At 34.8% G+C, this 71,437-nt stretch overlaps 7 protein-coding genes and 1 long non-coding RNA gene across 11 annotated transcripts in view; 4 read left to right on the forward strand and 4 right to left on the reverse strand.

Moving 5' to 3' along the window:
• The first annotated feature begins 4,056 nt into the window (after positions 1-4,056).
• LOC107861666 (KIN17-like protein) lies at positions 4,057-6,091 on the forward strand. 2 transcript variants are annotated; one of them, XR_007054013.1, is made up of 3 exons: positions 4,163-4,447; positions 4,566-5,909; positions 6,020-6,091. XR_007054013.1 is itself a non-coding variant. In XM_016706975.2 (2 exons), exon 2 carries the CDS (start codon positions 4,596-4,598, stop codon positions 5,781-5,783), a length of 1,188 nt encoding a protein of 395 aa, XP_016562461.1. In that variant the 5' UTR covers positions 4,057-4,447; positions 4,566-4,595; the 3' UTR covers positions 5,784-6,043. The 2 variants fall into 2 exon arrangements, 1 of the variants encoding a protein (XP_016562461.1); XM_016706975.2 differs by having other exon boundaries at positions 4,057-4,447; positions 4,566-6,043.
• A 17,994-nt stretch (positions 6,092-24,085) lies between these two features.
• LOC107861669 lies at positions 24,086-28,478 on the forward strand. Its single transcript, XR_001671840.2, has 3 exons — positions 24,086-24,446; positions 24,666-24,727; positions 24,869-28,478. It is a non-coding gene; the product is annotated as an uncharacterized LOC107861669 (long non-coding RNA).
• A 202-nt stretch (positions 28,479-28,680) lies between these two features.
• Positions 28,681-31,321, reverse strand: LOC107861668. Its single transcript, XM_016706976.2, has 2 exons — positions 30,760-31,321; positions 28,681-28,831 (listed from the first exon to the last, which is right to left on the reverse strand). Exon 1 carries the CDS (start codon positions 31,144-31,146, stop codon positions 30,763-30,765), a length of 384 nt encoding a protein of 127 aa, XP_016562462.2. The 5' UTR covers positions 31,147-31,321; the 3' UTR covers positions 28,681-28,831; positions 30,760-30,762.
• Positions 31,322-34,343: 3,022 nt separating this feature from the next.
• Positions 34,344-38,544, forward strand: LOC107861671 (RING-box protein 1a). The gene is made up of 5 exons (XM_016706979.2): positions 34,344-34,638; positions 34,745-34,795; positions 34,878-34,937; positions 38,036-38,107; positions 38,191-38,544. The coding sequence occupies exons 1-5, from the start codon at positions 34,503-34,505 to the stop codon at positions 38,226-38,228; spliced, it is 357 nt and encodes a 118-aa protein (XP_016562465.1). The 5' UTR covers positions 34,344-34,502; the 3' UTR covers positions 38,229-38,544.
• Positions 38,545-39,044: 500 nt separating this feature from the next.
• Positions 39,045-41,791, reverse strand: LOC107861670 (subtilisin-like protease SBT1.4). Its single transcript, XM_016706977.2, has one exon. It carries the CDS (start codon positions 41,620-41,622, stop codon positions 39,301-39,303), a length of 2,322 nt encoding a protein of 773 aa, XP_016562463.1. The 5' UTR covers positions 41,623-41,791; the 3' UTR covers positions 39,045-39,300.
• Positions 41,792-44,969: 3,178 nt separating this feature from the next.
• LOC107861672 (aldehyde dehydrogenase family 7 member A1) lies at positions 44,970-52,032 on the forward strand. The gene is made up of 15 exons (XM_016706980.2): positions 44,970-45,512; positions 45,660-45,746; positions 47,221-47,352; positions 47,452-47,524; positions 47,785-47,807; positions 47,898-47,961; positions 48,368-48,413; positions 49,019-49,199; positions 50,039-50,215; positions 50,317-50,481; positions 50,852-50,992; positions 51,103-51,200; positions 51,294-51,443; positions 51,658-51,720; positions 51,807-52,032. Exons 1-14 carry the CDS (start codon positions 45,378-45,380, stop codon positions 51,710-51,712), a joined length of 1,527 nt encoding a protein of 508 aa, XP_016562466.1. The 5' UTR covers positions 44,970-45,377; the 3' UTR covers positions 51,713-51,720; positions 51,807-52,032.
• Positions 52,033-53,696: 1,664 nt separating this feature from the next.
• Positions 53,697-55,117, reverse strand: LOC107861673. 2 transcript variants are annotated; one of them, XM_016706981.2, is made up of 2 exons: positions 54,955-55,117; positions 53,697-54,410 (listed from the first exon to the last, which is right to left on the reverse strand). In XM_016706981.2, exons 1-2 carry the CDS (start codon positions 55,024-55,026, stop codon positions 53,868-53,870), a joined length of 615 nt encoding a protein of 204 aa, XP_016562467.1. In that variant the 5' UTR covers positions 55,027-55,117; the 3' UTR covers positions 53,697-53,867. The 2 variants fall into 2 exon arrangements, with proteins under 2 accessions (XP_016562467.1, XP_016562468.1); XM_016706982.2 differs by having other exon boundaries at positions 54,509-55,017.
• A 10,876-nt stretch (positions 55,118-65,993) lies between these two features.
• The window catches only part of LOC107861674, an 8,993-nt gene continuing 3,549 nt past the window's right edge, over positions 65,994-71,437 (reverse strand). For both annotated transcript variants that reach the window (XM_016706983.2, XM_047410254.1), the window contains exons 6-8: positions 71,366-71,437; positions 70,353-70,529; positions 65,994-67,165 (exon numbers count right to left, since the gene is read on the reverse strand). The exon at positions 71,366-71,437 is cut by the window's right edge and continues 47 nt beyond it. In XM_016706983.2, the coding sequence (XP_016562469.2) occupies positions 66,368-67,165; positions 70,353-70,529; positions 71,366-71,437 (1,047 nt within the window). In that variant the 3' untranslated portion in view covers positions 65,994-66,367. The remainder of the gene's footprint in view (positions 67,166-70,352; positions 70,530-71,365) is intronic.

The raw sequence follows: 71,437 nt of genomic DNA on the forward strand, positions 1-71,437 counted from the left end.
CGGCCAATTCAGATTCGCACCATGTAGTAACCCATTTAGGGAAAAACGCTCCTTACCAAGAATTTTTTCAGTCACAGGACTCAAACTCGAGACATCTGACTAAGAAAAAAGTAGTTCCATCCACTGCACCACATTGATCCTCTGTCATGGGATGTTAGAAAAGAGGATGCTGAATTTTCAAAAAATTAAAATCTTTATTACTAGTACCAAAGGATGTTGAATTTCAAGGTAATGGAGGAAATTAAAGAAATGAAGGGAAAAGATGATCAATGTGTGTCGGGAAGTTATAACGGTTGGTGAGAGGCAGCCATTTCGGCAGCATAATTTGTCCCTCTTCTTTGATGGCAATTGGAGTACAAAATCTTGACCCACTAGCTCTTAAGTCTTCAAAAGTTTGGAACCGGCTTCTCTCGAGGGCCCTCCTCAGCAGGATAGTCACTTGAATACTCTTCAGCGAAAAAATATATTATGCATTTACAAAATAATATAATGTATATAACTCGAGCAGCATGACTTAATACGTTAGTTGCTAAACCTCCTTAATATAAGGAAAGCTTTTTAATGTATTACTTTTCGAATTCCTTATCAAAAATTTGCGACTGGTATCACTAATTCATGACCAAATGACCCTATAATGTAGATAGGTACTCATAGTGGGTGAGGGGAAAAATAAAAAATAAACCGAAAACCACACATGCAATTGTCTTCTTTTAATTGGGAAGATGCAGCGAGGGAGAATACGTTGCTTTCTCGATATACGATAGGAGGGGGACCCCCTCTATCGTGCCGGAATAGATATTAGTACTAACATTGAAATGTAATGATAACGAACATTATTCATAAAAAAGTAGTAAGTATTTTTTTATTTTTAATTGAAAATGTCGAGCATGAATCCTACTTGATATGAAGTTGTCTTTATTAGAATATTTTTTTTTTATTTTTTTTTTAGTATGAATCAAAATTTAGTTACGCTTTAAAGCGAGTATTGGACATCGATCTAGTCAAAATTGAAAAAATGAAAGAAAAATAATTGATAAACCTTCAAAATGGCCCACTGTCCTTGAGGTCCCAGCCCATAAGAAAAATGGCCGAGAGAGTAGAAGCAAGATCCACAGACCAAAGATCCTATTTACAGAATTTGGATGGGGCCAATTTCCATTTAATCAAGGCAAGTTAAACATTTAGCTGGACGGCAAAATATAATTTATATTTAATAAATAAATACATAACATATAAGTATCACTTTATATGAAATATGTATTATTAATTGCTAACTACCAAAAATATACATATTTTGATTATTATTCTAGTATATGGCTATATATTGTAAAGAAAATTTTAATCAATCATTCATCGAGTAGATTTGCACAGACAAATTATTTACGTATCACCATGTACATGTTTAACATAAAATTTGATTATTAGGTCAAACAATAAAGTGAAATTTGAGAGGGCGTCATGCGGAAACTCAAAGTTGAAACTTATGATGGCGATAAATCAGACGACATATAAAATATACTAAAATATATTATAAAATATGTTTTGATCAATTGACCTACGGACTAATATTATTGAAAAAACATAAAACATAGGAGAGAAATCTCTTTTCTCCCTAAATAAGACTCTTTAATGGTTACATTGTAGATGTTGTTGTGTTGTGGTATGAGGAGAGGGTTTTCATGTCAAAAACCTTTCCTCGAAAAAAAAATAGGTTAGTCAAATATGGAAAAATCTATTTTTCTTTTAGAAAAGTAGAAGTAATTATAATATTACTTTTATTTTCCTTCAATAGAAAATTAATACTACTCAGATTTGATTAAAAAAATTAGTGCAAAAACCCTAACAGCTGACTCGGGGTTGATTATGAATTTCTTTTATCTTGCCACTCTTCTGGTCAACAGTCTTTAACACAATATATTTATTCACCAATACATTTTAACTCAATTTCACCCGTACATATTTACTTGATTAAGACTAAAAAAATATCAACCACTCCGCAACAACCTTAATATATAAAGCAAAATGTTTCTCAAGATTATGTGGTTTAAATTTGCATGGACGTACCAATTCAAAAGTTTTGACATTATTATTTTGTGGCCTCGAGTGAAACGGGCTCCTTGTTTATTAACCAAAAGAATTTCAACACTGGATTTTGGGTTAGATTTATATTTTCAAATATACCGCTGAGGTGTGAGTGTAATTTGTCAAGATTTCTCTAAGTTTGTGAGAAATTCAAAATGTGGACATGACTATTGCATGTTTCACGTTTTATAGCATCACTATTCTACTATGTTACTCCGAACGGTACTGTTTGTGGGAGTTATAATTAGTTTTATTTCTAAATAGAGGCTGTGACTAGCTAGATGGTACTTTTTATATCTATAGATAGTAGCCACCAACAAGATAGTGCTAGCACGTTTTTGTAGCTTTAAACAACTAGATGGCATTATTAAAGGAACATAAAGAGAACAAATTGCCAAGTAATTATGATTATGAGGACCTAATTTTGTTAATATAATGGGGTTTCTGTTTGTTTTAAACTAATTACATTATGAATTTTCAAATATCTATAATTTATATATATATATTTATAGTTTATAATCTATATCTATATATATTAAAAGTGTGAAGACCAAAGGTGATTTAAACTTTTTCGCCTTCATTAAAAGGTCTCCTCTTAAGACAAAATCGTCTTTTCACTATTTTCCTCAACTTATTATTTAGTTATTATTAATATTAGAACTTTGAAATTAATTAAAATCCTTATTTGAGTTAGGAAATAAAGTTCTAAATCAATTCAAATCTTACCTTATATATAATTTATTAATAAATTAAATAAATAAAAAATAATGTTGATTTGAATTGAAAAGAACAAGAAAAAAAATGTCCAAAGTAAAAAAGAGAACAAAAAAAGAAAACTAAATTGAATTGAAAAGGAAGAAAGAAAGCGTGTGGAGGAAAAAAGGAAAAAAAAAAAGAGAAAGAAAAAGGAAAAACAAAACAAAACAAAACAAAACATAGAAACAATAAAAACACAAAGGCTAATTTATTAAGTTAAAGAAATACAAATTGAATTGACAAAGAAGGAAAGTAAGTTAAACCTAAAATTTCTTATAAATTGAGAATTCTTCCTTTCTACAATAATATGTCCACAACGTAGTTCTCAAATTTTTTTTTTCTTTACTATCGTTGTTCATGAATTTGTTTGTGATTTAAGGTATGTTTTCTTAAATTTTTATATTTAATGTTTACAATCTTGATAATATATATGATTAAAGAAATAAATTTGTTTGTGATTTGAGGTAAGTTTTCTAAAATTTTAAATAGTATGTTCTTGAAGTTTATAATAATAAATCATTATATATTCGTGATAGACAATTGCTAATTGAGAAGTTTTTAGTAAATATTAACAGTAATACAGTATTTATAGTATTTATCATTGAAGAGACTAATTTTCTTGTGATTTGAGGTAAGTTTTCTAAAATTTTAGTATGTTTTTTATGTTATAAAAATATATTATCGTGTATTTTTGTTAGACTTCTACTAATTGAGAAGTTCTCTTTTGTGATTTTTGTACGTTCTTGAAATTTAAATAATAAATTATCATCTATTCTGGATAGGTAATTACTAATTGAGATGTTTTTTTTTGTGATTTTTTATAATGACTTATATATAATAAATGATTTGAAATTGACTTATTTACAATTTTGACCAGATTCTTTGGATTATATTTTGTCATAAGAAATTGATCAGCCACTCTAATTATATACGATTTTTTTCTTTTTTTTTCCTGTTATTCACGTGAGATATTAGGATATTTAGTTAAATCAATAATCTAGCTTTTAGAAAAGTACTAATTGAATTGAATTCTAATGATATCAAATAATTTTATCAAAAAATAAAGTTAAAAGAAGTGAAAGTAGAATTTTAATCCAATGACTATATATTTATTTATAATATAATAGGCATGTTTATTTATTAATCAAGTTATAGTATTTTCTTTTATAATATTGAAGTGATTCTATAAAATTGAATTGAGATACAGTGGCTAGCCCGTACAATTTTCATATTTTTCAAGATCTAACAGTGGGCTCTAAAATAAAGCCCAAAGCAAAAATCCAGTGCACACCTTGCCGAATGGGATAGATATATGAATGAAGCCCATTAGCAACTGATATCCACAATTTTCTTGGGCAGATTTACGCAAATGTCCAAATACTGCTCCAGCCGGCGAACCACCACCAAATGACCCTTCATCCCTCTTTCTCGTAGCTCCGACGAAGCCGACCGACGGCGAATCCCCCTTCAGCCATCGGCGAATCGGACCAACGCCGCTCCGCCACTTCCTCTCTTCTCCCTTTTCGCTTTCTCTCCTTCGTTGCCGACCACCACACTCTTAGATTGCGATTCCGCCAACTTCCTCCTTGTCCTCTAGTATCTCCCACTGGTAAGTTTCCCTCTTTCTTACTTTCTCGTTTTTTTTTTTCCTTCTGAATCTCCTAATTATTTGTCAATTTGTTTTCTAATTGATGTACTATCTCTCTTTACAAAAACTTTTTTTTCAGGTAAATTGTTAACAAGTCCACAAAATTCAAATGGGGAAAAACGATTTCTTAACCCCAAAAGCAATTGCCAATCGAATAAAAGCAAAGGGTTTACAGAAGCTACGATGGTATTGCCAGATGTGTCAAAAGCAATGTCGAGATGAAAACGGATTCAAATGTCACTGTATGAGTGAATCTCATCAACGTCAAATGGAAATATTTGGTCAAAACCCTAATCGCATTGTAAGTGGTTATTCCGAGGAGTTTGAGAGTTTATTCCTGGAACATATGAAACGTAGTCATCGATTTAGCCGTGTTGCTGCAACTGTTGTTTACAATGAGTATATAGCTGATCGACATCATGTTCATATGAATTCCACTCAATGGGCAACGCTAACTGAGTTTGTTAAGTATTTAGGGAAAACGGGCAAGTGTAAAGTTGAAGAGACTCCAAAAGGTTGGTTTATTACGTATATTGATCGAGATTCTGAGACTCTTTTCAAAGAGAAAATGAAGAATAAGAGGATTAGGGCTGATTTAGCGGATGAAGAGAAGCAGGAAAGGGAGATTAAGAAGCAAAGAGAGCGTGCGGAGATGTTGATGGATGGTAATGAGCAGCAACAGTTGGAGTTGCAGCAACCAAAACTCTTGGAGAAATTGGAAACTGATCAGAAGGTTAAGTTAACTTTAGGGTCGATGTCGAAATCTGTTGTGAAAGAGAGAGGAGAAAGCTCGAAATTTGTATTTGATGAGATAGATAATGAGAAGGGAAAAGGGAACAAGGATAGGGAAAAAGCTGGTAAGAATGGTAAAGGTGGAGGTGGATCGGTGTTGGATGAGTTAATGAGAGAGGAAGAGCAAGCAAAAGAACGTAGTAATAGGAAAGCTTACTGGTTATGTGAGGGGATAATTGTGAAGGTAATGAGCAAGGCATTGGCTGAAAAAGGTTACTATAAGCAAAAGGGTGTTATTCGTAAGGTTATTGATAAGTACGTTGGGGAGATTGAGATGCTTGAAAATAAGCATGTTCTAAGGGTTGATCAAGAAGAGCTCGAGACTGTAATTCCCCAAATTGGAGGTCTTGTGAGGATCGTTAATGGTGCATATCGTGGATCAAATGCCAGACTGTTAGCAATTGATACAGATAACTTTTGTGCTAAAGTACAAATTGAGAGGGGAATATATGACGGGAAGATTCTCAAGGCTATTGATTACGATGATATATCAAAATTGGCTTAATAACAATGATAAAAGGATGCCAGAGGGCTAGTATTGGTAGAATTTCTTGTTCTTCTCGTTGTACTATGTGAGACTGCTTGGTTAGTTTTCAGTTATACATTATTGCTAATGTTGGTTTCTTCACAGGTGAGGTTGTCTCTTGTATTTACCTCCTTCTACTGCCTTTTGTTTTGATGTTTTATGTTTTGATAAGTCATCAATCATCTGTAATCTAAACCATTCCCTTATATATGTAGTTGTTGATCTTGTATTTTTGGGAACGACAGTGTTGTTTCACATCTACGGGATTCAGCAATATTTTAAGTTTAGGAGAAGTTGCCCATCCTTTCTTCAATCTGTTGTCCTTGTGGATATGCATGTCGCTCTGGAATCTACATGTGACATGTTAGGCAATCACGGAATGTTAAATAACAAAAGAATAATCAAATCCCTCCTCTGGGATGGTGGATGTGTTTGTATTTTTACTTGTTATAATTATCATTGATATGCTCTTATTGTTAAGCTGTATGCTGTGATTTTCTTAGATCTTGACCCTTTCTGGGGGGGAAGGATAGTTCACTATTTCATGAATCTGTGATGTTGTCACTACTTCAATTGTAAAGTGCTTTCTTTTTTCAATGATAGTAAAGTTTGCTCGTTGTGTGATTCCCCACCCCCCACAAAATAAAATAAAATTATGGCTTCTTTAAAACCAATTTCTGGTCCTTTCAGCTAATTCCTATGTGCATGTTTGAGGATTTCTTTGTTCTTGCTGTGAGTTTCCTCTTGCATTTGAGTATTTGATAGGGTGTCCGTTGTGAACAATATTAATATATGAATATTGTTACTTCAGGAAGATTCTGTTTCGCTATTGTTCATTTTCCCTTAACTTTTGGTATCAGATGGTATGAATTTGCGGAAGATACGTTTCATTGTGCAACAGGGCCTGCAGGGCCTTTATTTAATTTGTATTGATTCCGCAACTGATTATCCCTCAGCTTGGTCCATCCTGTATTTGCTTGAGATTTTTATAAGTCCTATTGTTAATTATTTAGCTGGAGTAATGGTTTAAAATTCACTGGAACTAAATCTATGTTGCGAGGACTCTTCAAAGATGCCGACAGGTGCGTGTCGGATCCGACAGGGGTGCGGCAACATTTTTGGAGAGTCTAAGCAACATAGAACTAAATTATTTCGATTCTATTTAACTGATCTTAGGGATGCATATACATCTGGAGGTGAGGAAATAAAAAATATGGTTTCCTGCATAAAGCGAAGGGGGTGTTATGAGGTCCTTAGCCTTCTGAAAGCTTGTGTTGGATTATTGCCAAGAGAATCCTCTGTTGCTTTTTCCCATTCAGTGATACCAAAGCTAACTGCATGTGATTTTTTTGAGTATAGCTTATACAATGTATCTGGTGAGGTACTTCTCTCATCACGTGTTTTTTTCATGCTTGATGGGGCTCTATAAATTGGAAGATCAGTGAGTTACTCCTACGGGCATAGCTCCGCCTGTGTGAGCTCACTCACATCGCCGGTCCCAAGCCTGGACAAAGGAGGAGGGTTGCAGTAGCTGGCAGCCAGCGTGAAACTTGCCAATTCATGAAGAATCCTTGTGATAAAATAAACTTAAATGTTGATGTGAGGATTCATATAGCCGACTCCAACTTGTTTGGGATTGAGGCGTAGTTGTATGCACAATATCGGATGGAGAAGTCGTACCAAAATATAAATGAAAGCTCCATCAGATAGGATCTCAATATGGATAGGGGAATGGTCAGAAAAATAGTTTTCACCAAATTGAGCTGTAATCCCTCCATACTGCAATTTCCACATCATTACATAAAGCTCTATCTATTTTGCTCCATACATGTTTATTAGTCCATATAAAGTGCCTTCCCATTGCCTTCATGTCCATCAGATTCAACTTATCCATTATTTCTTTGAAATCTCTAGTTTCATTATCATGTACTGGCTGCCCTCCTATTCTATCCTCAATACTGAGTACAACACCTAAAATCTCCACATATACACAAAGGCATACTAATACTAGCTCCAATGTGATTCAGACCCTCCCATAGTTCCTATCTTTCTTCCAAGCGGTTACTTCCATATACTATAGTCATAGCACATTTACAAACTGATTTCCTGTCTTGTACCAAACAGTTTATAAACTGGTGATGTATGGCCTGTCGAATGACACAATTTTCAGCCTCCTTCCATAACACCCAAATCCTTCCATTGTCAGTATTAGTATAATTATTTATATATGCCCAACCTTTTGCACATCTAGTTATGCTTTCATGAGATTTATGTTGCTTTATTTTGGTTTCTACTAGTCCAGTCGAGTTAATATGATGCTTCCTAATATACTCTCCCATCTCCCTTTGTTTGAGAGGCTTGTTTAGACCTCTCAGATTCCAGAACAACCATTTCATTGAGAATTTAATTTCTGTCCCCTCTCAGGAGGTCTTCGGATGTCCTTAACTACCATACCTTCCATTGACAAAGGAGAAAAAGAGTTTTGAATCTTCATTACAGGTCCTCTCTGTCCCCTTACAGAACCACGCATTACTAACTCTGCAAAACACACACTCCCCATTCCATTACTAGGATTGATAGCTCTACTAGCGCTTTCATCATTCTTAGAAGTCGTAGTCCCTGAAGTGCCCGGAGTTGTATCTTGTTGGTGCACAACTGGATCAAGGAACTCACGAGGTGACTCAAAACAGTCCACAAATCACTAAGATCCTTGGACCGATTGGAGACCTCTCTTAGATTCACAACACAACACTAGAATGAGAAGATAACAAGGTGTTTGACACCTATTTCAGTCAACCCAAACTAGCTTAACAACACATAAAATGAAGAACAAAAAGGCAACAATTTCGGCCAACAAGAACAAACACAAACCGAGAGTAGAGAACAAGAACAACTCAACAAGTTTGCAAGAATGAAAAGGATAGATAGTGAGACAAAGATTATTACAAGATTAAGAACCAAGTGTATTTCAACACTAACCCCTAATGAATGTAATAATCAACACCACACTCTTACGGTGACCGTCAAGGGAATCAATGCACCTCAAGATACACCGTTTTCAAGCAAAGGTCAATACTATCTTTTCCAAGTCCTAAACTACAATGGCTATTTCAAACCCTAACTAAGACTAAACTAAGGTGTTCTACTCTCAAAGAGAGGACTTTCAATGTTTCAATATTTCATCATTCATAAACTAAAGAGAAAAGACCTAAAATGTACTACTTATAGTATATTACAAAAGGAGACAAAAAAGACCACACTACCTTTAATGACCAAGGGTGGCCTTGATGTGTTGGAAGACAATATGAATTGTCCAAAATGCCGTTAAGGCTAAGTGACCAAAATGCCCTTAGTAAAGGGAACCAAAACCGTGAACCAACAAAGGTGGTCCAAACCCGAGAGTCTTTAAGTCTTCAAGGCTTGTGGTTCTCGGGTTAACATCAATGTAAGCTTCCAAGCAACCTTCCATGCACGGGATTGCTTTAAGTCATGCTCAAAACGGCCTTCCTTGCATATCCTTGTGCTCTCGGGGCGACCAAGTCTTGAGCCTTTAGGTGTTGGCCTCCAAAGATGTCATCAAAAGCTAAGGCGGCCATTTGACTTGTATCATCCTCCCCTTCTTGAAAAGGATTCGACCTCGAATCCATACCTTGCAAAACAAGAGAAAGGACAAACAAGCACAACTTCCTCAAGGCATGAGGGTTAGGGTTAGTATAATAAAAAACATCATCATGCCAAGGTGGGACATACTTGAAATATAACTATGAATCCGTGGTGTTGGTCATGAAAATCTTAGCAAAAACGTCACAAAGGGCATGGTTATGACAAGTATCAAGAGAAAAAAGAAACTACAAAGGACTCAATGGTATCCTGAAGTCCCAAGCGTAAAGCCACCCGTAACTTAGGGACCATAAAGCATAATTGTTTCATTACCTCTTCAAGTGACCTCATCAATCGTGGTGCCACTATTGGTTTTAAAGTCCACCCAACACACATAACATAGTCATTAGAACAAGTGGACCAACCAACAAGTTTCCTACCTCTACATAATACAAATCCATAACTAGCATGGATGTCATCATAGGAAAAGAGGTAGTATAGGAAAGAACCGAGTGTAAAGGTATACACGGGTGAAGATAAGACATTTGAACACATACACATTCTTTCCTTCAAGCAAGTAGGCAACTTGTCATCCTCAAGTTGGTATTCATGCAATGCAAGCACAAGTGTGTCAAGCAAGGATGCAAATTTAGAAACATTATCCCAAGGAGTCAATGACACCTTTGCCTTCAGGGTTTCAAGAAGGACTACACATTCCTTACCTGTAATAGTACTCTCATCTTTCAAAAAGAGATTTCCATCTTTAGGACGAATGTTGTTATACCATAGTGGGTTAGCATATCGGTTATAGCTTCCAAGGCAAGCTATACCATCATGTTCACTACTAGGTTCATTAGGAGTGTTTATATCATCTTCAAACTAGATATTATACCTAAAGAGAGCATTATCCAACCCACTGGCAGATTTGGAACAAGCAAGTTCCTCACTCTCTAAAAGATCAATATCGAGTTTCAAGGAGGTTTCAAGCACAAGATTACCCCAGGAAGAGCTCTCGGGTTCACTCCTATTTCCTTGACCAACATTTTCAAATTCTTCACTCACTTGAGATTCATTAATCACATCACATATAACCTCAAGTGGTGGGCAAGTTTTACACACAAGTTGGTCAACACATTTTTCCCACGACGATGAACTTTTATTCAACACAATAGCTTCAACACTAGGTGAACACATCTATAAGATCAACTAGTGTATCCACTCGCACAACATGTACATCATCCACAAATGGCAAAGAATCAATATACTCACATGTAGGTAAGCTACTACTCACACTCAATGGCTTATTAGCCACACGATCATCATTCACATGCACAAAAGTGTAAGAGTTAGCTATTTTACCTTGAAGTTCATGAGTATGTTCGTCTTTAAGTCGGTGTGAAGATCCTTCACAAACTTGGGTAGCAACTTCCTTCGGGAAGCTCTCATCGCAAGTTGTTTGGATAAGAGGAATTGGATTTTGTGGGAAAAGTTTAGGTAACAATTGGCGTAGCCTTTCAACGTGTCATTTCATATCTTCAAGATCGTCATTGATGCGATCAAACGTAGCATAGAGATTAGTGGAAGCCATGGTACCTAAAGCAAAAGGCGACAACAACACAACAAACAAGATTAGTAGTAAAAGCTCCTTACCAACACTCGTATACACTCACCTTTGTGATTCTCACAATTGGAGCGGCGAATATTGAAAGTTGCTTATACTCCGGTAGTCAATAAGATGTCAATTCTACTTGGCGACCGGAATAGATTCTTGTTTGTTGACTTAAAACACAAAACAAAATTTACTTATGAACTTGAAACAGAGAAGTTACGATGTGTTAAAGACGAGAAAAGCACATAACAAACGCCAAACACGAATGAACGAACACAAAGACTAACTAACAATCTAGTAGATGAGTACTAGTTTGCCAATTAGTATTGGAACCAACGAAATTGAAACTAAGGAACAACAAAAGGAAACTACGAAATCCGAAATTTGAGCCAAAATTCGATGTGTGAACAGTAACTTGATGACGTGGCAGTCACGTATTAGTTGCGGTTTCTACAATTTTTATTTTCCAAAGACCAAGTCATGACCAATTTTAATTTGGATTGGTGGAATTTGTTTTAAGGAGGGAAGAATAAGCCTTGGAACCTTTTTTCAAGTTTCAAATTTCAAGACTTGACTTTTGTAGTACTTTTCCTTAAAACATGGACCCTTGTTTCATGGGAAAGTGGTTGAGAAGTGATGTAAAGTCTTTTGATGGTTGGGGGTCTTTCAAGACTAACAATTACTTACACATCTTTCCTTCACTTTTTAGGATCTATCATTCACTTTATGTTAACAAGGTGATGAATATGGTGAAGAACTTCAAGAACACAACAACCACAACAAGAACAACCAACAACAATCTCCCAAGAACAACAAGAAGTTCCAACGCCCAATTCCACAACAATAAGACCAACAATAAAACCACCAACAAACGGACAAGTTTCTTTGGTGTTGTATTTTCGGTTTTAACACTAGATAAAGGTTGTGATGAACAACAAGAACACAACAACAACCACCACGATCAACAACAACACCAACCAACGCCCAACAACAAGGTCACCACACGGCCAAGTTAGAACAACAACTTCAACTCACGGCCACTTCTTGTTTACAACAACATCAATTTTTAAAGCTCAAATCTAGATATAGACTCAATGTGTTAGTGAGGAACAAAACTAACACTTTGAGACAACAAATACAAGTAAAAATCTCGGTCAAGACACAGCAAAAACGCACTTTTCGGCCAAGAACACAACACAAACAGATTGCTATTTTTTTCTGGAAGTTTTAGTTTTGAATACTTTTTTTTTTCCACTAACAAGCCCAAGATTGATCTTGTGGGAACAAGATCAAGCCATGCTTTGATACCAAATGATACAAGAAAAATAAGGAACTCACGAAGTGACTCAAAACAGTCCACAAACTAAGTTGCTCGGACTCTTCAAAAATGTCTATGGGAGAGTGTCGGGTACTCCAAAAATAGTGTATTTTTGAAGGATCCGACACGGGTGAGGCAACATTTTTGGAGAGTCCGAGCAACTTAGTCCACAAACATACTCCAAAACAGTTCACAAATCACTAAGATCCTTGGATCGATTGGAGACCTCTCTCGGATTCACAACACAACACTAGTATGAGAAGATAACAAGGTGTTTTTGACACCTATTTCAGCCAACCCAAACTAGCTTAACAACACATAAAATGAAGAACAAAAAGGCAACAATTTCGGCCAACAAGAACAAACACAAACTGAGAGTAGAGAACAAGAACAACACAACAAGTTTGCAAGAATGAAAAGGATAGATAGTGAGACAAAGATTATTACAAGATTAAGAACCAAGTGTATTTCAACACTAACCCCTAATAAATGTAATAATTAACACCACACTCTTACGGTGACCGTCAAGGGAATCAACGCACCTTAAGATCCATCGTTTTCAAGCAATGGTCAATACTATCTTTTCCAAGTCCTAAATTACAATGGCTATTGCAACCCCTAACTAAGACTAAACTAAGGTGTTCTACTCTCAAAGAGAGGACTTTCAATGTTTCAATATTTCATAATTCATAAACTAAAGAGAAAGGACCTAAAATGTACTACTTATAGTATACTCCCTCTGTTTGAAAAAGAATGACCTACTTTGACTTAACACAAAGTTTAAGAAAATAAAGAAGACTTTTGAATCTTGTGGCCTTAAATTAAAGTTGTGTCAAATGTTCTAAAATGCCTTTTAATCTTGTGGTCCTAAACATGCCATGTGGAAAGTTGAAATTAAAGTATTGCCAAAAAGGGAAAGGGGTCATTCTTTTTTAAATGGACTAAAAAGAAAAGTAGGTCATTCTTTTTTAAACGGATGGGAGTATGACAAAAGGAGACAAAAAGACCACACTACCCTTAATGACCAAGGGCGGCCTTGATGTGTTGGAAGACAATATGAATTGTCTATTCCCTTAAGGTTAATTGACCAAAATGCCCATAGTGAAGGGAACCAAAACCGTGAACCAACAAAGGTGGTCCAAACCCGAGAGTCCTTAAGTCTTCAAGGCTTGTGGTTCTCAAGTTAACATCAATGTAAGCTTCCAAGCAACCTTTCATACACGGCATTGCTTTAAGTCATGCTCAAAACGGGCCTTCCTTGCATATCCTTGTGCTCTCGGGGCGACCAAGTTTTGAGCCTTTAGGTGTTGGCCTCCAAAGATGTCATCAAAAGCTAAGGCGGCCATTTGACTTGTATCAACTTTCCAGTCTCAGTAATGCCTTTCCCTATCCATTTTTGAACTATTCTCTCCTCCCCTTGATTCGAAGTCCTCCATTGTTGTTGCTCCACTGGCCGTGCAGGCTTTTGCTTAGCAGTAGGTGCTTTCCTCTCTGGACAGACATGTCCATACATTGAGCAGCTGGAGCAAAACAACAACTTCCAGTCATAGCTAACAGGCTGGATAAACTCTCTACATGTGGCTCAATTATCTCAATCTCTTTAGGCAATGGCTGAGTAATGTTCATGTCAACCAACACTCTCCCATAAGAACTTCGAGATTGATTCTTAGTGCATTCTTCCACAAATATAGAGGTTCTCGCTATCTACTATCTTACTCAATGTTTTAGGACCCCAACAATTTAGAGGAAGGTTATATAATAGAATCCACAAAGGGATTGTGCTAGGGAATTCTGTTTGAAAATCAAATGTAGAGGTCCATTTCTTCAACAATGGCATACCACTCATCGTGTATGGCCCAGAAAACATTATGCCATCCCTATCCTGAGCAGTTTTTAAATTTAACTATGTAGAAACCTTCTTCATGATAAAACAGCTTTGGCATAGAAACATTATTCAAGGTACGTGCTATATATGACTTCAAATATGCATAACTTGGAGCCTCCCCCATGTTATACAGAATCAGGGCATTACTCCATGCCTTGTACAATCCGCTATATCCTCATTCTCCAACATCATAGTTGTTTTGCCATCAATCACCACAGGAGCTACATAAGTAAGAGTCATACCGTTTGCAGCATTTCGATTTTGTGAAAATAGCCCTGCCCAATTCGTATCCTCCTTTGCCCCCATCGTTTGATGTGGTTGAGGTTCAGCTGCTATAGCGCTTTTAGCTGTGATAGTCGGAGCATGACTTGAAGTTCCTTCCTCCTGAGCTTCCACAAGCATAGCGTGCTTTCCCTTGTCACTTCGTTGCTTCAGCTCCACAGGTTCATCACGCACTTATGAGATAGTTACTGTTTCATTGCTTTCATCCAAAACTTCCTCTGCCTCCAGTAATTCTTCCAATTGAGCTCCATTACTGTCTTCCTTAGTCGCAATAAGTTTTCTAGCCTTGATGTCTTCCTTCTGAGGTCGACCTCGCCCTCTTCTCGCCATGGATGCGCACGTTAGCAGAGTGAGCTAATCATGCGCCGAGAGAGAAAAGAAAAGAAGAGAAACTAACAAATGACATCACCTTACTTGGAAGGAAATTAACTTAGGATGTTTTGAAGGAAGAAGTATTCTATTCAGAAATTAAGATAAACTGCCCTTTCACTGTTCTTTTTTGGTGCAAAGAAAACCCCATAGAAGATGTAGATTCCCTGTTAGAAATCATTGAATCCTTGTAAGAAGAAAAAGGATGTATATTTCTGCTTGTATTAAATTTGTAAATATGGCTTCCAGCACAGCCTTTGTAATGAAGATTGTAATATTGTTATATTTGTTTTTAAAAAAAGTCATACTTGGCCTGCCTGAATGCGGAGCAAAAAGCGGCAGTATAAGTAGTTAAATTCATCTTCAATTCTATGTCGCAGTTTGTAGACCATTGGCTTCTGGGACCAGGCCAGTATGGCTGTACTGTAGTTTTATTGTATATTTCCATGCCAAACACTTGCATTCCATCTGGTTGCTCCAGAAGCAAGACGAAGAGATGCAACTTTGTCCTTTGCTTTTGTCTATCCTGATAAAAGGGGGCGATTTATTGTTAGAGAGGTCTATATGCTTGTTTGTACATGAACTTGGTGTTGGCATGTGAACAGTGTCCTTGTATTTGTGGTGCTTCTGCAATTTCATTAATTTATCAAATATAAAATCTTTGGATTGTTGATGATATGCGTCATATTGACCATGTTCTTAGGTCATGCGAGATATCCGTTAGCCTGATAGTTCATTCATGTTCACATCTCTATAAAACTATTTTGCACTAGAATAAAGGATAATCTCCGTGAGAGACAACTAAAACTTCAAATCTTTCAATATTTCCATGGACTTTATAAGCATGAGACATGATATCACGTGTCGTCATTACTGCTTTGAAAGTTCGTTCATCCTACATGTTCAATTTGGGCATAACCCTAGATAGGAGAGCACGGAGGTTAAGGATTAGGGGAGAGAATGGTAGGGCAGGACCCGTATTATTACTAGGGCTGTACATAGGTCGGGTTGATTCGTTTTTTTATTAAAATTTAATCAAACTAATAATGTCGGTTTTCTAAATCTATAAATCAAATCAATATACAATTGTTTTTTTTAATTTCGGTTTTAGTTGGGGTTTTTCGGTTTTCTCAGTTTTTTTTATAATTATAATGTGATTGTAGGAAAAAATTAAACATTTTCTCTGAAAAGATAAAAAAATAATGGTCATAGAGCAGTTCCAATTAAAATTAAGTTGGCAAGTTAGTAAGACGTTTAAACTACTATCTCTCAAAGTAATATTACGTGAATATCCAGTGGTTCAATTTCTAAGTTACTAGTCACATAGCTTGTATGAAAGTTTCCTTCACATAAACTGTGAGCATACAAAAGAATGAAGAATTGGAGACAACTTATTAAAAATTTAACTCCATAAAGTAATTAACTATAACATAATTCCATTAAAAAAGAGAAAAGAAAGAATAGAAACAAACCTAAATCACAACTTGACGAACGAGGAGAATGAGAAAAGTAAGATGAGGAAATAATGAAAACTCTCTGAAAACTTGGAAAGTAAAATGTAAAGTGAAAGCAATTGCAAAGTTTTAGGTTTTTATACTAATATTGGGCTTTGTATTAATTTGTTACTAATGGAAAAATATTATAATTAAAGACCCAAGAATATATATCTATTTTCTGAATATAAAAAAGTAATAAAAGTAATTAGAAAGTAGATTATAAGTAATAATTTTTTTACGTATAAAAATTAAAATTATATAAGTATTATGTTGGTTCGGTTTGGATTCGGTTTGATTTTATTTTTGCTAATACCAAACCAAACAAAAAATATTCGTTTTTTTTTTTGCCAATACCAAACCAATCAAACCAAATCATAATTCGTTTTTTTACTCAGTTTGATTTGATTCATTGGTTCGGTTTAACTTAAAGATTCGGTTTGTAAACCCCTAACTATTACTATTATGCTAGTATTACCTTATGCTTCAATTTTATTGCTAGTGTTGTTTCTTTTACTCTGGATATGCTTAATATTTGTAGTCAGTTTTCTTTCTTCAATATTTTCATCATAGCTTTTTACTCTTGCACTTTTTTAATCCTTTTTTTTGTTTTTGAAAAATGATTTTTTTTTTGAGCTGTGTTTATCGGGAACAACGTCTCTACCCCACAAAGGGTGGGTAAGGTTTGTGTACAGCCCACCCTCCTGACAATACTGGGTATGTTGTTGTTTCTTCATCATGTCCAACTGACTTCCCGGTCTTGCACAATCTAATTTAATTGTCAATGTGTGATAATTTCTAAAGTTTAGGCTATGTGTGGCTCTGGTATTGGGAATACTGTTTAAGAGGTTTATTTTCTCACTTTCCTTCTGTTATTACTTTAAGCTTTAGTTAACCCTGGTTTTATCTAATCAGCTTGTAGTTTTATGTTTTGGATTTCCTGGAAAGAACTAAAAAAATGTCCCTGAAGCATTATATGGAATGTTTGTGAAGATTAGAATGACCTAATTTAAGCCCCGTTGTTGTATATTTTGTGTATATTCCTCTCAAATTATCTTGTGAGAGTAATGCCTCTGCCAATGACCTTTATCGTCTCATCTGTCTGCCTTCCCACCTCTTTTTCTAGGATATTCTGGTCATTGGCTAGTTTATCCCTCTATGATTGTTGAGCTATCATGAATCATCACAGCAAAATTATTAATTTGTCAACTTTCCTCTAATGTACACATCTGTATGTGTGATATTCAAGGAAAACAAAAATTTCCTGGGTGCATCGAAAATGCTAGCATTGTCACTGGAGGATTGTATGAGTAAGGAAAATATATTGCAATAGCTAAACCATTCTTCTTGTCGATTAAAACAACACCAACAACATTCCAGTGAATTCCCACAAGTAAAGGTCTAGGGCGGCAGAGAGTACCCAGACCTTACCCTACCACGTGGAGGTAGAGAGGTCGTTTCTGATTCTGCTCAAGTGTTCTTGTAGGTTGATAGTTCTATTCTGAAAGACAACCCAATATATTTCCAATAAGATGATGAAACTAGAAAGTTGAAACTGAGCTGACTGAGGTGTAACTGCTGGCGATCAAACATGAGATAATTAGCGATTGTCTTAATTGTTATGCCTTCGTAGTGAGCCAAAATGCTCAAGTAGGGATTGGTCAAAATTTGTTCTTGTCTTCTTGAACTGTCTCCTGGGAATTCATGCACCTACAGTCCATAATCTCTATGTTTTTTAGTTCGATAATGGATAATTCTGGGATTGTATTTCCATTTTTTAATGCAACGGTACATGTTTGTGATACTTCAAGCAACAGTGATCTTATAGTGTGTATTCTTTCTGACATGAAGGTGGGGAGAACTTTCTGGTATCCCAATATGAGGTGACCAGATGATGGCAGCAAACCACTGCGTGAACTTAAATTTCAGGTAACACTTTCTTCGTATGAGATCATTGACCTCTTCCTCTTCCGAATTTGGTACTCATTGACTTGTTTTTTGTCACTGCAGATAGGAGATTACTTGGATGTGGCTATCATGTTCCAATGAGCTGTTATGGCACCTGTATTGGAATTAGAATTATGCAGACTTGTACTAGTTTGTGTTTCTTCTTCTACATCTGTATTTTTCTGTTAAGTTGACCTAATGTTAATTTTTCCTGTAAATCTGGAATTGCCTCTAGAGTTCTCTGACTAGTTATGTTATGTTATGTTTCTTTCTGATTTTCTTTTGTAAACTCTATGACTGACCTGCCAGTGTATTTTTTAGTGATCTCAAAGGAGTAGGGTGGGTGGATCTTAATGTGGGTTTATATTTTTAAGGGCTTGTTTGGCTGGGAAACGAGTCATTCCAGGATTAATTATCTGGGATTGTTATCCACCCTCAATGCGGGATAAAAATAACACTATATGTTATTTCCATGGTTTTATATCAACCAAATATGGAATAAATTCATCTAAAAATTAGTTTTGAAACTAGTTATTCCTTATCCTCGGAAGGAACCCTAAGAGTCAAACACCTAGAGATCCCGATTTGATCTTCAGTCTAACCTCGAGTCCCAACCGTCTGAAGCTTAATTATTGACTCAAAATCTTTTCCAACAATTTGAATTTCATTATTAGCATTTTCTTTTCTCTATTTTCAACAACTAACATACCCAATGTATTCCCATAATGTGAGGTTTGGAGAGGGTAAAGGGTATGGAGTCCATGCCAATACCTTAAATGAAGTAGAAAAACTGTTTTTGATAGACCTCCGATGCATAATAGTATAACATACAAAAAAATATCTCTTTCACTTGTTCATCCGTTTGAGGATGGAAAGCGATGCTAAAGTTCACCTTAGTACCCAAATCTCTTTAAGACGAACGCCAAAATGAGATGAAAATTGTGTACCTCGTTATAAATGATGAAAACCGGAGTATCATGCAACTTCACTATCTCAATAAATAACTTGGCATAATCTTCTGCAGAGTAACTAGTCCTTACAGGCAAGAAGTGAGCAGACTTAGTCATCTTATCCATGATGACCCATATCGAATCAAATTGACCCCGAGACCGCGATAAACCAATAACGAAGGAGGGGCAACTCAATCTTTTGAGATAACCCAATGGGCCTCAAGTGCTCAACCTTCACTTGTTGATAAACCATGCACTTAGCCGCGAATTTAGCCACATCTCTCTTCATATTATTCCACCAATAAATTTTCTTCAAATCATGGTACATTTTCGTCGAACCAAGATAAATAATATACCTCTACTCATGAGCCTCTGCCAAAATTCTTTCTCGCAGCCCATGGGAACACATAACTTACTTTGGTACCTCAAGATACCATCACCACCAATCTCAAAAACCATTACCTTTTGTTGACCTGTATCAACCTTAGTCTGCATCAGAATAAGATCCAAAACCTACTTCGCCTTCACCTCTACACCAAGGGACAACTTCACCACCTCTTGCACAATTACACCTCCATCATCGAAATCCAAAACACGGACTCCCAAGTTAGCAAATCGATTAATATCCTTCACCAATCCTTGCTTTTTCCCATCCACATGAGATAGGCTCCCCATGGACAACCTACTAAGAGCATCAACAATCACATTAGCTTTATCTCCATAGTCCTTTAGCAACTCAAGTCATCTCCTTTGTCTAAGATTTAACTCCTTCTAAGTGAACATGTGTTGCAAGCACTTATGATCTGAAAAGATATCCACATGAATCCCTATAGACCCTTCTAGCCACAACAGAATCACCCACCGGGGTATACACAGAGAAGGAATCAAAGATATAATCAGGTTTAAAATCAAAGTGCGCAGCTACATAAGAGGTCACATAAGAGAGAGTAGACCCCGATCAAGTAGACAGTATACATCACGAGAGAAAAGTTTTAACATATCGGTAACATGATCAGGAGATGCCTCAGATTCCTAACAGGTGGCAAGAGCATACAGACGATTTCGGCCAGTGTCGGAACCCGAACTGGCACCCTTCAGTGCATGAGCTGATGAAGTAGCAACCGAGACCTTATTAGCTCCTATAGCAACATTAGTTAAGGGGAAATCCCTCCAGATATGACCAGACTGACCACATCTGAAACACAAATTTCTTCTTTCTTCATAGTAACCACGGTGCATCTGACCATAAAATCAGTAAGAAGGATATGATGGGGCTGACTGAGCTCCACTAGCCTGAGATTGGGAACCCTGTGCCCTAGGACCACCACTCCTCTAAAAACAACGATCACTAGACGACTTAGGATAAGGAGAACTAGTCATCCAGTAGAAGTTAGAACTCCTCCTGTTCTTCTTCTTAGACCACTATGTGTCATCTCTACTATTATTCTACCGACTTGCACCCTGCTTCGAATACCTAAACCTCTTTTTCTACCTTTCTCCTATTTTAGCTTGTTTCTTTTTCTCATCCTCCATGTCACTGTTCAACATAACGGCCTTGCATTCTAAATCAAATCCCAAGACTACCTAGAAGCAAACTTTCTCATCCTAACTCTCATGCTAGTCACTAACTTCGGAGAATAGCAGGACAACTGATGAAATTTCAGAGCATATTCCTTAACAGTCATCTTTCCCTGTCTCAGATTCACAAACTCCTCAACTTTTGCTTCTATCAACTCCCAAGGAAAGAAGCGATCAAGAAAGGCGTTTGAGAAATCACCCCACATAGTTAGCTCAGCATCAAACCCTATCAACTGCTCCCACTCCTCAACCCTGGAGCCAGTAAAAGATGGAGTACCACTGATATGTTATATCCTTTAAGTGATATGTGGCAAACTACACCCCCTCAAAATCCGTAGCATGCATAACCCGAAATATTTTTTCCATTTCATCAATGAACCCTTGAGGATTCTCCTCAACCCTGGAGTCAGTAAAAGATAGAGGACTCAACCTCATGAATTGGCCAACTCTGGTGGCCTCAAAATAAAAAAGAAGCAACACCTACACGCTCAGACTAGCAAGACTGAAAGGTCACCAACTAAGTCAATAGATAAATAGAACGGCGAAACTCCGCATTAAAATGTCTCCTTAAAGTGACTAAGCATGAGTGTCACCAACCAAAAAAGGATTAGTAGGGACCGATAGAACACCACGAGGAGCATCACCATCAGGAGAAGGAACCCTAGACTGGATTTGAACTCTATAAGCAGAATAGGTTCTATCTACATTGTCCTCAAGTGGGGCAGAGGAGTTTCTACAAGCATCAGATCTTTGAGGAGAGTTTCTCTTCAATTGCGGCTTCGTTAACTAAATTGACTCAGAAAAAAGTAAAGTTTCTGTGGTCCGATGCTTGTAAGGGTAGTTTTGAGAAGCCGAAGGATAAGTTGACTTCGACTTCTATCTTCACTCTGCCCGATGGTACTGATGAATTTGTTGTGTATTGTGATGCATTCAATGTAGGGCTTGATTGTGTCTTGATGCAGCGTGGTAAAATGGTGGCTTATGCTTCTAGATAGCTTAAGGTGCATGAGAAGAATTATCTGACACATAACTTAGAATTATTAATTGTGGTGTTTTCTTTGAGTATTTGACACCACTATTTGTATAGAGTGCATGTTGAATCTATTACGATCATAAAAGCTTGCAATATATGTTTATCCAGAAAGAGCTGCATCTCAGGCAAAGGAGGTGACTTGAGTTACTCAAGGACTATGATATGAGTCTTCACTATCGCGTAGGTAAAGCTAACGTAGTTGCTAATGCTCTTAGCAGGTTATCCATGAGAAGCTTGTCCCATGTGAATAAAGGGAATTGAGGATTGGTGAAGGATATTCATTGGTTGGCTAACTTAGGAGTCCGTGTTTTTTATTCTGAGGATGGAGGTGTAATTGTGCAAGAGGTGGTGAAGTCGTCCCTTGGTGAAGTGGTGAAGGAGAAGTAGGTTTTTGATCCATTTTGATGCAAATTAAGGCTAATGTGGGTCAGCAGAAGGTAATGTTTTTTTAGATCGGTGGAGATGGTATCTTGAGGTACCAAGACAGATTATGTGTTCTTGATGTTGATGGGTTGCGGAATTTTTTTTTTACTTAGGCTCGTTCATCCTGGTCCGACAAAAATATGTCATGACTTGAAGGAAGTTTATTGGTGGAATAACATGAAGAGGGATGTGGCCAAGTATATGGTTTGTCAGCAGGTGAAAGTTGAGAACTTGCAGTCTGGTGCTATGATGCAAGAGATTGAGTTTCTATGTGGAAATAGGAAATTTTTAACATGAATTTTATTACTGGTCTTCTGTGGTCTCGTAATCAGTTTGATTCAATTCGGTCAATATGGATAGAATGACTAAGTCTATTCACTTCTTGCATGTAAGGACTACGTACTCTGGAGATGATTATGCCAGTTGTTTATTGAGAAGATAGTCCAGTTGCATGGTGCTCAAGTTTCCATCATTTTTGTTTAAGGTACGCAGTTTTTATCTCATTTTTGGCATTCATTTTAGAGTGTTTTGGGGACTAAGGTGAACCTTAGCACCGTTTTTCACCCTCAGATGGATGGACAAGCAAAGAGAACTATTTAGACTTTGAAAAATATGCCAAGGGCTTGTGTGATTAATTTTGGTGGTAATTGTGTTGATCATTTGCCTCTCATAAAGTTCTCTTCTAATAATAGTTACCACTCGAGTATCAGAATGACATGACTTCTTTCGAGGTTTTGTATGGTAGGAGGTGTAGGTCTCCTATTGGGTGGTTTGAGGTTGGCTTGTTTGGATGGTTGTTTTCATTATGGTGTTGATTTGATTGCTATACATCAAAAACATGAAGAAGAAATTACAACTAGGAGAAAAAAGACATCAATGGTGGCTTAAGTTCAAGGGTGGTAGGTCTTTACTAGGGGTATAATGATTGATTTTCTGTGCTAGATGGAATCAGGATTGGATAGGCAGTATCTTGGCGGGGTAGTCTGGTTTTAGGATTTGCAGCCATGACGATGGTGAGATTTTTGTGCCTAATATTGAATACAGATCTGAGCCTCAATATCTTGTTATTATCATATCTCCTAATTTGTGTTGTTTCAATCACATCTTCATTTTATCAATTTGTGGTGTTCTAATCATTTCTCCATTTGACTAATTTGTTGTGTTTCCATAACATCTTTGTTTTACCAATTTGTCGTGTTTCAATTTTCAGTAGGGGTGCGGATCGATTCGATTTGATTTTATATATTACCGGTTCGATTTATCGATTTTTGGTTTTTAAATATGCTAAATTAATGACTAAATCAATAAAATATTTTTTATCGATTTTCGATTTATCAATTTTTAGTCCTTAACAGTTCCATTTTCGGTTTAACAAATAGAAAAATCCTGATAAAATAGAAATAGTAGTAACTAATATGAAAAGAAATCGAATCTTAGTTGCAATCAAAAATCTTATATGTTGTGTTTTAGTTTACAAGAATCTTCAAGCTTAAACTAAATATTAGGAGAAATTAAGAGTTTTTATAATTGAAATAATAGGTTTGTTAATTTATAGAAATTAAAGAGAAATTAAGATATATATTATATTATATTATACTAATATATAAGTGAAGCTTTTGGTAGTACAACCAAGGGTATTTTCGTTAATAACAGTATCACTGAGGGCAAAGTTGTTAACCTTTCTACATTCCACATGTTAATTTGTAGACAAACTCACCTCCACTTAAACTTTGTCTCCTGTTTATAAAATTAAGCATTTTTTTATTTTTCTCTCAGAGTCCTCTTCTTATTCTTTTTTCTCTCTATCCACCATTCAGTTCCTGTTTTTTTCTATTTATTTTTGTGTTATTCAGTTCTGATTTTTTTTTTTTTGAGTTTCATTTCTGATTTTTCAATTTCTTCGCTATAGATAATTAGGGAAATAAATAGTTGTGTTTACTTCATTTTTTCAACCATGCATTTGTTATTTATAGTGGGTTACTTTTCAGTTTCTTCGCTATAGAGACGAACATCGAACGAGCCTCGACCTTGAAAATCATCGTGTGTAGATGGATATTGATAGGAGGAAATTCATTTTCGTTTTCTTGTGAATCAGCTCAAAGAAGCCATCAAGGAAAATTTTTGAACTACTTATTAAATCCATGATTTTTTGCTGGTACCAATTAATTGTGCTAATTGTTTAACTTTTTTTCATTCTATGGAATATTTTGTTGTGGATTTCTTATTTCGTAATTATAATCTTATGGGTCTACCCGTCTACATCTTTTCAACTATTTATTATTTATGGATTTTAATTTCTCAATGCATGACATTACTAAATATTTATTGATTTATATAGTTGGAATATAATAGTTGCAAAATTTTGATTTCATAGGATTCTAAAGGTGGAAATTGCTCAAGGTGCGAAAAAGGGACACTTTGCTTCGATTATACGAGGTGATTTCTGCACTCTTCTTCATTTGTTACACTTTTTTTTTATTGTAGGCATAATTTTCTGGGTGTATCTATTTTCTGCATACATAGATAGAGATTTAGTCTGATTCACTCATGCATGTTTGAAAGTATGTCTTTTTTTAGCGTTTTGAAACTTAAACTGGAGCGAAAAATGTTAAGAGGCTACGCTTCAGGCATTTTCAAAGCTATCATCAGGTCACTTAGTACCATCAGGTCATTGAAGATGGTGCTGTTAATTCTTGTTGCGATATTATAGTCGTGGGGTTGACGAGATGCTCCAAATGGCTCCGGTTAAAGTTTCTTCATATGTCATGATACCAAGACCAATGAGGTTGGTTTTTTCTCAGAGAATTTAAGTTCTATCAAATTGTTCAATTTGTATCCAAAGTTTTCAAATACTTGTTAATCTCTTGTATTTCGTTCGTGAAAAAATATTCATACATATTGACTTTTAAGTGTTTGAAATTGATCATTTACTTGCATCTTTTTATAAAATCTCCATGCTCAATTAGAAAGGTGTAATATATATGTAGCTAAATTTATCATTTTTGTTGAATAAACGATAAGTATTTGATAGAAATGTAAAACATTTCGTTAAATATGAGTGTCCTATTTATGTCACTACAAAGCGAAGGAAATAAACTCTCTGATTGAGGTTGATTGAGCATTGAAATACTGCTCAATGTTCGATCGTATGAGAGCAAAAAATATAAAATGAATCTATCTATAAGTATTATGTCATATCTCCTTGTCATAGCTCATCAGAGACCTGAAAAATATTGTTAAAACAAAGTTATTTAGCTATTCTTAACTTTTTATTGTGACTCTATCTTTCAGTGACTTTAATGCGATAGTGTTATCTTCACTGCTAAAAGGTTTTTGATTTCAGATTTTGTAAGAAGATTCAAATTTTCTTTTTGGCATCTCATTAATTGTGCAGTCGTGTGATCTCCTAAAATCTCAAGTGGAATCTGTTGGGTTTGAAATTGAGATAGCGTCATGTGGAGGCTATTAGTTGTAAACCACCGTGGTGATAATTCAGACGACAAAGAAAAAACATACTAAAAAATATATTATTGATACTGTTTGGTCAAACGACCTACATATCAAAAACTAATATTGAAAAAAACATAAAATCCATTGGGAGAAAATCTCCCTCTAAACGAAACTCTTAAACGACTACATTGTGGATGATACTGTGTTATTGTATGAGAAGGGGTCCCCAAAGCCAAGCTCGTGACAAGGAATTTTTGGTCATATCCGTTGGTCTTGCTGTTACGGTGTAGGATGCTCTGAAAAAGATGACTATGTACCTTCCCTTTACTGGTTATCATACCAATTAGCAGAGCGAGTACCCGAGACGAACAGAGAACTAAGTCGAAAGAAATCCAGTTAGTCCTAAAGTCTTGGAAGAGTCTTCTATTTACAAAGTTCCAAAACCTTTCCTCTTAGAAATAGGTTAGCCAAATATGAAAAAAATTTATATATTCCTTTCAAGAAAAGTAAAAGTAATTATGGTATTACTTTTATTTTCCTTCTAAGAAAGAATAAAACTTAAATTTAGTAAGAAAATCAGGGCAAAAACCCTAACAAATCTCCCCTTTTTGGCTTGATTTTCTTGACATAATTTGATTCACCTTCTTCGCATGTATGATCTTCGTTCTTTACATAATCTTCATCACTGCTGCTTGCCATGCTTAAAAATAAAATTTAAAATATTATGGTTAAAAGTGGGTTAAAAATAAATATTTTATTTTTATTTTTAAAGATGCAACAACAAGATGTTGAAATATGCTTAAAACTTTTTCTCCACATGTAGCTAGACAAAATTGTCATTATCATCAAATTAGTTGCAACTTTGACCTAAACATGTCCTCAATCTGAAACATCGGATCATTGAACCATAGACTCTGATACCACTTGTTGGGTTCGAAATTGAGATGGCGTCATGTGAAAGTTATTTGTAAACCATCATGGTGAAAATTCAGAAGACAAAGAAAAAACATACTAAAAAACATATTATTGATATTGTTTGTCAAACAACCTACAGTGTTATTGTATGAGAAGGGAGGATCTTCTAATTATAGAGTTCCAAACTCTTTCCTCTTAGAAAGAGGTTAGCCAAATATAGAAAATTTTTATATTTTCCTTTCAAGAAAAGTAAAAGTAATTATGATATTACTTTTATTTTTCTTCTAAAAAAAAATAAAATTTAAATTTGGTAAGAAAATCAGGACAAAAACCCTAACAAAATTTCCATGTTTACTTCAAAAAATAAAACTACTGAAGTGTTAGTTCCTTAAAACTCAACTGAAATGATTTAGAGAGCTTGTAATGATATGAATTTTGAAACATCTTAGATTTCTTCTTAACTTGAGTCATGATAATAATAACTGCTTGGTAATTGTGTTATAGAAGAGAGAAGTTAGCGGAACATGTTCAATGGGAATGACCTTGAAAAAGTTATAGATTTTATACTAGACGAAGAAGGCTATGTTTCAACAAGATATAGTAGATGGTATAGTTTGTGGTACTTTAAGCGGATTAAGGTATGAATTGCTCCTCAGTTTGATAGTATGATAACTGTAATTTGCGTCATGCGTTTTTGTTCTGTTAGCTTTTCTTTGCATCACATTGAATGTTCTCTTTAAACTCAGTGACATTCTTTACCGTGGTTAAGACATAGGAAGTTGATTTATATTTGAAGTATGTTGCATATTGAACTTCAGATGTTTCTTCAACAGCTCATGCTATGAGATGCTATTTTCACTGAAGCACATACAAGTCTTTCTCTCCTTCCTTTCACCAGTATTTTGACTAATAAAATCTTATATATATACACACTGAATCAATCTGGAGTTTTGATTTAATTAATTCACTAATCCCGCAATATGTTAAATAGTTAAATGCTATTGTAGTTCATTCTATTAAGTTATGTAAAGTATTAAATAGGTGCATTCAACTGTCACTGTTTGTTAAATGTTCTGCTTCTAATTAGTGCATTGGTTCTTTTTTATTACAAGGGAGAGGAAATGCAAATTTTTAACAAAATTAGGATTTTCAATTAACAATATTCATGAAGATATCATTCCAGTTATATTATTTTTTTCCTGGGTAGATTCAAATGTAAAAAAAAAAAATTAGATTCGCGATACTTTGGGTCCAACTGGGTGTGGTAGAAGTAAGATCTGTGTACGTCTTACTCTTCTAAGAGCCCACATGTGGTATTACATTATGTTTTTTGTTGTTGTTGATTGATATTGTGAAATTGCCAAATGAATATATCTTGATCAAGTTAATTAGGTTTCTTTACTATTGGCAATATGCATATTATAGGTTGATTTGTTGCTTATGATCTCTGAATTAGTGCAAAGGTCTGTGCGTTTTGAAAATGATAATACAACAACATACTAATACCACAATAACATACTCAGTGTAAACCCACAACTTGTGGACTGCAGGTTGGGTTTGAAGAGGATAGTGTATACTGTGTACACAAACCTCACCCATACCTTGTGAAGATAGAGAGGTTGTTTTCTATGAACTGTCGGCCAAAGTAATGCATATAAAAGAGCAGTCTCAAAAGGAAATACAATAGTGAAGAAGTTATCTTGAAAATAATGAAGAAAAGAATAGTAGCAGTTTTGAAAATGATAATGAACTAGAAAATCAAATGTCAGTTGCAAATTCAGAAGTTCCATGCCACCATAAGTACCATTGTCTAGATGTTGAGGTATTGCTATCATCTAGAGGTTCCGATTTAAATTTTCATGTATGAGTTTATATTCAATTTTAACGTTGGAGTTTTCTCAAAGTAGTATGTGCTAGAAGGTGTTGTGGTTTCTGCAATTTTTTTTTACAAACTTATACTAGAAAAGGAATTGTATTCAAAATGTTTTGTGTCAAGGGAAATTCCTTCTTTTACTGATTTTCGTGAAGTAGTTTTACAAGACTCCTCAACGTATAAACTTTTACATAAAAGTCTACACTAAAACTGATATGAACAAAAACTACTGATTTGCATGTACAAAGATGGGATCATCCCCAACAAAGAGTTCTTTCTTGATGCTTTAGGGGCCTCTGAACCTGCATCAACAAATCAAAAGGGAGTCAGTGATAATAAATGATTGAGCAAGCACAGAGATCGTAAGTGAAAAAAGAAAGAGTGGCTTAGAGTTAGAAAGGTGGTCAACGCACTTGTTTCTCAAACAATAGTGAGATTACAAATAGTGTTTCTTCGTCATACACATAGAGTGGCTCAGTAATAATATATCAAACCGCAAAGACAATTCTGGTCTCCCATATTTCTTTCTTTCAGTTTTTTGTGCTTTAGATGTTATGTCTTTCACATATTTTAATGATTTATTTTTATGTGTTTCCTCAATATTTTATCAGTACATATCAGCTAATAGGTGAATATGCATTTGTCCCAAGGGCTTTTGACTGCAGCAGGATTCAAACTCAACTACTATCTTGAGAATGCATCACTTTTATCAATATGTATATTGTATATACTTAAATGTATTGTTAATGCATATTTGTACAACTTTGTTCCTCGAAATCAATGTACTTGTTATGAAGTGGAAGTACAAACATATGTTAATATAGATCTTGATGGCTTGATAACTATTACTTATGGCATTATTTTCTATTTTAGTATCATTTTAGACAATCGAACAGATATAAAAATTATTTCCGTTGAACTTTTTGATAGTATTGATGAAGTTCTGCAAATGTGACTAACAATATTCTTGGATCATATGCCCGTGTTGAACTCGGGCATGAGCCATCTAGTGTGTATATATATATATATATATATGCGTAAGTGTCACCTTCGTTCGTCTCTTGGGGCGACAAAGTTTGAAAAGTTAAAACTAAAAGTTTAACTTATTGTAAGTAAATTTGGCTACAAACTCGATGAAATGCGAGTATTTTGGAAACGATCTTCGACAATTCGTCCAAATTTGTGGACAAAATTCTAGCGGCTATACATAATGTCAAAAGATTGATGATTCATCAAAATTTTACTCTCGATTATGACAAAAAATATTATTTTTGGGACAATAATCATAACTAATTGACGTTGAATCAAGTCTTGCCCAATAATCATAAATAATTTTTTTTAGGCTATTATTTGTAAAGAAAATCAAAATTTGAGCAACAGTCAAAGATTCTGTTTGTGCATGCAAATAATCCATATCGAAGATTGGCCTATTTCTAAACAACTATAGTAAATTGAAATGAAATTACTATACGTAATCAACTTGACAGTTCTGGCTTTCTGCATTGGAATTTTAACATGTTATTATAGTATAAATATATTTTAGGGTAAAGTACATAATAAAAAAAATGTAGTAGTACTTTGAAAAACTTGAAATTTATAAGAATCTTGTGTCAGCTGTAAGTAGTATATTATATACTAGTCGTAATTATAATGCGGTGTCATCAGCACCTTCGTCACAATCGATTGTGTTAAATTTGATGATCTTCAATATTTATCCCTAGAACTAGAAGACAAATATTAGTCAATCAGAACTATGACTTTAATTAGTATCTTAACGTACCTAATATATTAATATCTGACCAATAAGATGAGCACCAAATGCAATTATATATGCATTAAATAATTATAAAATGTGATAAGCATCAAAGTTCTTCATTTTTCACTTTTATCCTTATTTGATGTTGATCTCGTTTGATTCTCGTGATACTTCACAAATTATGTCCAAAAACTTATGGGACTTTTTTAGATAATAGTATATGAATCTCTTCCTAACAATCTGAAAATCTTATGAGTAATCATCATGCAACAATCTAAAATTTTATGATTATTGTGAATGTTAGACGACAATTAGATGTTAAATCAGTAAAACCATCGAATTCACATATTTGAAGGAAATTAAAGACTCACATCCCCGGAATAACAAGAGAGGTCTCAAGAAGGATTTTTTTTTTTTTTTTCCTTTTAAACCTCGAGCCTAAAACCTTAAAAATTGAAAGTGAAAAGTACTTACTCACTAAATAATACGACGACGATTCGGAAAATTATTGAAGGAAAGTCCCATCACAGGAACAGCAAAAGAGGTCTCAAACATGAGTCTTCTTTGGAATGCATCAATTGCTTCATTATTTCCTTCCAATATATCATTTACCAACGACCAATAACATTCTTTTATTTTCTTCAACATACGTAAATACTGCAATTTTATCCACTTCAATCGAACTCGTCGAAAAATCTTCACTAGCGAAAATCTCCTCCGTTGCTTCTTCCCTCCACCTCCGAGCCAGACCGTCGGTAATTTCTTCCTACGGAAGAATAATTTCCGACGGGCCTGGCTGAATATGGTTGTGGAATTGACATGTCTAATACTTTTGTTGAGGCTCTTTTGGTCTGAAGACATTGTTAGTTTTTGCTCCAATAATTCTGTTTGTTGAGTTGGGAGAATTGAGAACTAATATAAGGAGATCATATAGAGATAGAAGAGTTGACTATGAGCTGCATAATGCCAATTACTTGTGCTTAACTAAGGACTCGTTTGGTCTGAGTATAGAAAAAATTACAATTCCAACGTAAAATGTTAGATAAGATAATACTATAATGTATGGTTGAGGTACGTATATATAAATAACAATTCTGTTGGCGGTACTTAATGATATCCCTATTAAATTAAATGGAAACGTATGTGTTATTTTATGCGGAATCAATTTAAAAATATTTATAAAAATATATATATTAGTAATGCAACTATTAAATTATTTAACGAAAAATAATTTCCTTTTAGAGTAATTATTAACGTACTCACATCACACATTCATTTTTGTTTGTCCATTATTCTAAATTAAATCTTTATTTTTATTAATCACTTTTAATATGTTGAAAAGAAAAACATTATTCTTTTCACATTTTACCCTTAATAATAGCTACTTATTCCCTAAATCATTTTTCATGATCTAATAGTAAAACATTAATTAATAAGACATGTAAAATCATCATATCAGTATTTGTTTCGTAAGAAACATGCAAAGTCTAAAACGAATAATTAAAAGTGAACGAAGGAAAACAATCTCACCACTATTAATTAATCTCCCATAACTTTCTAAACTAGAGCCGTCAATATGGGTCAGGTCTATAGGGTTGGCCCGACTCGACCTGTAATTTGATGGAGTTGGACTTTAATTTTTGCAGCCCATTTAAGAACAAGGCTTTTTAATCCGACCCATATAAGCCCGTGACCCATGGAGCTTGAGTAATGTGGATTGCGCTAGCCCGTAGGTCAAATACATGCAACTATTTAGATTGCTTATTAGTATTTTATTTGGTTCAAAGGATATCGTGTCAAAAGTTATTTAATTTCGCTGTTAGAAGTATTTTTTAGAATGTTGAAAACTTGATTAACAAATATTAACACTATGTAATATTGTCTGATAATATTTATATTTATTAATATTCTAAAATTAAACTATAAAATATTATTTTTTTAAAAGTGGGCTGGCCTGTGAGGCCCGCAGCCCACAGAGTAATGGTGTGAGTTTGGTATTTTTTGGTCTGACCTGTCAAACTCAAAGCCCGTGTGGATTAACTAGAATGGGCCGACCCGTATTGATAATTTTATTCTAAACCAAACAACCGCTAAGGTCCGTTTCTCTCTTCGCAACTTCTTTAACAAGTATTCCATTCATTCCAAGAAAAAATAAATATGGCGGTCTTAAACTAATGTTACAAGCATATTTTTCAAATCAATTAAACATTTTATAAAAAATTAGTATGAATCACATAAAATTACTTTATACTATCAATCAACTTTAGTTTTTATTTATTCACGTATCTACAACCAATTAATGGATGGAAAAGGTAGCCCTCTTGGTAGCTTCCATTTAGGCCGTTAGGCTCCATAGACTATAAAGTCTAACCCATTCACAAACTTTACAAATTTATCTCGGATTCAACCTTTTTTTTAAAAAAAAAAAAAAAATTATTTGAGGAAAAAATGTTTGAATAAATATAAAAATTATAATTTAGATGTGGTAAAAAAGTACTTATCTAAAGTGGAGTAGGTAGTTAACAAGATGTCGCAAGTAGAATGTCGTTTTATTAAATTGTTGCAAGTAGAATAGAAATGTCTCGAGGGAAAATATATCAAATTTAGTTTGAAGGGGACCAAAACAAAGAAAATCTATTTAATGTGATGAAGTGTTTGGCCTAGCAATTAAAGCTTTGTTTAATTTGCTATTACTGTTTCCCCCTTGCAACCTATTGATGTGTGGATGAAATTGTTTCCGTTTTAATGCAATAAGGAATGAATATTTTATCTAACTCAATATAAAAAATAACATATGATATAAGAATTGCAACAAGATCACAGAAAAGAAAGAAAGTAAAATTAACTTATGAAGTGGTGAGAATTAATTGCACAAGATCATATAAATAAATTATTCCATTCGTAAATAGATGTTATAGGAACTCGATATCTTCGCACACTCAGGAATGAGAGACGATGAACTTTGAGTTTGACATAACATGTCTGAAGTTGACTTATCTATTGAACTTCATGTGCGAATATTTGAACTTCAAGCATGAATAGCTGAAGAGGGAGAAGGAGAAAGCGACATCCACTTGATTTATTCGATAATTAATTTGTCATAAACAACGAACTCAATAATCAAATTGTCAAGACAACAATAAATAATAAATCTAACAAATTCATTTTTCGTACCACTCAATAATCAAGGATAATTAGCCACTCATATTTTGAAACAAAACAACAAATGTAATCTTGTTTATATGAAAAATTAAAGAGCGTTAGACTCTACAAAAGATGAATCCTAATGGAATAATCCTTAAACTCTTTTCAGTGCTTCAAATACTGCATAAAATCTCTTAAAAACGGGTTTGGGATATTTATAAATGCATGATGAAATTACTCCCAAGCCCTTGACTTAATTCTAGAAAGACTGTGTTGCCTTGGAGGGAAGGGTCATGCCGCACAGCCTAATACGTGCCCCAAGGGCCACGGCGCGGAGCCTAGCACACACCTTTAAGGGTCGCGGCGCGGGACACTTTGCTGCAGTCTCCGGTTGTGCTATTTTGCTCCCGTCTTGCGTCCTTGGCACTCTGTGGTCTTCCTACATCTCCATATGCCTCATTCACTCTTGAGATTGTACTACTCATCTAGGTTAGCTCATTTACATCAAAAGTAAGATTGACATTTGTATTATGATACTTTACAAAACTTAACTCAAATATGGATAAAATATGATAATTAGGTGTATAAATTACACCCAAGATCAATTATATTCAAGATTTCTCAGCAACATCCACTTGATTTGAACTCACTTTTTATATCCAAAATCATGATTCACTTTTTTAAAACACTATACTTCATTGCTGTAAATTCAAAAAACACTATCATAAAAGAGGGGGAAAAAAAGAGGAGGAGGAAAAGGCAACATGTATTTGTCTAATGTTTGTCAATTTTGATCGGTTTTTCCAAAACTGCGTATATTTTAAATATCTTTCAAAATCAAGTACTACAACTTAAATGATAATTTGTTTGGGCGCCTCTATATATACACATGGGCTTTATAATAGGCCCAAATCCCAATAGTTTAATCGCGTTTGGACCGGTTCAATTGGCAAACCTGTTAACCATACCAACAACAGCGCAGAAGAATCCTAGAATTGAATACTAATTCCACTTTGTTCAGAAAAGTGCGAGATCGAAAGTCCTAGAATTTGCACTTGCTTGATTCAACAGCAATGGATACCGACGTCGATATGGTTCCCGCCGGTGAAGAATCCAACACTGCACCACCTTCTGCTCCCTCTTCTTCCACCAAAAAACCTAAGCGTTTTGAGATCAAAAAGTGGAACGCCGTCGCTCTTTGGGCTTGGGGTAACTTTTTACTTTTATTTATTTGTTTTTTTTTTTGTTTCAATTTTGTGTGATTTTTAAGTATCGTGATCGAAGCTGATGTGGTTCGGTGAAATTGTTGATGCAGATATTGTAGTAGACAACTGTGCTATTTGCAGGAATCATATTATGGATCTATGTGAGTTCTTTCAAATCAATTTGATGCTACGTTTCTAATTTTTATGTAGAATTGAGAATTTATGTGAAACTATTTTCAACAGGCATCGAGTGCCAAGCTAATCAAGCTAGTGCTACGAGTGAGGAGTGCACTGTTGCTTGGGGTACGTTGATTGTTTATCTGAATTCACATAATTTGCTGTAATTTATGCCTTGGAAAAGCTTGACTATTATTGTTTGGTTAGGACATCAGTATAATAGTATACGGACACGTGAGATGCACCTTTTTGGTTAAATCGGAATATATTAGAATATGTTTGTAATGAGTAATTGATAATTTGAAGGGAAGAAATACTAGTTGAATTTGATAAACAATCAACCTACTCGAATGACTTGACTGTTCAATATAAAATTACTATGATTGTCTAATCTTGCAGAGTTGGACAACTAAATTTAGTTTGGAAGATGTGAAATGTTATTTGTGAAATTTTGACGTATTTTGGCACCAATATGTGATATAATTGTATCTAAGATAATATTTTCTTGTAAACAATATTCTAAGTACAAGTCGAACTTGATAAACAATCAACCTACTAGAATGACTTGACCGTTCAATGGAAAATTACTGTGCTTGTCTAATCTTGCACGGTTGGACAACTAAATTTAGTTAGGAAGGTGCGAAATGTAATTAGTGAAATTTTGATGTATTTTGGTGCCAATGTGTGATATGATTGTATCTAAGATAATATTTTCTTATAAACAATATTGTTAGTGTGTGTTCTAATCAATCCAATATTTGGTAACTTAGTCATGATTACTCTTGTTATGAACAACAAAATTCTAATTATAACTGCATCTATTTCTACTTCCCCGGAGGTAGTGGTATGGACTGCGTACATTTTACCCTCCCCAGACCCCGCTAGGTGGGAATATACTGGGTTTGCTGTTGTTGTTGTCATCGTGGCATAAAAAGCTATTAAGATTAGATGATTAATATATACAAATAATTTGACCAAAGTTAACCTGTCTGAAAATGCTTTAATGGCTTAACCACAAGTTAACCTGACTGAAAGCACCAAAGTTCTAAATTGAAATTCTAACAAAAAAGTCTTGCTAAGGATTTTATAAAAGGTAATCAGAAAAGTGGATAGGTGTTACTTTCTGAGGATTATTATGGTGGACTTCGTCTTTGGGAATAGGGTTAGGAAAAGGAGGAAGGGTTTCTCGGAATCGGGACAAGGTGAGCATTTTTTGAGTGGAGAAGGCGGGATATTTAGGAGGTTGTCTCTCCTGATCCAAGCATATGCGTTAAATTTCTTGTTATTGCCAGAGACCACAATATGTCCCTATGTTGTCGTCCTCTCTGAGTTTTTTGCTTCCATCCAATGAAACTTCTGCATTGTATTGAGCTACTGGTGCTAATTGTGCAAACATACTGTCTTTTCCCTTTGGTGCTTCTTTTCGATGTCTTCTTTCTTATTCTCATTATGGCTGCTTATTCTGATGAGACTTGAGAGATTTTGTCTATTGTAATTCCCACCCCTTTCCATCTTCTTCCCTTTCTCAATCAGACACACGATGTTTCTCCCAATCGCTGAAACCTTCTATCTAGAGGAGAACTAGAAACCAAAGAGCTTCACAATCAGAGCCACACTTTGCTCCAATTCAACCCAATCTTCCCTTATCTCTTATTATAATAAATAAGGTTAGCTATAAGAAGAGGGAAAATTGAGAAAAAACAGAAAATCAAAACAAAATTTGTTGCAGTAATCTAAAAATTCTGGTATCCGTAAACCTTAGAACCTTCAATCCTATGTTTTGAATAAATTAGTTGCAACTAAGTATAATCTCTTCTAATATGGACCATTTAAATTGTCAAAAGTTAATCTCAGTTCTAAAAGATTAACATTTTATGTTTAGTCCATATATATAAACGGAATATTGTGACCTTTTAAACTCATTAAAAAGTAATTTGTTACCTGCTTCAATAAAGAATCAAATCGAGGGACTCGGGCTCAAATACTATTTCAGACCATTATTCACATGTTTAAGATTTCAAAATTACTATTCTTTTATGAAGATTTTCTTTGTGTAGTTTTTTGCAACCACTAAACTGAAATGTTTATATTCATTCTCAAGCAATTTTGTTAAATCAGATCTAAACAAAAGACAAACTAAAAAATAAATATAGAAGTGAAAATTATAAGAATTAAACTAGAGAACGAAAAAATAGACCTTGAATCACAATCTAGAAGGAAGAAGCCACAGCTGTAACAATATCTCTTGTCACCAAATTTGAAAGAAATTCGAGTTGAGCTTAATAATGTGGCCTTTTGTTGTCTTTAGCCAATGAGAGAAAGATTTTGGAGAAGATCATCAATGAAATTGCCGGAGATTCCCACTTCTATATCAACCACTTTTAGTTTCCATCAAACCCAATAACTTAAATCCCTAATATTTCTTCTCTATCCCTTCTCAAAAAATAATTATTTCTCCTCTGTGTACTGTGTACTGTGTACTCTCCATATGCTTGTTACCCTTTCTCCTTCAAACCCAGCAGTTACTCCATGCCTAGCTTATGGCATTGCATATCAAAACCTTTCAGGCTGTGTCTACTAAAGGTCCCACTTGCTTGGTATTTAACCTTTCAAAAACACATTTCACACCCTGGGAGGAGGTGATTTTGTTGAAGGATAATTTATGAATTGGTAGAGGGAGTCCCCCCACCCCACCCCACCCCCCCGCCCACCCCCAACACACACACACAGAAAAAACCCAAAACAAGAGAACAATCTATCATTCCGTTTCATACAATTTGGAAGTTAATGGGATCTCTTTGCTCAATTTAATCTCATTATGTAAAAATTCGTCTTGGTTTCACCAACCTGTTTGTTATCCTATCAATTTCGTTAGACCATTTCTTTTCTGGTTCATTTCACGTCATAATAACTAAGCAGAATGGCTTTGGGAAATATGGGAGTCCTTAATATTAACTCTCTGTGTTTTTGTATTCTCTGCTGAACTAAAGATGTAAACATTCTGTGCTGCATTTTCTCTATGTTTCTCCCTCTTTCATGTACCAAGACGAGCTCCACATGTTTTATTTGTCTTTTCTTATTACCCATTCCCGTTTTCAAAGGAGGGGAAAGGTGATCTTTAGCATTTATCGTGTTGACTAAGTTCTCTATGTTTCTTAGTTATATTTCTAAAGCAAGAAGTATAATTTGGGGGGTTAGAAGTATCTTGATTCATACTATTGCAGGTGTATGTAACCATGCCTTCCACTTCCACTGCATCAGTCGCTGGCTCAAGACCCGTCAAGTGTGTCCATTAGGTAGTTATGCAACTTTATCTTTGGCACTGTTAGTTGGCTTTTAATTAACTGTATTGTAATTGTTGGAACTTTCTACTTTGCAGATAATAGTGAGTGGGAATTTCAGAAGTATGGTCACTAGAGGATTCTACAAGCGGCAGGAGAGGCGATTATGCTGTTGCATTATAATGTCTTTGAATGTTAGTTTGTTCTAGTAATACTTGTTTACAGTGCCTTTTGTTCCCTGTTGCTTTACGTATATGAGTCTGCTTCAACCATCTAATAGGATTCATTAGAGAGCTGGTGCCTAAATTTTATATGTCTGTGTGATTCTGGTCTTCGCATTACTGAAGTCAAAACTTATCCATGCTGATTAGTTTATTGTTTGGAAAAAACTATTAACCAGAACCACTGGCATTCTGGCAGCCAATGTTATTTTACTAAAGCTGTTTGCAGAATTTTACTGGGATTAGTACATTCAAATGCTTGACGAACTCGAGTATTTCGAAAGGTATGGCCATATGGCACCTTTTACGTATAGACCATTGAATAAGCTTTGCCAATATAAGAATGGTGCCATTGTCATGGTTGAGTCACGAGATTCTGTTAACAGTGGCACCAACATATTAATTTACTTGGCCTACATTTTTGCTTGTTTACCGTTGAAAGCATAAACGTATCTTCCCTTTGATCTAGGTCGATCGATGCACATAGAATTCTATGCAGAGGCTCTAACGCTCAAGTACTCATGAAAATTCGTTTTGTCCACGAAATCTTAGAAGCTACTATCTGACAGCACTGAAATTTTCTTTCATTGTACTCATCGATTGGCTTACAGCAGATGATAGTCCAGATAGAGTCTCCAAAATTAATCAACAATGTGATATTGTAGTAAGATTATATAATGACAATGCGAACAACTTTCCAATTTGTAGTGGAGTATCAATCAAGTCAATAATTTGAAGTGGTAAGAGACTGAAATCACGCATTTCGTCATAATCACGTATCCAAATCAAGTGTACCAGGCTGAGCAACATTCAGAGACAATAAAACAGGACGACAATGAAAATTTTAACCTTATTTCAACAGGAAGATGGTCCTTCAATATTTCTTTTCCCCTTTCCAAATTTGGCCTCCTGTCATCTTTTGGACCATCACGGATATGCAGTTAGCACAGAACGCCTTCTGCTGCATTGTCATGATCATCAAACTGGCTAAAAAGCAGCAAAGGAGGATAGCCAACGCACTGCAATTGGACTCCTCACACTGTGAATTCCATCAGACCACACAATTGATCCAAATGCCGATTCAAGACCCTTCACCTGCTCCAACCCAAGACTTCCATTGCTGCTGCTAAAACTAATCTCATATGACAAACTACTCTTTTCCTCACTGAAACTGAGCTTACTTGGAGTCACCTTCACCTCCACAGACGATGGTGCATTTATCTTTACCTCATACACTGCATTTGCATTCCTCCCCACATTTTTAACCACTCGCTTGAATTTTACAACACTCTCACTCATGAAAACAACTGAGAATGATGGATAATTCAAATCCCCTGGACTACCCAAACTATGTTTACTGCAATCAACCGAAGAAGTATTTTTCGTGAATGGTGAGATTCTTGAGGGGCCATAACCAATGGCGCATAGGAAACCTATGTAATCGCTCGACTCCATATCGTAAATCAGACCCGGATCCATTGCTCTGTTTGGATCCACATGACCAGACCCATGAACTAAAGGACTCGATTCTTGACCTGTGGCAAGATCCGTGAAGATTTTCCCAGAGTTATCAACGTTGTAAGCTGTTGTCATGAGAGCTGATTTTATGGCTGCTGTGGTCCATTTAGGATAAGCCTTTCTGAGTAATGCAGCTAATCCACTTACATGAGGACAAGACATGGATGTTCCAGATATAATGTTAAATTCCACTCTTCTTTTGTCGATTTCCAAATCTGTTGGGCCAATGGATCCAGTCCACCCGGCTAAAATGTTGACTCCTGGTGCAGTGACATCCGGTTTAAGTATCTCCGGTGTCACATAATTGGGTCCTCGGCCTGAGAATGCAGCAATACGTGGAGCAGACGGTGATTTTCCTATAACAGTTCCTCTGAGAGTGATCGTTGCTGTTGGTGATGGATCAGATTTGATGTAATCCCTGATTTTATCACCGGCTTTTCGACCTACCATCGTCCCTGCGATGAGATGTGAATCGGCTACGAGTTCTTCTCCAGAGTCAGCTAAGTTTGCTAGCACCATTCCCACACCGCCTGCCTGTTTCACAGCACTTCCTTTCTCTACTCTGGCATTGCCTCCTCGATCACATAATACAATCTTTCCAGCAACTTTGGAGGGATCCAGCTTTCCTGGATAACAGAGTGGACTGCCACAATCGCCTGAATAAACCAGAGGTAGTTTCTCATCACCGAGAGGATCTCCGGTATATAAAGATACGCCACCAAATATTCTACCGTCTCCTAAGATAACATCCGCTGGAAATTCCCGATCTATCGTTGAAGCAGCAACAGTGAGAATCCACGGAGCAACGTTGACTGCTGTAGAAGCACCAGGACCGGAATTTCCAGCAGAGCAAGAGACGACAACGCCATGTTCTGAGGCACCAAAAGCTCCAATAGCAATGGAGTCAGCGTCATACTCCGGTGAATAACCATCAGCACCAACGGAAAGAGAAATCACATGAACACCATCAGCAACGGCTTGATCCATTGCAGCTAGTATATCAGAATCAAAACAACCTCTTTTCCAACAGATCTTATAAGCTGCTATTCTGGCCTTCACAGCCATACCTCTAGCTTCACCTTTTGCATATTGGTAAAAGCTCGCATTGGCTGCAACAGATCCAGCTGCAGTTGAAGCAGTGTGTGTTCCGTGACCTTCAGTATCTCTTGGAGATTTGGATTCTTTCGATTCATCCATCGGACTTCCACGATCAGCTTCATACCCTCTGTAAAACAACCGCGCACCTATAATTTTACGATTGCACGAACTTGCAGGAAAGTCTTTTCCCGTCTCACATTTCCCTTTCCAACCTGAAGGAACTGCAGAAAGCCCCTCATCAGAAAAGCTCGGCCTTTCAGGCCAAATACCTGTGTCGAGAACACCAACAATAACATCATCAGCGTAATCGGAATTAGGCCAAATCCCAAATGTATCTGCAAGGCCTAAGAAGGTAGGTGTATGAGTAGTATGAAGTTGTCGTACGCGGTCAGGGATGACGGAGACCACACCGGGGACACGGCGGAGCTGGTCAGCCTGCCCGGATGTAAGACGGGCAGAGAAACCCCGGGCAGCACGGTCATAAGAATACAAAATTTGTGGAGAATGTTGAGAGTAAGAAGAGACTGATTGGAGAATGGAGGAGTACCAATGATGGTGAGTAGTGAAAATATGAGGCTTGTGTGATTTGGACACGTGGACTATGAAAGATTTTGGGCCGTCCGATTGGACTGAAATTGCCAAGGAGCTGAGAAAGAAGAAGAGTAGGAGGAAGAAATAATAAGAAAGCGCCATTGCAGAAGAGCGCAAACTATCTTGTGCAATGTTGATAAAAGAAAGTGATCGATGGGCTTTATTGGGCCACGTTTATTGCTTCACTTTCAGCCCTTTTGCCCATTCCAGCAGATCCACGTAAGCTTGGGACCCACCCTTGCCTAAAGAAGAATTAAATAACAAAAGCCTTGTTAACTTTAAATTAAATTACAAGACATATTGGAGTCGCGTCACAGTCTCGCGTGTGTTTTAGGCTAATTACTATATCTTGTAATTAATATTAAACTTAGGACGTGTCCTGTAATTAGCTGAGAAATCTCCTATATTCCAAGTGTTTGCCCTTAGATAAATGAGATCAGATAGAAGGGTAGGTAAGACACAGTTATTTCTTGGATTATTTGATTTGCGGATAGAGTTATTTCTGATTATAATTCTAAGATGAATTTATCTTATTTAAGTAAGAGTTGGAATAAAATAATAGTATCAATTTGAATGAGATATTGTAAAATATTTAGAATTAAGACTGAGTTTAAATTTATATTTTATATGATCGAACATATAAATATATCCTACACTAAACTTTTATCTTCAACCAAACTAACAACAAAATACTCGCCCTATTCTCATAATAAGTAACCGTTTGACCATAGAATTTTTTTTTTTTCAGAAAATTATTTCACTTTAGTGAAAAAAAGTGAAAACACGTTGCGTTTGGACATAAATTTTCCAACTCTAATTCTGAAAAATTATTTGAAAAAATAAAAATAAGTTTTACCTGTTTTCACTTTTTTTCACTTATATTTCTTTCACAAAATTTTAAAAACAACTTTAATTTATATTTATGATCAAACACAACTCCAACTCCAACTCCGAAAAAAAATAGTAGTAATTTTTATGGCCAAAAGTAATCTGAAAATGGTTTGTACATATACCTCATTCTTTATCTCGTAGATATTGTGATTTGTGGGACTATTTCCGAAAATGACCCTTTATAAAGTAGGCAGTATTTATTAATATTATATTATACTATTCAGAAAAAGGAGCAGATATCTCTTACTGGTGTTTCTTTTGAAATTAAAAAAGATTATTATTACGAAAAGACGAACCCACATTTTTCCCAGAGTATTGCCCGTACTACTGTCAGCAAGGAGTATGTTATATTGCAGTGTCCTGAAGCACGCCAATGAGGACTTCAATTATAAAAAAATATTGGTGTTTATATTAACACACTAATTTATTATGATCCAAAAGGAAAATAACATATTTACTATAATTTTTTGATTAGACGATGGTTTTCAAAAAATATAGCAACAATTAACCAACACTTAATGATAATAATGTCCCCCCAAATTTTTCCCATTTTTATGGTATTAAGTTATTGTTGCGTTAGAAAAAAAAAAATGTATATTAATATTTTGTTTAATATATTTTTTCAACCTATAACAATTTCCCCCCAATTTTTCCCATTTTTACGGTATTAAGTTATTGTTATGTTAGAAAAAATAATGCATGCATTAATTGTGTATTATTAATATTTTGTTTAATACTATATTTTTTCAACCTATGTATAATTATTATAAAGATTAGTTACATTCTCTATTATGTATTTCCTCCATCCAAATTACCCGTCCCAAATTGAGAAGACACGTTAATTGAGAAAAATAATTAATAAATCGAAAATCGATTACATATTTAAAAATCAAAAATCGATAAATCGAACCAATAACACGTAAAATCGAACCAAACCGACGGATGCACACCCCTACCTGCGTATGGAAGAAAATCCAGTTGGAAGCGCATGACCCTTCCGCAGATTAAATTGAAGACTTTTTCTGCACCTCTTCTCATTTCTTGGATTAGTAATGTGCAATATCGCACACTGAGGCAAAGAATTTTACGCTTTGTGGAGTCAACTCGCCTTCCTCGAAGCAAATCCTATGTCTAAATCTCTAATTAAAAATTAAAAAAAAAAATACTTGTTATTCACTGCAATCTTTGAGCGAGGTTAAAATAATAGTTTCACTCATACAAGAAATGCACTTGAAATTCTAATGGTCCATGAATCAGCTCCTCAACCAATTTTGTCATATTATCTTCCTTTTGAAGACCAGAAAAATTCTGCTTTCCTGTGAGTGTTGTTCTTGGTTAAGTAATAAACGGAAAGAAAATGTGACTTGGGACTGCAATGGTGGGTCTTATTAGGCCACATTTTTATGTATCATTCAGTTGGTTCATCTTTACCTCCATTTCTCCATATCCACGTAGGCTTTGGTCACATTGGTTGCATAAAAAGATCAGATAGAAGATATGATACTCCCTCCTTCTCAAATTATTCATTAGATGTCATATTGATTAAAAAAAAATTAATTAATAATATGATTAGTTTATCATAATATTCCTATTAAATGATGTTTACATTTTAATTTGAAAAAAAAAATAATTAATGCAAAGAGTAAAATATAAAAAAAAAAAAAAAAATTGTCTCTTCTTAATTTATGAAAAAGGACAAGTAAAATGGGAAATCAAATTAAGAAATTGGGATGGAGGGAGTACATCATACTCTCTCCGTTCCAAATTAAAATGACACATTGATTAGGAAAAATAATTAATAACATGACTAGTTTATCATAGTAGGCCTATTAAATGATATTTATATTTTAATTTAAAGAAAAAGTAATTAATAAAAAGGGTAAAAATGAAGAAAAAAAATATATCTCTTCTTGATTAGTGAAAAAAACGTAAAATAAAAAATCAAATTAAAAAATTTGAAACAAGTAATTTAAGACGGAGGGAGTACAAGGTAAGCAATCGTTTTAAATTCATGCTGACCTAAATTATCATTGTTCTAAAATATTAATGCATTTAAATATAATACCATAGAGATATATACTAGTAGTAAAATCTTATATACATGTACATAAATACCTCGCGTCAAAACTCAAGACTACATCCACCCACACGGTAAATACTTGATTGAAGAAGAGTTATTTTGAAATAACTAATCTCAAAATTAGTTATCTCATTATATATATGATATAATTTATTTTATTATAATAAAATAAATAAATTTATATCTAATATATCACGTTAAATATATAATAAAATAATTATTCATTTTATTTTAAAGACTATTTATTCATTACAACTCAAATCAAATGATGGTTTACTTTTCATTTGGGTAGAGAGCAAATCAGGATAAGACCGTACTTGCTTAGAGAGAGTGGGTAAGTCCGAAAACGTTAAATTAAGCAATTGCCACGTCCTTACTCTAATTCTTGGTACTTATCATATGGATATGATGTTAAAAGATAAAATCTCAGATCTTCACTATATTAATATAACTCGCGGATCACTTCTAAAATTATACTAAATTTTATTATTTAAAAAACTTAACTATTACTATTATTTTTTAATTTGATTTTATTATGCTAAACTTAGCTAGAGATAAAATTACACTAAATTTTATTATTTAAAAAACTTAAATATTACTAGTATATTTTTGATTTGATTTGATTTGATTATGCTAAACTTAGCTAGAGATAAAAAAGACATTTGGTACCCAAAGAGATTGAAAGTGAAGGTGTATATTATTATTGATCCATCTGCACATTCCAACAAAATATCCGTGTCTCCCCAACTCTGCATTTCTATTTTGTTACGTTTCCTTCTACTTGTATTTCTTCAGCTACTTCGCCACTTTTCTTTTCTTTTTTTTCGCATTTTTGATTTCTTTGATTTTCTTCCTTCCTTTCTTCGTATCTGATTGAATTGTAATAATGAGTTTTGCAAAGAAAGAGTACGAGTTCCTTAAGCAGATCGGAATCGGCCCTAAAAATCCGGGTAATTACATTAATGGCACCTGGAAAGCTACTGGCTCCGTCATATCCACTATTAATCCCGCTAACAATCAGGTTTCTTCTTAACTTCACTCTTCCTTTTCCGACTTTTGCCAGATTTTTGTTTGATTATCTTTTGAGGGCTTTTGATCTTCACTGATAATGAGTGGCAAATTGGCAAACTAATAGATGTATGATTTAAAGCTATTTTAATGTATACAGACCATCGCCGAAGTTGTGGAAGCTTCTGCAAAAGATTATGAGGAAGGCATGCAAGCTTGCTCTGAAGCAGCTAAAGTTTGGGTGCAGGTATTCCCTGTTGTATATTAGAAAAGAATTGATCTCTCTTATTTAGATACAACTATAAAAAGATAAAGTTACCACTTTGTGCGGGTCTACGAAGGACAGGGAAGGATTGGACCACAAGGGTCCATGGTTCTTACCGTGAACTTGTGACCTTTTGGTCACGTGATAACAACTTTACCTTTACTTGTTACTCCCAGCTCCCCTTCAAAGGTCTATCGTACACAACTATGATTAACTTATTCAGGGGATAAATGTTTCTACTATGCATTGCGGCTAATTTAAATTTCATTCACCAATGCTTATTTTCTATTTTTATTTCTGTTCTACTTGCTTGATGGATGTTTTGACGCGACATATTCAAGGGGAGGTGCCTTGGTGTATGTTATTTGCTGATGATGTGGTTTTGATTGACGAGACTCGGGGAGGAGTTAATGATAAGTTGGAGATTTGGAGACAGACTCTGGAGTCTAAACGATTTCGGTTGAGCAGGATCAAGACAGAGTACTTGGAGTGTAAGTTTAGTGATGTGTCGCAGGAGTATGACGTGGTTGTGGAGTTGGACTCTCAGGCCATTTAGAAGAGGGAGAGTTTCAAGTATCTGGGGTCTATGATTCATGTCAATGGTGAGATTTATGAGGATTTCACGCATCGTATTGGGGTAGGGTGGTTGAAATAGAAGCTCGTTTCGGGAGTTTATGTGATAAGAAGGTACCTCTGAAGCGTAAAGGTAAGTTTTACAGAGTGGCAGTCCGACCGGCTATGTTGTATGGAGTAGAGTGTTGGCCAGTTAAAAACTTCCACATTCAAAAGTTGAATGTGGCGGAGATGAGGATGCTGCGATACGATAGATGTGTGGACATACCAGGAAAGATAGGGTGAGGAATGAGATTATTCGAGAGAAGGTGGGAGTGGCTTCGGTGGAGGACAAGATGCGAGAAGTGAGGTTATGTTGGTTCAGACATGTGATGAGGAGAGGCTCTGATGCTCCAGTGCGGAGGTGTGAGACACTGGCTATGGATGGTTTTAGGCAGGGTAGAGGTAGTCCGAAGAAATATTGGATGGAGGTGATTAGGCATGATATGGAGCAGTTACAACTTACGGAGTAAATGACCCTTGATAGGAAGGTGTGCAAGATGCGGATTAGGGTAGAGGGTTGGGGGCGGGAGTGCGTTTGATGTTTCTTATTCGTGGTGTTAGAGTGTTGTCTATTGTTTAGACTAGATAGTTTTTAGTAGTATCCTGTGGCTAGCGGTGTTAGTTTATTTTTGCATACTGTACGAGTTTATATGTATATATGTTTTGGGTTTGTTATGTTGTTGTCGGTCCTAAGCCGAGGGTCTATCGGAAACAGCCTCTCTACTTCACCGAGGTAGTGGTATGGTCTGCGTACACTCTACCCTCCCCAGACCCCACTATGTGGGAATACACGGGGTATGTTGTTGTTGTTGTTGCTTGATGATGCTTTATGATGTTTCAGGTTCCTGCACCAAAAAGAGGTGAGATTGTTAGGCAGATAGGTGACGCACTTCGAGCTAACCTTCAGGAATTTGGTCGACTTGTTTCACTGGAAATGGGAAAGATACTCCCCGAAGGAATTGGGGAGGTTCAAGTATGTGATGTCCCAATTAGTAATAGAGTTACACAGTGTTCTAAAAATTATTGAACAACAACCTTACAACTGGAAACTTTTTGTGGCTTAATTCTGCAGGAAGTCATTGATATGTGTGATTTTGCTGTGGGATTGAGTCGACAACTGAATGGATCCATTATTCCTTCTGAACGTGAGCTCACTTCCTTACTTTGTGCTTTTAGAATAGCCAAATTTGCAATCTTTAAGCAGTTAGTTTTTCGAAAGTAATTTCTTGTTTGTAGTTTAAATACTTTCTGGTTATTCCTTGGTTGAAAGGATGATAAGATTTTGCTGACTATTGGAAAACAAATGTTCTTTAGGAGTAGAAGATTTACAGTCTTATGCTATTGGAGTTGGTTTTGATTTTTTTTTTTTTACTTTACTTTTTTAATGATATATTTTTGTTGACAGGCCCTAACCATATGATGTTGGAGGTGTGCTGACATTTGTGCTCTAAAATCAGGAATTCTTCGAACTTTGGTTATATTAGTTTTTCATCTTCTCAATGTAATTTGTGTGCGCAGATGTGGAATCCTCTGGGGATAGTTGGAGTGATCACAGCTTTCAACTTCCCATGTGCTGTACTTGGTAAGCATTGAGATTTCTGGCCAGTTCCATGGACTCCCATTTTCCGATTGTTTGCTTTTATTGCCTTGCCAGTTTCTTTCAGTGTTCTCGAAGCTCGTCTTTACATACTTGGTTCCACTTTGCTTCCTGATCTTCAGGGGATATTGTAAAACGTACTATAGAATAGAATGATTTATCCATTTTTTCACTATGGATTTAAATTAATTGAATTACTATACTTAAAATTTACTTTTAGCTGCTTAATATGGTCGGACGGATAAAAGACATGTAATTCCTCTTTTCTGCCCAATTTTATGAGCTGAAAAGCTGATATAGAGGGGCATCCAACCCCGATTTCTCAAGTTAATTTGAGAAGTTTTGGTGTCCACCTTACTTTGTTCTAAATTTATGTGTCATGTTCTTTCAGGATGGAATGCATGTATTGCGCTGGTCTGTGGCAATTGTGTAGTCTGGTAAGTCCACTTTACTTTTATGGTTTAAAGAGAAGTTGTCCATTGCAGAAATGGTTGAATTGGATTTTCTGAATGGTAATTGAGCTGATGGATGAACATATTTTCAGATTGATAGGTTGAGGTTATATTATTGCTGAGCTCAAATTGTTTGGGAAATTATTGCCGATATAGTTTGAACATCTTCATACACACATTTATGTTGAAAATAATCATTGCCTTACTCTTTGAAAGCAGGAGTATTAAATCTCTCTTACCTTGGAATCGTGTCAACCTGATTTTTTTGGGCATTCGTGCTGCAGCTAAATTTTTAACCAAGTTATATTGCTAACTGTCTCTAAAACAGAACTTCTCCGCATCTATGTAAGGTAAAAAAAAAAAACAGAGCTTCAGTCCGTGTCTTAATAGCCATAATAGGTTAAGTGTGCGCAATTGAATGGGAGGGATGAAGTTTTAGGGTTATGCTAGTGCCTAATCACTCGATTATTTCGTCGATCTCCAAAAGCAAATTTACTTTTTGAGGATGTCTGGTGCCCCAATGCTTGAAATCAAAACTCAAGTTTGGTATTTGAGTGTTCTAATCTTGGTATCTTATGCCATCTTCACAGGAAAGGTGCTCCAACAACACCTTTGGTTACCATAGCAATGACAAAAATTGTGGCCAGTGTATTGGAGAAGAACAATTTACCTGGTTCAATATTTACTGCCTTCTGCGGTGGAGCTGAAATTGGTGAAGCAATAGCGAAGGACACACGAATTCCTCTTGTTTCTTTCACAGGGAGCTCAAAGGTGACTTTTCTGTCCTGGTGCTAATATGCCCGTGTCAGTATTTTCCTCCTTACTTTAACTTGGATTTACCTTTTTAAAATACAGCTTCTCGGCACTATGTATATCTAAATGTAGACTATCTGTTTGTAGGTTCCTCTTTAGGAAACTTGTTGAATTTCTTAATTTTCCTGTATTTGTTGTATTAACTTGATATTTTGAGTCTCAAGAAATCATAATGTAAGTACAAAAATGTCTATGAGAATAATGAAGTATCTGTCTTCTCTTCCTAGTGCTTCTTGGAAAAAAATATATTTTGCAGAAAGGACTACCTGTTTATGGATAGTTGTTGGAAGTTAAAATTTTCAGTTGAAACTAATAACAGGTAGAGACACACATGCTATAAAAATGTAGAACCATGTCTGTAGAGCTGGAGGAAGAGACAACCGTATTGTTACTTTATCCATTTTCTTGTCTACTTTCTTACTTTAACTTGTCATTGTCTGGCTAGTTAAATCAAATAATTAACATGACTTGAAAAGATAATGGTAGGGAGTTTATTGTAAAGTTAAATGGATATGTAAGTATGGGTTGTTCTCTACTGGTCGAATTAAAATCGGCAGTTCTGGGTGCAAGAGTGAAGAGACACACATTCTTTTCTAGAATAAGTATGTTTTATTTGAAAAGGAAAACACCCAAAGGGCTACAATAAAAAAGAGAGGAAGAGAAGAATCTTGGCAATTTGTTATTCCACAACTTTGATAAAACTTGTCTTCTAATTTTGTTACCAAAGGTTACATTTTAATATACAAACTTGCTATAACGAATTTCCATCTGTGGCCTTATTTCTTTTGTGCCAATAGGTTGGTCTTGCAGTTCAGCAAACAGTAAATCAGAGATTTGGAAAATGCCTCCTAGAACTAAGTGGAAATAATGCCATTATAATAATGGATGATGCTGACGTTGAACTTGCTGTTCGTTCTGTTTTGTTTGCTGCTGTTGGTACGGCTGGTCAGCGCTGTACAACATGTCGGAGACTGGTATTGCATTAATTGTTTTAATCTCATTCAGTTTACCATTTAAAGCTTTCACTTTCGGAACATCCTACTGTTTTTCTTCAAAAAAATTTTGCTGCATGTAGCTTGTTCACGAGACAGTATATGAGAAGGTCCTTAAACCCCTAGCGGATGTGTACAAGCAAGTAAAGATAGGGGATCCTTTAGAAAAAGGTACCTTACTTGGGCCACTGCATACTCGAACTTCTAGGGAAAACTTCGAGAAGGGAATCCAAAATATCAAGTCTCAGGTATGTCCGGATTCTTGAGACTTTCATTTCCCAATTCTTTTTTCCTTCTAAATTGGCATTTATTTTCCCTCTCCTCCCTGGTCTTGACCAACCTCCTGGTATGATAAGTGAAGACAATTGTTCCAAATGGACTAAGAGTTTGTCCAACAACAATTTGATTTGTTAAAGTTGCACAATTTTGTCTTCCAAAAGTATAGCTCTACTAACTAGCAGGTCATAATGGTCATAAATTTTGTAAAAAGAAAATGGAGACATTATGTTGACTCAGCTGGACCTAGGACCATATTTATTTGTTGAAATTGGATTTTTTCCCTTTTCAACAGTAAAGTGTGACATAAACTTTGTATTTTTTAAATGAATTGTTTTACAGGGTGGAAAGATCCTTACTGGTGGTTCAGTCATAGAATCTGAGGGTAACTTTGTGCATCCAACAATTGTTGAAATTTCTTCAAAAGCTGAAATTGTGAAGGAAGAATTGTTTGCTCCAGTTCTTTATGTTATGAAATTTAAGGTATTCCTTTCAATGGCATCGAATTATCGAGATGACCAATGGTGTTGCTTCCTCATATTTGATAAAACTTCTCTGGTTTGAGTTTCTCACTCTATACTTTCTGCTTGCAGACTTTCGAAGAAGCGGTTGAAATTAACAACTCTGTCCCTCAAGGTTTGAGTAGTTCCATCTTCACCCAAAATCCAGGAGTTATGTTTAGGTGGATTGGGTAAGCAGTCTATAATGTTCTTGAGCATTTGGTTTAATTGAGCTTTCTTTATCTTCCATAACCCCTTGTTCTCTCGGCCTTTATGTGTTGCAGAGCTCAAGGAAGTGATTGTGGCATTGTCAATGTAAACATACCAACAAATGGAGCTGAAATTGGTGGTGCTTTTGGAGGTGAAAAAGGTACTGGTGGTGGTCGTGAGGCAGGAAGTGACTCTTGGAAACAATATATGAGGCGCTCAACTTGGTAACTAAATCGACATTTCATTCTCATTTAATACATTTGCATGCTCCATTTACAGAAGCTCACCATTCGGACTTATGACTTTGTGTTGCACTTCAAGCTGTCTTGAATTGATTTTTGTAATTATCACAGAGTATCTTATGATTCTCATTACTTAAATGTCTAAAATTGACATCATTTTACGCTGACCTACTTGGGTTATTCCCCGCCGTTGCAGTACAATCAACTACGGAAGTGAACTACCATTGGCACAAGGAATCAATTTTGGTTAGTGAAATCGGTAAGTCTGCGCATTACTAATGTTAAGTCTTTATCTTATAGCATTTTAAATTTCTCGTGTTCCAATGATTGCAAGTGTTGTTTCAGGTCCAGCAGATCTATCCTTTTCGCTCGTTGATTCAACATGTAAGGTGCTTGGAATAGGCCCAGAATCACTTAAATAATGTAACCTTCATTGCAACTCAATTTAAATGATGTATATTATAAACATAGTGTTCTCAGTGGTCACTACAATGTGTTTACTTTGTTGTTCTAGTTTATTCGAAGAGTTGTTAACCTAATCTCTCTCAAGTAAAACAGAGCACTTGCATTATTGGTGCTAGCAGTCAACTACATAATCTCCTATTATTATGTAAGCCACTAGTAGGTTTATGTTAGTCAATCATTTTGACGTGTTATATCCAATAATGAGAAGTGATTATACTGGCCACATAAGGTCCTCGAGATCCTCCTCTGGAAAGTTCATGACACGTATAGAAAAAATTGGTTGATGTTTTATTTAAAAATCAAACCAGTAGTTGTGAAAGTTGGAACATAATGGGCAACCCTTCTTTTTGATTACTTGGGGTCGTTTGGCACGTGGACTAAATTACCTCTAGAAATAGTTTTGGGATTATGATTTCTGAATTATTTTATCCGCCTGGGAGGTGAGATGAAATAATTTCAAAGTTGGAAGGAACAAGGTGGGATGTTGCGGGATTATATCTGTTGTGTTTGTATGTTTGTATAAATTTACCTAGAAATGTATTTATACCGTTAACCAAACATATTATGAGACTCATTTTAAATAGCAAACAGATGATTCTAGTTTGTTGGAATAGAACAAAGGACTGAACAAATAGCCGTAATGAAGTGATGTAATTGTAAATTTCATTGCGGCCATGAAGGGCGGGCGAGGACATCCTGACCGGGTCGGGTCGTTACTGTATTTCTTTGTATAAGTTTTTGTAGTTGTTATTATCTTGAATTAGAAAAATATCAATTCTTCAACAAGTTTCACCCAATTTGCACCTGTTACCCAATTAGAAGCGACTAATGTCAATTAAAGAGCCCCATCAAAAGTCAAGCTTAAAATCCCTAGTTAATAAAAGATAGATGGATTACGTCGATCCTAACAAATCATTGGTGGTAGACATCCTTATCACAAAGTCTTAATCAATATATTCACTACTAGCACGCAAATGGCCATGCCTCACCCTTGTACTAGCATGTGCATGTCAAACAGGAATAGCAATATCTTAGGCCCACAAATAGATATTAGCTTCATGCCAATCTCGTACAAGGGAAAGTCACAAGCGACCCAGCGTCGTCTTTTTCTGATTTTTGGTTTTTACATACCTAATCATAGTTTCTCTGTTATCCCTGAAACTTTCCTCTTCCAAAATCATTTCTCTGTAACTCTGCTCCACTTTTTCCGGCCCCCAGAATAAGACGAAGAAAGATTCAGATGTTCCTACTTCATCCCCGTGAACTTTCAAGATACCAATTTGACCTTTTTACATTTTCTTTCCACCAAACTAGATCACAATTCACTAGCAACGACATAACAAAATCTTGAGAGGACAGCCCTCAAAGGTAGAGAGACAAAACAATTCACTAGCTCCACAAGTGAAGCCACCTCTTATATCCAAAATGTAAAGAGTTAGGATTACAACAACAATATAGTTCCACTAATGAGGTCTGTAGGATAGACCTTAGCGCGTATACGTACTCAACCTCACCCTACCTGGTTAAGGCAGAGAAACTGTTTTCGGTGGACTAAAACACAACTTAGGATTATGAAACAGAAGGTTGGAAATCATAAAATAAACAAGTGCTTTGACTGCGATACAGAACCACAATAGAAACTTCTCAATAAAAACATACGTTTCTAATATATTTACAGATGCACGAAAAGAGTGGGCTAATTAATCAAGCTTGTAAAATTCGTTGAGCACACACATAATTCACACGTCAATCACATAAAGAGCAATAAAATTTAGAGCGAACACAATCTCATTTCCATCACAAACTCTAAAGCAACTCTAGTTCTATTGTGTTTACAATTTGATGCAAAACTAAAACATTATTAAGAGTTCTTTTCCACCTTAATTTATTTCTAATTTTTTTTTTTTCATGGCGGGAATTTGCAAGTTGAAACTACTTAATCTAGAAATTACCATCTTCGTTACATTCGGAATCGCCATCCATTTCCATGGCATGATAAGCAGCAGACTCCACAAGAGAGATTGTGGGAATACAACTTTCAGCTCGAACAAGCACATTAGGCTGCATCTCTCTACTGTTCCTCGACGGACTACAAGGCATAGACCTAAGCGATTTCGGCGAATCCAAGCTCCTCCGCAGAAGCTGCCTCATTGCAGCGATCAAATGAACAGTCGGATCGACAGGCGGAGAAGATGAACTGAACTTCTTACAGAAATTGAGGTGACGAGAAAGAGCTTCTTCTGCGTTGATCAACCTCTCACACCGCAGCATCTCATCCTTAACAGCCTCCGCACACAATCCGCATATCCATTTTCCTTGATACCGCTCGCGGATTGTCTCTATGTAAGCCAGAGTACACTCTTCCGTCAATCCACAACAATCGCATTTCGCGCAGTCCACTTCGATTGTCGCCGCCGCCGATAGCTTTCCCGCCTCAGCAGTATTCATCACTACAGCCGACTCACTGATCACCTCCGTCGACATCTGAAAAACACACACAAAAAAAAAAATAACAACACATAAATATCTACTCAACTAATAAGAATTTAACTCTTTTTCTTTCCAAAAATCAAAATAATTACCTGCAGAAGTAGAGTAGAGATCAATCAAAATTTGAAACAGAGATAAAAGTATATGTAAATTAGAAAACTAAAAAGTTTGTTTTTTAAGTGATTTTTCTTTTTCTTTTTTTTTTTTTTTATATAACTCTACTTCTGCTTCTCTCTTGAAGCAGAAATAGTTTATTTTTACAATTATCTTTCTTTCTCCCACTCGCCTTCTTCCACCTTTGTTTCTTCAGGAACAAAAAAAGTATCCATGAAAGACATATCAACAATACTCAAACAAACTCTGAAAATTCCAATTCGATAACGAATAATTTGCTTATTCACACAGAATCAATTTGTACAAAATGCAGAAATTGATAGAAAATGACAAAAAGTTTATGCTCTTTTTTTCTTTTTTTTTGGTTTTCTCCTCCACGAAAATGAGAAATGAGAGAGGAAGGGGAGTCTAAAAAGAAAAATACCTCAATGATTGAGTGAGGGTTTGGAGAATCCACGTCAGAGATTGTGCTGGCAATTAAATTTAGGCCGTACATTAATAGATTGCCAGCTGGATATATATTACCTACGTATGGATGAAAATCTCATTTTCCAATTTGTATTTTATGAATTATGAAATTTCAATATTTGATAAATCTTTGGAAATTTTCTTACCTTAAATTTAAAAGATTATTAACGAATAAGAATCTACCACGTATGGACCACCGACGTGAATGGCCAATTTGTAAATAGGAAAATATTAATAATATACGAATCCTAATGTGAAATAACGTCTCACTGTACACTTAATCATGGCTTCACACTTCACGAACTAGCCCACATTTTTATTTTTTTCTTTCTGTCCTTGTTCCACACGTTTTGTACTTGTAAATTATTTTGAAAATTTTGATTTGATCATTTTAAAATAAGTATATATATCAGTAGTAAATTTAAGTTTTGTACATTGTCAGTATACAAAATATTCTATACTATTAGATAAATTTGATTTCGGTTACTTAATTTTTCTTTTTTCAATTTTTATATAAACAATTGAGTAACCTGCAATAGCAGCGTAGAATATTTTGTATACCGACAATACATAAAACTTAAACTCGTATACTATATGATTGTTATATCGAAGTCGATATGCTAATCCAGTATCAATGAAATTTTGGGCAGTTGAGCTAGAAAAAAGAAAGTTGTTTCCACATATTATTAATTAGCTTTAATTAATTTTGTTCCTTTTTAGAAAACGGAGAAGAGAAAGATTCAAAATTCCTTATTTGTAATAAGGAAATAATGTATTTTAATGACCAATATCACTTTCTTGATTAAGTTTCGCCGAAATTTCTTAATCAATGAATTATTGATTTTTTTAAACCTTTTTTACCACCCGTATTTCTTATTTTTGGATTTGATTACTTCATATTCACATTCTATAAGGCTAGTTAAAGGGAAAACCGTTTCCACTAGAATTAATTTTTCATTTTCAAATTCAAATTTGAAATTTCACCACAATCTTTGATAAGTAGTTTAGTTCTTCTTGGAGGAAGAGTATCTCCTATCACATAAATTAAGATGGAATCAGAGTAGTTATTTTTGCTTAGTTGAGAAGGTAAGAAAGAGAGAAATAATAAGTAAATAAAACGAGACATAGAAGGAAAGATAATGTTCAATGGGATACCATTTCTTAAAATTGATGATTTTTTTTCCAATTTTGTTGTGCAACTTGCTTCATCCGAATCCAAATTTGACATAATGATTATTCCATACAACTTTAAGCAAATTTCCATAAACTAAGTTCACTCCATGTATTTCAACTTTAATTTGTATTCCTTTTCTATCAAATCAAAGTAGCATTTTAAATTTTGTTACCAATGATATCATATAGGAGTATGTGGGGGTGGGGGGTATTTGACATGTACACATTATTTTTTAACGAGCAAACATATCGATTTGAAAAAGAGGAAAAGGATAACAAGGAATACACTTCCATTTGCTTTTTCTAGCAAAAGGAATATGCTTCCACCACAAACTTAATTGATTGCTGCAGCATATAGAAAATAATTTGCATATTAGCATCTATATGTCTGCAAACAAATACAAGTGAAGAAAATAAAAACATAAAATAGAAGGGGAAATGAATTTTATTAGACATTAGTATGTGATTTCCATTTTCTTTTTCCTGAATGCTTTGCAATTTGTTGCTTCTACTTTTACTTAAATTGCTCGAATTTTTCAAAAATATTATCATACATATTAAATCCTTCAAAATATATTATTCTTAACACCTAATACGCCCGACGATATTTTAAAGAAACGAAAAATAGCAAAAATCAAGTCTATGATAGAACATTTACTCCCTCCGTTTAAAAAAGAATGACCAGCTTTCTTTTTTTAGTCCGTTTTAAAAAGAATGATCCCTTTCCCTTCTTAACAACTTTTTAATTTTAACTTTTCATACGGCATGTTTAAGACCACAAAATTGAAGGAAATTTTGATACATTTGATATATCTTTAATTTAACAACATAAGAGTTAAAAGTCCACTTTATTTTCTTAAATTTCGTGTCAAATGGTTTCAAGTATAATCCAACTAAGCTAGTGCTAGGCTGGAGGAGGGAAAGCTGATTTGGTGGATTAATTAGGTGGCCGCCGCTAAATCATGCGCCAATAATGCCAACTCCTCCCCGGCATCAGAATTTAGTCTGACCTGCCACATGAAAAAGAAAACTTTCATCCGTTCTAATTTAAGTGTTTTAATTTTATTGACTTAGATTTTTTATTTTATTTTTTAAAAAATAAAGAGTCAAAAATACATTTAAAGTATTTCAATTTTTTAAGTTTCATGTTTGAACTATCGAATGTGTGATTTCATACCTGAACTATCATCAACTATTTATCAAAATGCATTTCAACTATCAATTTTTCATTTTTTCTATCTGAAATTTCACCATTATTCTTGTAGAAAAAAGTGAATCATTGATAGTTGAAGTGATTTTTGATAATAATTGGTGATAAGTTCATATAGGAAACTCGCATCCCTAATATATATTTCAAATATGAAACTCAAAAAATCGAGATACTTCAGGTGTGCTTTCAACCTTTCACCCAAAAAGTAAAGACTTAAATCATATAACCTTAAACTAAGTAGCCGTTTGGCCATGAAAATTATTTTTTTTCTAGAGTTGGAGTTGGAGTTGAAGATGAAGTTGGAGTTGTGTTTGACTATGTCTTTTTGAAATTTTTTTTTAGACTTTTAAAAAATCTTTTTTAAATATGATTTTATGCCCTCAACGTTTAAAAATTATCAAAATCACCCAACTACTAATTTACCTACTAACATACAACCAAATGTTGAGAAAATAATTTATATGCCTTCAATTGGTAAAATAATTAACAACAGACTAATTATTATGATTGTTATTCTTCTAAAATTTGAATAAAAATATCACAAGCACGAGCTAAATAAGTTTTCCTAACCATAATCGATTAAATAGAGAAAAATATATTTTGATAAATATGATTGATAGATATAAATATATTTTATATATTCTTAAATTTGTTGATGAAAATTCTTAATTATTTTCACTTGAATTAATTATTTTATTGAATTTGTTCCTTTTTTTCTTTAAATACAGAATTTAGTTAATAAGTCAGGTTTGTGTAAAAATTTAAAGATTGAGGTTATATGTAATAATAAAGAAAATTGAAATTGGAAGCGGAAAAAAGGGAAAACAGCAAAAAGTTGTTTTCCATTTTCGAAATTTTATTTTGAAATTATTTTTCAAAGTTTCATGGCCAAACACCATAATTTCCAACTCCAGAAAATTTTTTCGAAAAAAAGAGAAAGATATCCATGATCAAATGTGTATCCTTCAAAATCTTGTGGTATTTAAAATACTGAAATTTGAAAACTTACTACTAAATATAGAAAGAGATTTTTTTTTTTAAAAAAAAAAACAATAAGAACATGTACTCAACTTAAATTACACAAAAAGAGTAATAGAAATGGCTTTTCTAGTTCCCACAAATAAAAAAGAAAAAAAAAAAAAAAAAAAAAAAGTGGATTCACGGTGGGTGACTGGGTGCCCGGTGGGTGTCGTATATATACTATTTTATTATTGGATAGAAAAAAGAGTGAAACTTACGCTACCAAAGTTGACCACTTGGCTAATATTGTTATTTTTGTTAGCCAAGAGAAAATTGGGATGTGACATAGAGGTATATATTTCTTTCTTTTTACTAGTAGTGCGTGGACCAAGTGAACAAAGAAACTCATCTATCTTTGTTCATTTTCATTTGTTTGAATGAAAGGAGGTGGGGGAGGAATGATTGTGAAAACGACCCCCATCCCCATTTGATGATAATAATAATAATAATAATGGAAAAAAAGAGCAAAGTTGTTACCAAAAGAAGAGGAAAAAAAGAACTCACCAAATTAAACCTACACGTTGTTGATCTATGAAATACAAGCCTAGCTACAAGTTTGTTTTTAATTTATAACTTCAATCTTAATTTCTTGAGCCCTACGATGGTCAATGCTTTTAAAGTTATACAAGTAAGAAATGCGGCAGAAAAAGAAAGATTTATAATGATCGTGTTTACATTGCGGTCTCAAGTTCCGATAAAGGACGAGTGTGAAGAGTGGATCGAAAACAACCTTTCTACCATATACAAGGGGCGGATCGACACCCACTAAATTCGTTGTGGAATAGATATAATTACATAGAAAATATATGAAAATACCCATTTTAACAAAAAGTTGGTTTGGTGCATTGACATTTAGGTTGATTTTAAGGTCCTTCATTGGAAGGAGGCCCCAGATTTGAACCTAATTGAGGTGATTTTTTACTTTTTTTCAGTTTTTAAATTTTTTAAGCACCCACTATCCTTAAATCCTGAATCTGCCACTGACCATATAAAGATAGAGGTAAGGTCCGCGTACATCATACTCTCCTCGGACCTCACTTATGAAATTACATTAGATTTACTATTGTTGGTGTGGTTCTGTATTAATAACTAGAAATATAAACATGAGCATACTAATCTAACTAGCTAGGGTGGGTGAACCCTCAAAGTTATCGGATAGTCACATATATAATGTCAAAAAAATATGAAATCCAAGAAATCTGAGGTTTCAATCAGGAAGGATTGATAGAGTAAAAAGGTAAAAGTCTCTAATTTTAACTAGAAATTTGGAATTCAAATATTAGAAACAATCTCTTTTCATATATAGGGAGTGCTTAGAACTCCTATAGTGGACTTTCTACGTCGCAAATTTGAATTATTCGAATCAGTAAATTTATCAAACGCCATATAATTAAATAGACAACAGAAGACAAGGAACACGTATGAAATTTGGAAGGAATATCTGACCTTTAATGGTTTAAGTAGGGAATACCCAAGGAAGATGAAAGGGAATGCTCTAATAAGACATTTTTATACATGCATCAATTCACATTAGCTCTGTGTTTAGACTACGACATATTAATTGGCTTTCCTCATCTTCCACACTTAATTCTTTGGTCCATTTCATTTGAAAGGTAGATAATAAGTCTATCACACAAACCAAATATTTTTATGCACAACAATTCATGATATGGGAAATCAAATCAAGCACCAAAGACAAAATGTCATAGACCCAAATTTGAGAGGGCCTATATCTATAGGTTTCCCTTATTTAGTTAATTTTCACTTCAAATTAATGTCTTGTGTTTCAAGGTTGAACTTACAATATATATATATATATATAATATTTGATCATATTAAAGAATAAAAGTGTCTAAATCCATAGGCTATTTCTTCCAATTATTAGATGAGGACAAAAATAGCTAACATGGGATGGTGATTTTGTATATACCATCTGACAATTTTTCTTGTGGATCAGTGACTGAATTCATTGACACCAAGTTTTTTTTATATATAGAAACTTCTCAACACATAACTGAGGGTTTTTTAACCAATATAGAAAAACAAATAAATTAAGGGGATACTGATTAGTGAGCCATATGTAAGTTGATCAATTAATTCATCTCTAAAAAAGAAGTTCCCTTGAATTGATTGAGGGGATAAACTGTTATCTCTATCTGCGCTTTTTTAATTCTCACGTGAGGAGTTCACTTTTTTGCTGTTGAGTAGATAGTGAAATTAATCTAATTTTCCGTAGTTTTAATTAAAATTGGATATTCATATTGTTGAGTTGTATGTGTGTATGAATGAAAAATGGAGGGAATCGAGTGGAGGAAGAATTGAGATAACACTCAAATATGAAAAGTGTACTCTCAAAATGAAAAGTTCACTATTGCACCCACATTGGTAATGTGGGAGAAGGAAACTTTTAAGTGTATAAAAAAAGGAACACTTACTCCACTTGGATAGTGAGGCAAGAACAAGTTGGTGCCTCGCGCCGTTGTTGTCGTTGCTCGCTAGGCTTCGACTTTGGCTTCGGATAATGATCAATGAGATTTAGTTTTCAGACAAAATTTATTTTAATCTTGATGAACAAGTGAAATTTTAATTCAAAAATCTGATGGAATTGTTTTTTCTCCATGTGCGGGCGCATTTCGGATGCCATGCTAACGCATACGCAACGCATCTCGAATGGATGCGACCTTTTGAGGCAAAAGGCACACTGTTTCACGCTTTTGGGCGATCTGCACGCGCACTTCGATAACCTGCTGGCGCAGGTGCAGTGCAGCTGCTCACTGAAATTCTGACAGTGTCACTTGCGGCCGCAAATCAGGCGCAGGTCCAGCACAGACTGGGTGCAGGTGACATGAATGTACTGAATAGGTGTCTTTTTGCTGAACCAATGCATCCTTTCTGAAAGGACACATAAAAGCTATAAATACCTGATGTATTCCTCATGTATTAACATGAATTTTAACGGGAAAAACGCTCTTTATATCTTCAAAAAACTCGTTGTGATCATTAGCTGTTGAGTGAGTTCGAAGAATCCAGCAATTTGAGGTACCGTTATTGTTGGATTGAAGGTCATTTTATCCTAGGAGGAAGATTCCATAATCTCGGGTACAATGAGGGAAATTATTCCTTAAGGGTAATCCATGAAATTGGGGGACTTGGCCTTAAAAATTCTATTTTATCTTACTTCTGAAAATTAACATACTTCTTGGAAAGACTATTCTTAATCTTGTGTTGAAGGTGTTAAGCAACTTTATATGTGTTGTTGGTGTTACACATAAACTTGAGTTGAAGTTGTAGTGCCTAAATACATATTCTTGTATTCGAAAATATTGAAAATGTATGATATATGATCAAAAGAATAAAATTGTTTTCTTATAGTATTATTTTCAATTTGAACATGAATTGAAATTACTGACAGAGTTGACTTTAATGAATCCAAATCTTCACATAATAATCTAACCTTTTGCTTAATTTATTTTTGTTAAAAAATATGATAAGAAATCATATTCTAATCAAAATTTTGTAAATGTTATCTCTGTTAATCTAAGATGTTCAAATGAACATATACTTTCCTATAGGTTTTATTCTTTTTTCAAATGCTTATTCTTTCAAAGTTTAATCCACATTTATCTCTCAACAACAAACTCTACGTAAGCACGAATGAGAGTGTTTGAATGATCCACCAATATATTATGAATATTTAAAGTGTTTCATGCGTACAATTTATTACTAAGATTTAGTTGAACACCATAGTTTTAATTCATTTTATAATTTATGGTCACAGCATGTCATAATTGTCATGAGTGACCTCATATGACCATACATAAACTATTTTTTCTGTTTATATTTAACGCATAAGATATGAAATATGCGCTTTATGCCAACTACTTCATGACCATTCAATCTTCCATTTATGCATACACTTTTGATCTGAGTCAAAATTTTCAATAACTAAATTCAAAATATAACAAAATAAACATACAAATTAGTCATGCTGCTTCAATATCTACTATACATTGACCTTATACATACTACTAATGTAATTTTTCGATAAAGTAAGTTTCTGAAGTATGAACCACTTGTGGTGTCGTCCGAGCTCCGTCCTTATACTTAAAAACTATAAATGTTAAGAATAATTGTTATATACTCCTATATATGTTTTAAAAAGTTTTTCTTTCTTTTGAGATATATATGTCTACCTAAATATAGTCATCCTATATTTAAAAAAAAAAAAAAAGAAGACATTATTTCTTTCTTTAAAAATGTCTATATCTTTAAAGTTTAATCATTATAGTCTACTACCAAAGTTGTTTTGATGAGGTGAGCTAGCTAACATATAGCTAACACATTGGAACTGACATGGGACACGTGGTTACAAATCACTGAACCAATATATATGATTTCTTTAGTTCCATCTAGAAACTTCTAAATTATAATTGAGAAAAATTATTAAACGACCCATACCCATTCTTTTATTCATGTCATACTATATTCATCATTCATTTGTTAATGGTTCTCCTTAGCTTCCACATGCTCTATCATTTTCATTTATATGATCATAATTATTCATACTCTACCTAACAAAACTACAGCATTAATTAATCAAACGAATCGATAAATAAGTTCAATCATAAAAATAAAAAAAAATAAAAATAAAAAGCCAATATCGAGCTATTCCGTTTCGATGTTAAATATTGGCCAAGGATAAATTAACATTAAATTAGATTACCATTATAGCGTATAAGTTAATTAATCAAAACGTCAAGTTTAATATGTTCTTCATCTATATATGAGTTAAATCAACGATAGACAATAACTCTATTTTCTAGAAATAACATATAATTTTCATCGAGAAAGAATCACCCGAAAGGTGTATTTTATATTTTTGGGGTTGGACTATTTTAAAATGGATTATTCATTCATTAGATAGGGAAGATCGATCGCTATAATTTCGCGATCCATTTACTGTTTATTATTATAATTTCAAGAACTTGAATCTGTATAATTCGTCACAAGTGTGTGAGTAGTTTGCTAGCTTTACTCAAAAAAGTAAGAATTAATATCAAGAACAAGTTACTCCCTTCGTTTAAAACAGAATGACTTACTTTCTATTTTAGTCTGTTTAAAAAAGAATGACTCTTTTTTTAAACAACTTTTTAATTTTAATTTTCCACGTGACATGCTTAAAATTACAAGATTGAAAGGCATTTTAGTACATTCATAAAATTCAAAAATCTTCTTTATTTTTTTAAATTTTGTGTCACGTTAAAGTAGGTCATTTTTTTTAAACGGACCGAGTATTAGACTAGGAAGATTAGACTTTCCTAACCGTGAAAAGAATCTAAAATGTGAGGGAACTTAGAGCCCGTTTGGATAAGATTAAAAAAATAGCTTTTTAACTTAAGTAATTAAAAGCTTAAAATAAGTGCTTATAAATTAAGAAGATAAGTGTTTGAATAGAAGTGCTGAAACTGAAAAAAAATTGTCGATGTGTTTGGTAAACAAGTGATGTTAAGCACTTTTTTGTTGCTGAAATGACTTAAATGTACTTAAAGTTGTTAACACCATAAATAAGGTGAATTATTTATAATTTTTTATTTTAACATAAAATTTTTGAACAAACCTCCGATTAATGATGAATTCGATTGAAACAGAGAATAAAGATGAGGAGGAAATAGGAGAGAAGAGATGAAGCGAAGCGGCAAAGAGCAAAAGAAAAAAAATTATATATTTGAGGGCTACAAGTTTAGGATATTGTTGGAATTAGAGGAAAATATGAGGGATAAAAAGACAAATGTTTTGATCAAACCTAAAAGAATTTTAATCTAAAAGGCAAAAAGGTGGGATACCTAGCTTCACACTTTTTGATTTTTTTTAATCAGTTTTTAGCTTTTTTTAAACACTTTTTAGTTTACCAAGTACGTTTAAAAGCAAAGAAAAAAAAATTAAAAGCTTATTTGATCAGATTTTAGTCTTATCCAAACGGGTCTTACTTCTACCAATTATTAGGATACGAAATAGTCAATAAAAACGACCCACATTATTAATTCACATAGTATTTATTAGTGTTCCAGTAGTGTCATAATTTCTACTATGATTCAATTCAGCTTCAGTCACAGTCTGATATGACAAGAAATTAATGTCATAAGAAAATACAAATAATTCACAGTTTTTTTTGTACATTACTGCCCTGTTATTGTTATTATTATTTATTAAGTAGTTAATTACTTTAAAAAAAATTGTTAAAAAAAAGGAGGAGCTGTTTTGCCTCCATTTGTAGTTGAAATGATAATATCATGATCACTTCAATTAAAAAAAAAAAAGTCATATCCATACGCAAATGAGTTGGCCAAATCAACTTGTTTCTTACTATATATTCTACATGTGGAATAACCTACATGATTGGATCAATAGATTAATCAGCAATTAATTGCACCAGAAATTAATTAGGATTAATAATGTATCCATTTTGAATTTTAACTATATGCTCCGTCAGTGCAATGATTTTTCCACCATTAAATTTTAATATGTGAGAGCAGGTGAATGGCCATTGAATCAAGTTATTAGTTATTGCTTATAAAAGTGATCAGATTGTCTATATATTTAAATTGTACCAACTTAACTTATTCGTGATTGCATGCGACTTAATTTTTCGTTAATGAATTTTCACTATAACCTATAGTAAATATAAATAATTTATCACAACATGTTAAATTATATTTATAATATAAAAATTCTTTATACGAACATATATATAAAACTTAAATTCTTTCCTACTTATCCAGAATATGCGAGATATACTCCCCTCTTACGCAAGTTGCAAGTTATGTTAGGTCTAAGCCACTCTATGTAAATTAATATTATGTTCTTGCAACACTTTTTTTTATATGTGACGGGGTAAGATATATTCACAAGTAATCATATTCTCATTTCTCATAATTCAAAAATAATTACTTTCACAAATAAATTCGACGATACTTATATTTAAAAGAGACATGGCTGAAAGGGACCAGTAATTCACTATTCTACGGCTCACAGCCTTTGGAGGTGACAATTTGATTAAGTATCCCACTTGATTTACAAGGGAGATTTTAGATGTAAATCCCAATTAATGAGGCAGTGGGGTCCACATTGTCACAATTATAAACTTTGCTTAATAAAAGATTCACACCAATAATTGTTAAAGATGATTGTTAGTCTTAAGTCATCATCAGTTGATCACAATTATTTTAAGTACTACTATTATTTTCCAATGCATTTTGCAATTTTTTTTTTTTTTATTTCTTTAAATACGTGCAAAGTCAATATCGAACAAGTAAAAATGGACATATGAGTAATAAATAATGCCAAGTGCTGGAATTGAGGAAGATTAAATAAATGTTTAACCGTTTACTTTGCAGCTTCTCTGGAGACGATATATTTCTTTTTAACTGAAAGTACACTTTTAAGAGATTTGGTTTCTTTCATTTTCATGCAAGCAAAATATAACAGATAAAGCTGATATTTTTTAATTAGGCCAGCAACTAGTAAATTGAACAAATATTCACTAAAAGAAAGCATATAACAAGGACCAGAGCCAAGTTATAAGTGCACCAGTGTAACAAAACTGTTGGCTGATTTAATCATCTGGCCTCCTCTAATATTTTGCATCTTATGCTAACAAATGTGTTAATGAATAAAAAATCTTCAAGATATATACATCAATCTAAACACCTTCAAGGCCATGTCAAGGTATAGCTAAGAGAATCCATCAGTAAGCATCCCCTGAGGAGGCTGCAGCCATTTATCCAGAGCTCTACAATTATGAGAAGTGAAAAAAAAATTGCTACGATACAAAGCAACAAGGGCCTGATCTCGAGTTTTTACTTTGATGCCATATACGAGCCAACAAGGGCCTGATCTCGAGTTTTTACTTTGATGCCATATACGAGCCAACATCACACCGCTGACAATGTACATCGGAACATAATGGTCAGGATTTTTCTTTTGATCTTTCACAAGCAGCGTCGTTCTCAAGATCCCTAATTAGTTTCTCTATCTGCCTTCTATAAACCGGCATGAAATGATCACTGATCATTGTTTGTGACAGCCTTATTTTACTATACAATGATCTAGGAGTGAGAAAAATTCCAACCTTTGTATCCTTGGGTTGGTTATGGTCCTCACTCGATGTGTCGCTGTCACTTTCATGATCAACCTCCTCGGAGACAAAAGTGACTATATGCATTATCTTTCCAGGAGGAAAGAATCTGTGCACCTCCTTTGTGTTTGGAATAATAGAGCTTTCACTTGAGCTCTGACCTGATTCTGCAATGGCTGCTGCTTCTTCTTCCCTAATCTCCTTCGCAACATCAGTTTCACCTTCAGACTGATCATACAGTTCATGCTCTAGTTGTTGCCACATCTCAACTTCCGTCATTCGGTCTTCAGGTCCATGGGCCACATGTTCACCACCAAGATCGGGATCCAGGCCATCATGGATATTAATCCCATCTGCAAAAGATTGATCAATTTCCGTGTTCCAGGTGACTCCCTCGGTCGAAGATACAGGAAGCTCCATCACAGTCGTACTTCTGGTCTGCTCAGATTCCAGAAGGAATGTTTCAGAATTTTCGCCGGATGAAGTTCCACAGGAGATTTGCCTTTCTTCAGAATTAACCTGAATAGCTGTGGATCGACGTCTGGGACCAATGCATGACCATGACGACAGTTGCATGGCAGGTCGTGACAATGCTGCCTGGGCCATACTTTGTGCTCTCTTCATGACAACCTACAGATCAATGCCATGTCAACACTCACCAATACACCTCGAGGACTGACAGATATGGTCAAATGACTCCAACAGAACCAAGATACAAAATAAATAAAGCCAGAAACTCTATGGAACCACACTATTGTCCCAGCCTACATATTACAGCCATCTCCTTAAGTGAATTAAACTATTAAGCAGATTCTCTTGATTATTGTTCCAGCTCAAAAGAATACTCTCTAGAATGCCAACATCCTTGCCATATAGCAAAGAATAACCTATAAAGCAGCACACTGAAGACAGCTATGCAAGCAAGTCATACCTCATGTCCTAGATGTGCATATAACAAGTCCGTATGCACCTATGGAAACAAGCTGGTTGTAACACCCCGTATTCAAGTACATATATTGGCGTATTCAAGTACGTGTATTGGTCTTATTTATATGGAATTAATTTTTTTTTTAATTTTATTTATACCGGAATTTGCCCGTCGATGGTTCCATGCGAAGGTTATTGAATAAGCTTTCCAACGATATAAAGATTTCCAAAAACGGATAGGTTTCGGATATAATCGAGCACGTTCGAAACTATAAAACGGTGGCCGGGATATTTGGGAATAGTAAATGTGCAAGAAAATTTCCTGCACACAAACTACTGAGGCAATCCAATTTTTTGGGTCAACTTTGAACGATCATAACTCCCTTAATATAATGAACTGGGAGAGCTGCGACCTATGAAAAGAAAGATCTTTGAGTCTTCTTTCCAATGCAATTGGTTTCATCCAAATCCAACGTCTGAGTAAGGAGTTATACTCGTTTTACTTCAGCCTCTCAAAGCAGATTTTTAGGGTCAACTTCAAACGACCATAACTCCTTGTACAGGACGAACTGGGTGGCCTACTTTATATGAAATGAAAGCCCTTTGAATTATCTTTCCAACGATACCAATTTCACCCAAATCCGATATCGGAACAAGGAGTTATGGTCGATCTACTTTAGCTTATCAAAACAGTCCACCAAAGGACAGATTTGACATTATTTAAATTTTAAAGGCACTTTGGTCATTCCCTATGATATTATGGACGGGAATATGTGTATATATACATGTATATGAGTTCAAAAACTCATTTTCATCATCAATCATTGAGAAAGAACAAACCCTAGCCAAATTTGACCTTTAAATTACTTTTGATTCAACCGTAGAAATTCCAAAGTAATCCGATAACTGCGTTTGTCATCTCGAGAGCTTCGAACGGCACCTATTATTTGTGCAAACAGGATTGCATAATCAAGAGGTGAATTCTAAGGTATGAATATTGTTTGCCTTTGTTCTCTTCCATATGTATATGTGTGATAGAGGATTATATGTATTGGTTGTTATTGAAAAGTGATGGAAATAAGGTTATGGACTATTTTGCATGGTTTGGTTGTATTGAATTATGGAAGGTGGATATGGTAATTGAGTTATGGAAGGTGGATATGGTGATATACTATTGAATTGATGATTATTTATGTCTACGGCTTAATTTGGTTTAATGGATTGGTTGGAAGGATAAATGAATCCAAACTTGATATTGGAGGATGTTGTATGAATATGCATGGCATGTGAATGTAATTGGAGTATAAGAGGGTTAAAGTGATACCCTTTATGGTGTAATTAAGGCTTACTACTTAACCACTAGCTTGGTGAATTCAAATAATTGAATTGTGACATTTGGTCGCTAATACTAGATTGCTATATATGTTGATTGTAGATAAGTAATCCGAAAAGACGAGAAGTCCATTTGGGACTAGTATTGAAGGTTGACAGTCAGGTATGTAAAGCATACTCTATACCATATCTTTGGCATGAAAGTGAACAATTGTTCTATTAAGAAAGTTTCCAAAGTTATTCAGTAACATGTGATCCATAATGATTTTGTATGATGTCCTACGTTACCAATGAACTTGTTTCCACCCTACAAGATGTCAAGCCAATACTTACTTGTTTTCCAAATCTTATATATTTATTGCACTAATGAATGTCAGAAGGTATCCGGTTACTCAAACAAGATCCATGTGCTATTAATGACTCCAACACGTTTCATTGATATACCAATAAATTCCTACTTCATTGTTATGGCATTGATGACTCCAAAACACTTCATTGATGTGTCAATGAGTTCTTACTTCATTGTTATTGCATTGATGGTCTATTTATATGTCTCTTATTGATGTATCATTGTTTCAAAGTATCAAAAATGCGGTGGCAGCCGAAATAACAATCTCAAAGATTAATTGAACTAAGTGATGGAAGTTCTCTCTTATCGGGTGGTATCCCAGGGGCATAAGCCTATCATGGGTCGATCCCTATTTATGTGTTTATGGGTGGTATCCCAGGAGCATAAGCCTATCATGGATCGATCCCAGTTGATATGTACTGGAGGCAGCCTAATGGTCACAGTACAGTACAGTAATGGTTACAAAGAAGATAAGAACGAAGGCAAAGTGATTGAATAAATGCAATGTACAGGTTGTCACAAGTTCTAGTAAGTGTGGTCCACTCCTATTACGATTTATTCACTTGTTTCTGATTTCTATTGAGCTCCTATATTATATGTGATTATTTACAGCTTTACATACTCAGTACATATTTCGTACTGACGTCTCCTACGGGGGACCTGCATTTCATGCTGCAGGCACAGGTACCTCAGCTCATACACCGCACAAGTAGGAGCCAGGATACCCAGCTGCTTTTGGTGAGCTCCAGTTTGCTTCGGGGCTTTCCGTGTCATATCCAGTCACTTTTGGTATTGTATAGAAGTTAGTTATATGGCGGGGTGTGTCCCGACCTTAGTTAAACTCTGTGTATTGTCTAGAGGCTTTGTAGACCTAATGTACAGTCAAGGTGGTGTTTTGTTAATAGACGTGATGGCTCCAACGGCCAAGTATTGTATATACATATATAGGTGTGCTCGAGCTTATACAGGTGATTATTTCCTTTTATATGCGACATGATGCTGTCCGAACTTCAGGTTGTCATAGAGGTATGCATGGGAAGTATATAAGGTTATGAGCTAGTTCTCCCGGGCCTTCTCGGTTACGGATGCCAGTCCACCCCAATAGGATTTGAGGCGTGACACTGGTCCTCCAAAATGGTTAGACTAGTTCACACATAAGCAAAATGTTTACAGCTACTTCTAAAATAATAGAGTACACTATGACTGCACCTGTGTGCCACTGGAAACAGGCCGCAGTATTGCACCAGCACCTGCAACCTTAGCCTTAGCAGTGGCAATAGATGGAAGACGAGATCCCAGGGCTGATGCCGAACGATAAACAGTACTAAGAATCCTAGTATGCTCAATTTGATTTCTTAGATCATTCAACCAAGCAGATGCTGTCACCTGCAACAAGAAAAGAACATTCCCCTCTTGAGAGACCATACCTTAAAACTAATGAGGTGTTAGAAGCAGAGGTGCAATGTTGGTACAAGAACAAGCTCCCAGAAGCTATGAAGAAAAATATGCATATAGTAGCAACACAATGTACCATAAGCAGAACCCATTACTCTGAACCATCAGTGGTGTGTAAACTTGACAATAAAGATCACCATGTCAAACTATACCAATATATACTACTTTTTGGCAAAAAACTAAATCCTGTAAAAGTTTAGAAAGCAGTGCAGACACTAATCTAAATGAATCTTACACCTAAAAGAAAAAATAAGACAAAAACATCAATCTATCAATGAAAAACAATGCATCAACCCTCAACTACTTGAGGTCGGCTAGCGAGAATAGGATGGATAAGAAGATAAGACCAACATCATTCTAGAGGATGTAGTATCAGAAGGATACTGGCCAACTCTCGTCTCTCTATGCTGTATGCATAGGGAGAAAGTCCTTGTCAAGGCATATGGCAAAAGGTTCTCCGGCAGCATAGTTCAGCTCAACTGATATCATTGGAGCTAGAATAACTGGAAGAGAAGGAGGAAAAAGAACCATCACCAGTATTCAAATTCGTATTCACCAAAACATAAAAAGCAAATGTTTGAAGTGCAAAATACGTCCAACATCAGGACAAAACCTACTAGTCCACCAACCAAAGACACAGGTTACTTGTCCAGCATCCGAACCAAATATGTTAGTCGATCTCCCAAAGAAGGAAAAGACCCCAAAGAAAGCACAAATTTTGCACATAAAGCAGCCAAAGAAATTATTATGTAGATCTAGAAGTTCACCTCAGTACGCAAGTCGTCCACCGAAGCAGCTGAAAATGTAGGCACCAAATCAGCTCCATTGATTACCGAGGT

The sequence above is a fragment of the Capsicum annuum genome, chromosome 3 (genome assembly GCF_002878395.1).
Source record: "Capsicum annuum cultivar UCD-10X-F1 chromosome 3, UCD10Xv1.1, whole genome shotgun sequence".
NCBI classification, from domain to species: domain Eukaryota; kingdom Viridiplantae; phylum Streptophyta; class Magnoliopsida; order Solanales; family Solanaceae; genus Capsicum; species Capsicum annuum.

Bases quoted from the DNA above. Each gene is read 5' to 3' on its own strand.
- LOC107861666 (XM_016706975.2), top strand. From the start codon at position 4,596: ATGGGGAAAAACGATTTCTTAACCCCAAAAGCAATTGCCAATCGAATA.
- LOC107861668 (XM_016706976.2), bottom strand. From the start codon at position 31,146: ATGTCTTCAGACCAAAAGAGCCTCAACAAAAGTATTAGACATGTCAAT.
- LOC107861671 (XM_016706979.2), top strand. From the start codon at position 34,503: ATGGATACCGACGTCGATATGGTTCCCGCCGGTGAAGAATCCAACACT. The intron at 34,938-38,035 runs GTACGTTGATTG...ATACTATTGCAG, and splicing joins GGAGTGCACTGTTGCTTGGG to GTGTATGTAACCATGCCTTC. The intron at 38,108-38,190 runs GTAGTTATGCAA...TCTACTTTGCAG, and splicing joins CCGTCAAGTGTGTCCATTAG to ATAATAGTGAGTGGGAATTT.
- LOC107861670 (XM_016706977.2), bottom strand. From the start codon at position 41,622: ATGGCGCTTTCTTATTATTTCTTCCTCCTACTCTTCTTCTTTCTCAGC.
- LOC107861672 (XM_016706980.2), top strand. From the start codon at position 45,378: ATGAGTTTTGCAAAGAAAGAGTACGAGTTCCTTAAGCAGATCGGAATC. The intron at 47,962-48,367 runs GTAAGCATTGAG...ATGTTCTTTCAG, and splicing joins CTTCCCATGTGCTGTACTTG to GATGGAATGCATGTATTGCG. The intron at 50,216-50,316 runs GTATTGCATTAA...TGCTGCATGTAG, and splicing joins GTACAACATGTCGGAGACTG to CTTGTTCACGAGACAGTATA.
- LOC107861673 (XM_016706981.2), bottom strand. From the start codon at position 55,026: ATGTACGGCCTAAATTTAATTGCCAGCACAATCTCTGACGTGGATTCT. The intron at 54,411-54,954 runs GTATTTTTCTTT...TGTGTTTTTCAG, and splicing joins ACCCTCACTCAATCATTGAG to ATGTCGACGGAGGTGATCAG.